The following is a 71,386-nucleotide window of genomic DNA, read 5'->3' as shown; positions in this document are numbered from 1 at the left end:
AAGCGTGATCTCCCGCGGAAGTACGGGAAGCCTGCGCGCTGCATCCGACCTCGAAATAGGGATCGACAGACAATCGCTGTCGTGGTGAGCAGTTCGCGTGACCTCGTCTGCGCGGTGATTTCCTGCTATCCTGGTAGCCATTGGTAGATAATGTCGCACCCTTTAAAAATAGCAGAGTGGTGTAGTTGGATTTCCTCGACCACGGCGAAGAGCGGCTTGTAAACCTTGGAGGGGAGGGGAGAATAAAAAAGAAGGTAAGTCGTAAGGGAAAAGCAATTTAGGATAGCCGGGGAGCTGGTCTACTATGTCCGCGGTGAGCGGACAGGTGCCTAATAATGAAGAACGTCACCCACACCTGCACCGCATGGACAGGAACGGGACGTACGGAGAGCAAAGATCCACGGTATATGGGGAGCGCAAAAACGGCACAAGGGACATAGAAAGACGGAAAACACAGGGGCTAACTTCCGACTGAAAGAAACCTAGGCGACCAAAACGAACGTGGACCGTGAGGGGAACCAGGCGCATGCGCTCGGAAGGATAAAGAAAACCAGGTGAACGAGGTGAACTAAAATTGTTGACAATTAATGACCCATTTCTAGTACGTAGTTCCGACGAAGTGTTAAGTGCTGTGAAATCGCTTTCTGACAAGAGCCTCCTTGGTTTCTCAATTGACGTGCAAGGTCTGTATTACTCATTGCCCCATCACAACCTGCTTACAATAGTTGAGGATTCCATCCATCATTTTGGCGCGGTGTCATTTCAGAATGAATCCGGTGTGTCCGTCAGCGGTTGTTTAGAATTGCTAAACTTTTATCTCCGCTCCACTTTCATTAACTGGCAAGGCGATGCTCACATTCAGAAACAGGGAATATGCATTGGGTCTTGTCTGGCCCCTGTAATAATAATAATAATTGGTTTTTGGGGAAAGGAAATGGCGCAGTATCTGTCTCATATATCGTTGGACACCTGAACCGCGCCGTATGGGATGCGATAAAGGAGGGAATGAAAGAAGAAAGGAAGAAGGGGTGCCGTAGTGGAGGGCTCCGGAATAATTTCGACCACCTGGGGATCTTTAACGTGCACTGACATCGCACAGCACACGGGCGCTTTAGCGTTTTTCCTCCATAAAAACGCAGCCACCGCGGTCGGGTTCGAACCCGGGAACTCCGGATCAGTAGTCGAGCGCCCTAACCACTGAGCCACCGCGGCGGGTGCCCCTGTACTTAGTGACCTGTATTTGGCTCATCTTGACAGGAGTCTCCAAGAGAGGCTTGCCAGCCCTCATGTAGTCAGGATTTTTCGTTTTGTAGACGATTTCCTTTTTCTGGTTGAGTGTACGCCATCGTGCTTAGAGCAGGTTGCATCCGGTATTTTAGCTAATGTACAAGAGTGTTTTTCACTGCTGCTATTGACTAACGAAATGCCTACCAACAACGAAATTCGCTTCCTTGATATCCGGTTTAAATTCCTAGAAAACCACGTGTGTTGGAGCTATTCACCTCGAGCCAGCAAACTTTTACTTCCCTACACATCTGCCCATTCAAAACTCGTTAAAAGAGGCATTATTAATTTATGCTTGAACAACGCTCTAGAAAAGTCCTGCCCCCATCTCATAAGCGAGAGCTTTCACGAACAAATCGCAAAGTTCCATGAAGCAGGCTACCCAGCTGATATTTGTGTTTCCGTCGCCGAACGAATACTGAAGAAGAAGCGCCAGGAAAGTCTTCTACCGTCCGGGCCCTCAGAAAGAAAGGAGAAAATTGCTGTTATTCCTTACATCCATTGCCTGTCCCATAACCTCAAGAACATTGGAACAAAAACTAATGTTCGTGTCGTTTTTTCTGCCCCTGACAAACTAAAAGCGCTATCCAAAAAAACTTTGCCCGCCGATAAACATCCCCAAAAGATGCAGTGCACCATTAAGCACAGACAGAAATTCGTGAAATGCAATGAAGGCATTGTTTACGATATCCCTCTCTCTTCTGGCAAGCGGTATGTTGGTCAGTCTGGTCGGTGCTTAAATGAGAGACTTCGCGAACACAATAATAATTTGAGAACATTTACTGGCAGCAATCTGGCTTTACACTGTAAGGAATGTGGTTGTGTGCCATATCTGGACAAGTGCTCGATCGTCGGCAGACACCGGGATCAGTTAACTCGCGAGATTATAGAAGCAGCTCGCATCGCTGCCTTGCAAGACATATGTGAAAGCAAGCCGTCTATCTCCCTGTCGAAAAGAGAGCTGGCCTTCTTAAAGATTAACTGAGTTGTGCATGTCCGTTGTTCCTCGTTCACCTGGTTTTCTTTATCCTTCCGAGCGCATGCGCCTTGTTCTCCTCACGGTCCACGTTCGTTTTGGTCGCCTAGGTTTCTTTCAGTCGGAAGTTAGCGCCTGTGTTGTCCGTCTTTCTATGTCCCTTGTGCCGTTTTTGCGCGCCCCATATAGGAGCCTGCGGCTCAAGTTTGCTGGCCATGTGGCGGCGGAACGTGAACTACTGGGAAGAGAAGCAGCCGGTGCGCGCCGTTGCGCGGCGGCAAACAAGTGCGTGCGCACGCGTTCCGAGGCAGTCCTGGGCGCAGCAGGGCGCCGCGGCGCCGCCAGATTTGTGCAGTTGTTCGGCAAGCGTGTTGTGGAATTTGCACAGTGACAGAAGCGGCCCTACCTAAGCGGAGCCGGGGCCCGAAGTATTGCTGTGTTGTCGGCTGCCACAACAGTGCGGAAAACACCAAGGGACTTGATCTACCTGTAAAACTGTACCGATTTCCGGGGAAATGGTATGAAAAAGAAAGACTTCAAGCGTGGATAAACGCAGTGAGGAGGGTTAGGTAAGTCCCTACAGCCATGCCGTGCTTTCGGCTGTGGCGGTTTGTATTTTGTGTTCGTTCGTTTTGGTTACAAGCCGGTACTCAATGCTGAGCATGCACGCGACGACTGCACTGATGATTACGGGTACTTGTGTTCTCGCAAGCACAAATGTAAAAGTTGGATTGCGATTGCGTAGTGGCTTTTGATTTCCTGTATTGTTTTTTTTAGGTGTGGCCGGCGTTGTTACAAGTTCGCACATGAATATGCTAGCGCGTTTAAATAAACATTGCGCTGTTAGGTGATTACAGTTAGGCGCTGTCAGAGCAGCTTTATCACATCGGAACGAACTGCTGAGATAAAGGATTGGTTTGTGAATTCTACGCCCGAAACCACCTCAGGCAATATGATACACGCCGTAGTTTGCTTTGTTTTGTTGTGAATTTATACGCTGTTTTAACCTGTGAATCACACTTGCACATATTATGCTATATTCGAGGAGCTCGTGAATTATTTGAGTTGCTCCCTTCGGAACTTGTGCGATTTCGTTTGTGTCTGTGCGTGTGTCTATGTTTGCCTTGGCAATTGATAATAGAAAATACTATTCTTTCCTATGCATAGCCCTGATGGAACTGTTTGGTTGCCTAAGGAGCACACAAGAATTTCCAGCAGACATTTTGTAGGCAACTGCAAGAGTGACATTAGCCAACATCCAGCCTACATCCCTACCATTTTCCCTCCGATCTACGGAAAAAAAGCACCTGACAGGGAAAGAGCGCAAAGGTATGAAAGCAAAAATGTGAAACTGCCAGTGTAAAATGCAGCCTTGTGTTTTTTAGTGAGTTCTGCTTTTTTATTTCATACTTTAAATCCTGTCACTGATTGTAACAGGGAGGGCATTCAAAAGGGCAATGAGATAAAAATATAGCAGTTAATTGCACGATGAGCTTGGCTGCACCCTTTTTAAGGTTGGCAGTAATATGTTACCTTTACTGGTTCAATGCAGGTGGCAAAGGCGTCTCAACCAGGCAATATCTTCTAGACAGCTCGGTGCAGGAAGTGAAAATCCATCATGAAGTACAGACGATGAAGCGACAATGCATAAACCAGGAACCTCCATTACAGACTGTCGACATCAGGACATTCACATGATGGACCTCAGTGATGCACCTCTGGAGATGAGCGCAGCTGTGGCTTCGACAATCAGCACAAGTGATTCGCATCCTTCAATGAGTGTGTGCGTCACAGGAGAAAGTCATTTCATTGCAAAGGGAGATGCTGTAAGAACACCTTTTAATTATGGGATCATATTTCTTTCTATAGAAAAAGCTTGACACAAATCCAACATTAATCCAACACTGTTCTCCTGTAGCACTGAGAACATATCTGTGGAATACAACATAGTCATTTATACATATTTTTTTTCAGGCATCCCAAACCAAAGAGAGTGTTGCTCAAGGGAAGCTAACTATACTTCTTTCTGCAACAAATGGAACTCATGCATCTACTCAAGTTGTGCACACAGAAATGAGTGACAAGGTTGGACTATGCTGCGGTTTCCCCTTATCAGTTGTGCTTAACTCTAGCTAACATTTTATTAAGGCTAGCAGAGGATTTATTTTTTTCGTGCAATTACCTTTGTTGTGAATTTTTCTTCCCGTGTAACATTTTGTTATTTTATAGTAGTGGTGCTTATTTTCTTTTGGGAATGAATGAGCATAGTTGCAGGGGGATGCAAATAGCATTTTTCATTGGTTAGTCCTGTTGCTAAAGTATATTTGCCTGTAAATTGCACCATGTTCTCTGTTTATTCTGCTGCAGGTTGCAAGTACGGATGGCAACTGGAAGAAAAATTGTGGATTTCAAGGCTTTCAGTCTCTAAAGGAAAAAGAAAAAGTGCTGCAAGATTTATGTGGAGTGGCACTGCAAGTTTTCTGCCTCCTTTTGATCCTGCTGCCTCCTACGAAGTACAGGCGCAATACTATGTCAAATGAAGGTAGGCTGTGCTTGTTTCTCGCCAAGCTACGTCTTGGGATAACATATAGTGCACTAGCAGTAATTTTCAGTGTCGCACCCTCAACAGCATCTACTGTCTTTAGGAAAACACTTGATATTTTAAGCATTGCTCTGAAGGATTGGGCCTTCATGCCTTCCCGGAGAGCAATCAAACTTTCTTTGCCTGCCCCATTTAAAGAAAACTACCCGAACTGCACCTTAATAATAGATTGTACCGAGATCCGCACTGAAGCACCCTCAAACCCTTACTGTCAACATATTTTATATTCACATTACAAGGGAGGATACACGCTGAAATTATTAATTTGTATAATTCCTAATGGTATGATAAGCTTCGTATCAAAAGTTTATGGAGGGCGACATACTGACTCATTCATTACCCAAGACTCTGACTTTCTGGAGCTCGTTAGACCAGGCGATTTAATTTTAAGTGATAAAGGATTTCCAATGCATCCGCACAACGGTAGAAGGGAAAGGTGCGGTGCTACTCATGCCTCCTTTTAATTCAACAGGTGGTCAAATGTCTGATGATGACATGGACATGACTTACAAGATTGCCTCTATACGTATCCATGTTGAGAGAGTAATCCAAAGATATAAAATTTTTCATATTCTAAGGAACAGAGTACCACTTAGCCTGATACCACACATGAAGAAAGTATTTTCAGTGTGTGCTGCCTTAGTAAATTTGCAACCTCCAATAATTAAGCAGTAGGCCTGCTTTGCTTGATGTAGTCCATACCTTAGTTTGCATGAATTAGATTCATAACAGTTCATGTTAGCACTCAAGTGAGTTCACAACTCTTAATTGTATGCATCTCAGCCAATAAATGGGTATGCTAATCACAGCACTGAGAACTTTTGTTTTACTTACTTTTGTTGTGAAAGGTTCTGTGTTGGTCACCATGTGTTTCGCACAGCAGATCTGTGCTTTTAACTTTTTATTCTCCCATAGATGGCAGCAAAATAGTGAAAGCAATGGATGCAAGCCAGTACATGGCACTGAAATGGTATCACAGAAATATGGCTTATTGAACATCACTTGATATCACCTCATCATAGGTGTAATGGTAAGAGATAGGAAGCGTGCACAGTGGGTCACAGGACAAACTTCAGTTAATGACATTCTTGCCGAAATCAAGAATAAGCATGGGCAGAACATGTAATGCGAAGAAAGGATAACCGGTGGTCACTGAGGGTAACAACATGAATTCCAAAGGAACTAAAATGTAGCGAGGGGCGGCAGATAATTAAATGAGATAAAGAAGCAAATCAGGGGTCAAGTGGGTGCAAGCTAGCACAGGACCAGGTTAATTGGAGGAATATGAGAGAGGCCTTTGCCCTGCTTTGGGTATAGCCAGGCTAATGACGATGACTTCATATCACAGAACTCTGATTTATTGCACATGAGCTACACCCGACTACACTTAAATGAGATCACTTAGATATCTGACTAGCATAAACAGAGCTACACATCTGGGTTGTCAGCCCAGATGTGTTTACAATAAAAATGCAGTACAATGCACCGAAATTTAATGTAGTAAAAGCTTGAGACTGTTGTCCTTTGGACATAAAGCTCTTGCAAACCAATGCTTGATGCTTCCTCTAATTAGTCATGTGGTCTTTGCATGCTACTTTTAGCGCTATATTATTGATAACATACATTTTTCAGTTTTACTTGTGCTTTACTAAAAAAATTTATTGCATTTCACTGTTTTTTACTGAAATGCAATTTTATTATGGATGAAATATGTTAATGCTTTATCTGGCAAATTTTCCTATGTCATGACTAGGGGCCACTTGGACTAAAAAATGAAAAAGCTACCATTAGAACAAAAATTCATGCTCAAACACATAAAATCTCCAGGTGTATTAAATTAACATGGCACGTCCTTTCAAAAGGCACCTGTTATAGCCAGAGTTGCTTCATGGCAATAAATATCACATAACATAACACATTTTCATTACACAACTTCTGAATACAAAATTATTAAGTATGTTTAATAATTGGATATTCCTGGAATTAAAAAAAATGGATAGGGGTTCAAAATTAATAAGGAATTCAGTGCGTACATGATAAAAAAGGTGGTTATGCAATAAAAAGTGACTTGAGGGAAGCATCTTGAATCAGCTGAGGAAATAAAGTATTGAGATCTAGAACAACAACTGAATTAAAAACTTAAAATAAAAATACTTCATCTTTGGAACCAGATTACACAGAAAGGCCTCATCCCGGTTTACTTTTACTATCACTGAGTGTTTAGGACTGTAAATATAGAGAATGGCCCTGTAAAGGTTCATTATATACATTTGCACTTGGATTTGAGTGTAGTAGCGATATGTTGTTTTCAATACAATTTCATCCCCACTGAAAACTAAGTAAGGAAACAGGCTGCGCCTTTCTTCATACAAGATGAAAGGTTCATCTCTGAACTTATATGTGCACTTAATCTCATTGAGCACCGTTTCATTGTCAATTTTGGCGATACCGTCTGGGCTGCAGCAAAGCCATGGCTGCTCTGGAAGCACGACGAGTCCTGTCTGAAAATAACGAATGGGATTAATTAGTACTGTATTTGAAAGATCTAAGGGATAAAAGACTTGACGTGCAAGGAGGGACTCATGCAAGGTAAAACAACAAGCAAACTTACTTGTACAATGCAAATACCAAGCTTATGTTGCAGCTCATCTCGTGCAATTGCTTCTGTTTTGATATCTGAAAAGACAATTTGACGTCCTAGACTTTATTATTATGAAAATTGGACAGAATTCAATCCTGCTGTAGCACAGGGAGCACAGTGATGCGATTTGATGACAAAGCACAGCATGTTTTCCTTTTAAATGAAGTTATGTGCTGCTGGAAAGCATACCGTATTGCATTGCAGCACTTGTGTAGGTTGATCTCTTGCATAATTGTTCAGCTACTCTCTGCAATCTGTTATCATTCTTTTTTGTCCTGATGGCATGTGCTTTTGTACTGCTTATTTGTACGTGACGCTCTTCGTGCCATCTGCAAATTATAAGCATTATAAACATGATTTCATTCTTTATGTGTATTGTGCTTGCTATCATTTGCCGAATTTCCATTACATACCGTGAGCAGTTTGCCTGGCCCATTATGTGAAGGCATAGGTCACATGGGTTCTCCTTAAGCACTACTTTTTCATCGTAGCTCGCAGCACTTTTCTCATCCAATTCGCTGGCAAAATTTCTGATTTGGGTTTTTTCATTTTCAAGAACCTCAAGGTATCTGTAGACTGGTCAGTGCTTCATTGGCTGTAGTAATTCCTCTAGAGTTTCTTTCTCCAATTTTGCCGTCACTTGTTCAACAATTTCATTGACTACTTCCTCACAAATCATATCCACAGCACTTGTCTTTTCTATTTCCATTATTTGTCGTAGGGAACATGCTATGCCCGGATAGCTAAATATGATGTTTGGGTCATGAGGCATTCCTTCGGGAGTGCTAGTGTCCTGGCCTGTTAAGAAGGATGAAAAAATACTAAACAAGTTAACGGCATACTTAACAAATGGAAGCAGCAGCTATGAAGGGCGGCATGCTGAATGCACAGAAATAAAAAAGATCCGCTAAACTAGTTGGCCAGAAAGCATATTTTCAGGCTGCAGTGTTGAAGCATCTAATAAAACAGCGAATTCTACTCACAAGAGAAGAGGTCCGAAACATCTTGTTCTAAGCGCCTCTTTGGTTTGTTACTCGGCTTTCCCCATTTCTGGGGCTGGCTGGTGCATGATTCCTCCTCGTAGTGGTTTACATAGAGGCACATAGCAGCTGCATTCTTGCAATGAGCTGTGATGCCAGCTTTGCATGTGCATCTCCCTCCTTGAACGAGGAAGTTCCGCCTCTCCTGGCTTGACCACGCCAACTATGAGAGAAAGAAACTGTCTGGGTATTTCTCAAACCAGCCAGACATGCTAGACCATCAAACTAATTGTAAATGTAAGGCAACGTCAGATTTTGGGCGGCCTGGCTTATAGTTGGATGCGCCAAGACTGCTTTTTGCTAGAGCCACGTCTCCATCTCGTCATGCATGTTTCGCTGCATTACTGTTCGCAATTGCTCAGTTACCGCATTCACTGTCTCATTATCTTACATCACTTTCTATCACCATCTGATCGGCCATCCTATCACACGCATTGGCTTTCCGTGAAAAATCTTTCGGTTATAATCGAGCCCGATTCTTCACACGCGCGCGCGCACTCACGCACACAGATTGAGTTTTCTTTTTGCTTAACGGCTTCCTCGTGGATAAAACTAACGGCACTGTACATTTCCGCGCTTCCGTCGCACGCACGACACCCGTGGCTGGGTATCACTCGCAGCTAACTACGCGTTCACGCCGCAGGTTTAACGCCTGTAATGCAGATTAGCCCACAAAACTCGTAGGCAGACGTGAGAACAGAATAAAAAAAAATTAGGCGGCAGTAAGCCGGGTTTCGCAGTGCTTTAATTCAGCCAACCTCGCAAGCGTCAGTGAATTTTCCAACCAGCAACTAAATCATCTGCCTCGTATTCGCCAGCAGAGATGGATCGAGTGCCCCTAATCATTGCGAGTCATTTATCGGTAGTTCGAGCATGTAACAAAATGACAGACTTACCTCGACGTACACGTCGTACACGATGTGGTCGCTCACTTGCGATGTGCATTTGCCACTTAGCCGGGCTCCATCGTGGTCAATACTCTGCTCCACAGAGTATACATGTGAAATTAGCTTTTGACCTTTATTCAAGTTTGTTTTTCGGAAGTAGCTGTCAAGCTGAGCGACCTTTTTGTAGCCGCACTTCAGACGATACATATTGGCGCGGCGTGAGCTCGGCGCGTGCACGGAAGCGAGCGGGAGCGACGCGGCTCAAAGGGCGTGCGCCACCACGGATGCCCCCAGTTTCTCTTTTTCTGTCGGAGATGGCGCTTTCTGTCAGGAGCAGTAGCGCCACTCTGCGACGCTGCGGTTCCCTATACCATGGATCATCGTTACCGACTGGCCCAAGTTTCCACCCTTGTGGAGAGCAAAGCGTTGGAAGTACGAGGGAAAATGGGTGCGGCCAATGAGGAGAGAGACCAGAGAACGGGTTGGAGGGAGAGGGGCAGACGGATAATAGAAGGGACTAAAGCAGACAAGAGGGCGTCAGAGAGATCCACGGTCCAGGTGGATGTCAGTAGCCTGAATACGTTTGTGCACATGCGGGTGTGCACAGACAAGGGCAACAGCCACGACGGCCGCAGGAGGCTGCGCGTCAACGCCAGCGAGGCGGGCCCGGTCTCCTAGCTCGCCCCAGACACCGCAATGGTGCGGGGACATGATACAGGAAGACGGAATGGTAAAGAGCCGCTCTTTCTAAATTAACAGGTGTTGTCTCTGACAATATTTATAATCATCCCTGAAAAACAAAGCCTGACCTTTACTACGCATTCTTTTTCTCATATGTGGGTTATTGTCATTTGGTATGGTGAAGCCCTATGTCGAATATGCATACGGTTTTTGTGCTCCAGAAAAAAAAATATAACGACCTGTCACAGATGCCTTCCATGACGCCCCAACTCTCCCCGTACGACTAAACTACAAAATTCCTCTTGTCAACGAGCCGTTCCAGTGCTTGTTTCTATAAAAACATCATGGCACGAAATGGTTCCTTCTTGTTTCAAATTCTGCAACTTGTATCTCATAAAGCACCTTACACAACCGATGACAATGCATTATTTGTATTACCCAGGTGTAGAACGAACTACGATTTCTTTGTTTTGAAACACACTCTGCCAAATTGTTTGATAGACCTCTCTACATGAACCTAAAGAAAATGTCTGTTTCTGCAACTCGGGAAATGTTTATTAATCATGTCAATGTACATATTCATTTTTATTCTTTGTTTTCCTTGTTTCACAATGTAGTATGTTCCTCTCTATAGTAATAAATGTTCTCATTTGCGTAACACATGAAGTGCCACTGCTAACTTGTCTAATTTTAGGAGTGAACGAGCTGATCAAGCGGTCATCGTGAACCTCTTTTTAAGAGCGTTAGCTCTTACTCATCACGTTTCGAGAATACGTGGGGTCTGCTACCATCCTCAGATCACAGCGTCATCTTTGGTAGCACCTAGACAACAGCATATCTCGCATGGAGACTTGTTGCGCCATCTAGAATAGCACTGTAGAAACAACCCCCTGCCGCGTGCCAATGATGACGTCTCGGTGCAATATGGTGGATAGAAGTGTGACATTCCTTGTGTGCTACGAGGTACATTCCTTGTGTGTGCATCGAGTTGGGGATAAAGGCCGCCCCTCTTTTCCAGCTGCATACCTTCGCAGAAAGCAGGACGCCGGCACACGCGGAAACCGAGAGCCCCCCGAGTACATACGGGGAACGAAAATTGTCGCTTGACGCACGGACCCCCTTCCCCCCCCTTACGACGTGGGCTATCGCCGGGAAGGCACCCACAGCTTCCCGCCGTGCCTCGTGAACAAAAGCGCATTCCCAGGAGGGCCGTGACGGACACCTGTCATGGCGGACAGGCAAGACTCGCCAAGAATGTGGGAAGACAGGGGCGACCCTTAATCTGGTTTCCCGGAGCGACAGACGAACCCCTTCATGCTTATTAGCTGTGTCCCGCCGTCGGTAGCCCGGCAGCATCGTGGGCCCTTTCGCCCCTTCCTCTGTTGCTGACGGGCGACGCGGACCGATGGTGGGTGGCGGTATGCATGCATGGGGCAAGGATTAGCTCCGAAGGGAGAGCCTGTGGATACTCTCACTTGAGAGAGAGTTGTGGCGTTTTTGTTTATTTAGTTTGTGTTGTTAACAAGACTCTGGGTTCGAGGCTAAGCCCAACCCAAGGGGTTGTCCCCATCTCGCATGTTATTTTTGATTGGAGAATTGATGCTTTGGGCGGGCCACTGAAAATGACCGCCCTTAGTCCTTTGTTAATCAAGTGCTTAAAAGCGCATGTAAACGGATGCAGTCGAGTCTGAGCTGGGGCTCCATGCTTAGCATGTAATGTGATGCTACTTAGGCACTAACCTGCCCGGTTGATGAGTAAAGTAGTGCAAAGTTTGTTCTTTTGTAAATTCAGTTCTGCTTTTTCCAGTTTAACTCTCTGTATATGTATGTTGTAAAATTATGCTCTGCTGTCATCATCTACAAGCTCGCCTCCTGTTCATCTTCCAAGCCGAACGACACTAGAGGAAGGGTTTGTGAACCATCCTCGAAGAAACGGACGACTATTGAAATTCTACTGCATACACGCTCAGGACGACATCGTTCGCGAAGAGGGCCTTCAGCGCCGAAGCCCGACGGCGTGCAGCTTCTGCCAGCAACCGCTCGAGCCCAACTCCGGAGCCACTCCATCGCCCCCATGAAGTCGTCGGCACGTAAGCTCGGACGCCCCAGCCTCTGATGTATAATCTTAATCATGTGTAATTATTGAATATACCTGTTTGTTTAAACTGAAAAAAAATATAGATAACGAAAGGAAGTAGGGCAGGTTCTGCATGCGCTCCGCATGCTCTCCTGTGAAGGTGTTACTTAATGACAGAAAGGTTTAACTACTAATCCCGATAACTTAACACATACGCATATAGCAATGTTATGAGCTGCGGCATTACACAATTCTGACCAGTTCACAACTCCGCTCTGTTTACACCATTAGTCCGACTTAGCTTTCCGATTTCGCAGCGGATATCGGCCTTCATGAGTCATACTAAGTAAGTCTGTGACCCTTTGTCTGCTTTGGGACTCGCGAGGGCTCGTGGCAGGAGCCTCTCCTGGCGTTATCTGCGCGGCAACCTCGCGCGCTTCTTCTTCTAGCAATGCATGAAGTAAATCCGGTGGCATTCTGGCCGTCACCTCTGGCGCCTGCCGAACAAATGCAGGAGAGGGCGTTTCTTGCGAACTATCTGCGCGCTCCGCTTCACTTCTGTCCCCATCAAAATCCGCGCTTTCCCTTTCCTCCTTTCGTGAATACTGAACCGGTGCCAACTTGAGGCGATTTGCGTGTATCCTTATCAAGCGCCGGTTCACGTCTCGGACTCTGAAGTTTACCGGAGAAAGCTTCTCGACAACCTCGCACGGTCCTCTCCACTTCGTCTGGAACTTACGAGCTAGCCCAATCTGCCTTTGGCAGTTTTCAATGTACACGCTGTCCCCCACATTAAACGGCGCGTCTCTAGCACTGCGATCGTGCACCTCCTTCCTGCGCTTCGCCGCTTTCTTTAAGGCCTCCTTTGCGATGTCCCTCGCCACTTGCAAGCGCGATTCTAGCTCCACCTTATAGTCGTCCAGTGAAGCGTATGGGACACGACGGGGGCCCTCTGGCACTTCACTAGGCTGGTCCGGGTCTCGGCCGTAGAGAAGAAAGAATGGCGATTCGCCCGTGCTCTCGTGTGCTGCGGAATTGTAGGCAAACATTGCATACGGGAGCCACAAATCCCAGTCCCGCTGGTCGCGCGAGACAAAATGCGACAGGAACCCGGCCACGGTTTGGTTCAGTCGCTCCACCGCGCCGTTGCAAGCCGGATGGTACGGTGTTGTCTGCTTCTTAGCGATCTTAAGCAGCTCGCAAACTCTCCTCATTAGCTGCGACACGAAGTTCGTTCCCCGATCTGTCAAGAGGTCCTCGGGGGTCCATGTCGGAGCACGATCTGTTCGACAAATGCTCTTGCAACCGTGTCTGCCTTCTGATCTGGGAGTGCTACCGCTTCCGCGTATTTTGAAAGGTGATCGAAAAATACTAAAATGTACTTGTTTCCGGAAGTGGTCGTGGGCAATGGGCCCATTATGTCCATACCTGTCCGCTCGAAGGGAGCCGAAACCTCAGAGAACGGCTGAATTGGAGCTGGTCTTCGTCCCTTCGGTGTTTTTCTTTCGAGACAGGAATGACACTTCGCACAGTAGTCTCTAACATCCTGTCGCATGCCATTCCAAAAGCACAAACGCTCCACACGCCTGCGTGTCTTCGCTACGCCAAAATGACCGGCGCATGGCGCATCGTGAAACGCGCGAAGAACCCTTTCTGTCCACGACCGAGGTATGACGACTCTCTCCCAAGCGGTTTTCTCTAATCTCCCTTTCCTGGTTGGCCTCGTGCGCCGACACAGGGTGCCGTCTTTGTCAATGAAATAACCTAGCTGTTCGGGGTGAGACGGTGCGCCCTCTAAGCTTTCGATTATTCGCTTCAGGTCAGGATCTTTGCACTGCTCTGTGCGTAATTCGGCGGGGTCGACTACGGGGACAAACTCATCTATAGCTGCCACGGCAGCTGTGCGGCTGAGTGCACCAGCATTCAGATGTGTCTTTCCTGACTTGTGTTCAACTTCAAAGCAGTATTCCTGCAGGTGTAGATTCCATCTAGCGAGTCGCGAGCTAGGGTCCCTGACACTCATCACCCATTTCAGAGGATGGCAGTCTGTGACTAGCTTGAATTTGCGGCCGTAAAGGTAGCATCTGAAGTGCTTTACTGCCCAGACAACGGCGAGGCACTCCCTTTCCGTAGCTCCGTACTTTTGCTCTGTGGGGCTCAGCTGTCGGCTAGCAAAAGCAACGGGATGTTCTTTGCCCTCGATAACCTGAGATAGCACGGCACCAACTGCGAACTTTGACGCATCTGTGGCCATAACGAAGGGCAAACTAAAATCCGGGTGGCGCAACAGCGATGCACTCATTAGCTTCCTTTTCAGGGCCCCAAAAGCATTCTCCGCGTTTTCGTCCCAGCGAAAGGCGACATTTTTGGCTGTTAAGGCGGTGAGCGGCTTAGCGAGCTTGGCGAACTCCTCTATGTGCCTTCGGTAGTAACCGATCAGGCCGAGAAACTGCCGGACCTGGCGGACGCTAGTCGGGGATGGAAAATCCGAGACACACCTTAGTTTTTCAGGGTCCGGTCGCACGCCGTCAGCTGAAACAACGTGCCCGAGGTATTTCACCTCGTTTCTGAGGAATTGGCACTTAGAGGGCTTCAGCTTGAGACCCGCTGCTCTTAGTCGCACCAAAACCTGCTCAATATCGCGCAAATGGTTATCAAAACTGTCACTGTATATGATAATGTCATCCATATACACGAAGCACAGCCTCCCCAGAAGACCTGCCAGGATAACATCAGCGGTTCTCTGCCAGACAGCAGGGCTGTTGGCCAGACCCATCGGCATTCTTTTCCATTCATAGTGCCCTGAGGGCGTGTTGAATGCCGTTTTCTCGGCATCTGCCGGATCCATTGCTATCTGCCAGAATCCCGCCGCCATGTCCACTACCGTGAAGTACCTGGCAGAGCCCAGCTGAGAAAGCGTCTCCTGTATATTGGGGATGGGGTATGGATCGATGCGAGTTACGGCATTTAGTTTGCGGTAGTCCACTACCAATCGATACGAGCCATCTGGCTTTTCCACCAATAGTGCTGGTGCTCCCCAGGGTGACTTTGAGTGTTCGACAATGCCGCGATCAATCAGGTCCTGCACCTGCCGCTCCATCTCCTCACGTTGGGAGTAAGGAATCCTGTACGCACGCTGGTAAACGGGCGATGAAGTCCCGGTTTCTATCCTGTGCTTTATAACGCCACAGCAGCCCAAATCCAGGTTGGACGCGGCGAATACCTCCGAGTAGTCGTTCAGCAAACCAGCCAGAGCCTCCCTCTCCCTGGATTTTACGTGAGAAAGATCGAACGACACCTTTGGAGCAGCCGAAGGACTAGCATGCTCTACAGTTGCGAGTACCGTATCGGTGGGCTCACGTTGCTCTATCGCAGAGGTGAAGAAAGCCAATGTTTTGTTCTTGGGAAGGCTCAGTGGCTGCTGGCTACAGTTAACCACCCGTAGGGGCACTCTGTGGGCGTTATTACTGTCACGAGGCACGCGGCTGCCTTCAGGCCATTGTTGAGAGAGTCGACCGGCTCAAGCACTCCCACGGCGCCGCTCTCTACATCTGAAGGCACAAACGCGTACAAAATGTGCTCCGACCAAGGAAGGACGACCGCCTCCTCGACCAGCCGGACGGCAACCCGCGAATATACCTTCTCCAATGATCCCACTGTTTGACGGGTGTCAATATCGGTAATGCGAATCTCAGCCCCTCTCCTGTTCAAAAACGGAACTTTTGAGCCGCCCGCATTAACCTCTTCCTCAGAGAATGAGACTACTACCTTCCCTTTTCTCAAAAAATCCTGCCCTAATATACCTGACACTCCGTTTGGCAGAGACACCGTGTCCGGGCATACGTAGCAGGGGTGCTCCAATGCAATTCCGCCGAGAGAGAAGTGTAACCGGTAGAGTCCACTTATGCCAAGAGGATCCCCCGTTATGCCTACAAATTTGGTTGCCATACCACCAGACGCTTCCAACACCTCGCGGTCCCCCTTCCTTCGAAGCGTGCTAAAACTGCTCTCCTTAAGCAATGTCACCTTTGACCCCGTATCTATCAACAATTCCATACAACAACCATTTAACTTGCAACGCACAACAGGGCATGCCTCGTCGGCCACACAAACTACCACCACCTCATCATCTACTGCTCCCTCCCCACGCTCCTCAGGCTGGGGAGGACTAACTAGTTTTTTGTCTCGGTATCTGGAGCCCCGCTGTAGGCTTGCTTAGGGCGTGTCTCGCCTGCTTCTCTTTGTGGCTCCCCACGGCGCACGTTTTGGCAGAACCTGGCGATGTGTCCGCGACCCTGGCAAGCGAAGCATACGATTTCTTCAAAATCTCGCATACCGCGCCTGTAGCTTTGTGGCGGTCTCCGGTTTCCAGCGAATGGGCGCTGTTGAGCGCGCGCTTCAACCTGACATTCTACCTGCTGAGATAGCAGCTGTTCTAAGCGATCTAACCGCTCTGTCAAGAGAGCAACCTCAGGGTTGAGCACCGCTCTCTCTATGACGCGTACTCTCGCTGCGGCTGTCGTTAACGCCTCATTTTGTTCCTCATCCAATGCGGCCTCCACGGCTTGGTCGAAATTGCTCGGCTTGCGCGAGAGCACGAACCGGCGCACGGGGTCTTGCAGACCAGCCACGAACAAAGCGGTCATTTCCTCTTTAAGTATATCCTCCGCGTATTTCTTCCTAAGCTGGTCTCCTTCCTCCTCCCTGCTTAACGTATCGCGCGCTAAGCGCTGAAGCCGCGACGCAAACGTTCGCACGTCCTCCCCTACCATCTGTCCGGCGTCACGGAACCTCTGTACTCGCACGTGACGTGGTTCAGTGTCAAAATGCTCTAACGCGAGCTTCTTAAATTCCGCAAATGATTTTGTGGATTTTACTTTTTCGTCTCGCCATGCAAAATCATGAGCAGCTCCTGCCATCTTACACCTCGCTATTCCCAGCATTTGAGCATCGGACCATCCCCCCATTTTCCCAATCTCTTCTAGCATGGAAAAGAAATCGCAGATTGGAACCCCTGTCTTATCTCCTGTAAACGTCGGAATGACGCTTCCTAATGCCAGCATGCTTGCTCCGAGCGACGGCTGTGGAGTGGGAGCTCCCTCAGATAAAGACATTTTTTTTTTCAAGCCCTCCGGTGCCTCAAGCCTCTCAAATGGGGGTAAAAGTCCCACAATCAGTCCCGTGATTCCCTTTTGATTACAATTTTGAAGTCATGAATGTCGCAGCATTCAGAGGACATTTGCTTTTGAGACCCCACTTCTGACACCAGTGTGATGACCCCCATAATGCGCAGGTCCACACGGGACGGAGAGGCAAAGAGACACCGTATGGCTCAGTTTAAACAAACAGGTATATTCAATAATTACACATGATTAAGATTATACATCAGAGGCTGGGGCGTCCGAGCTTACGTGCCGACGACTTCATGGGGGCGATGGAGTGGCTCCGGAGTTGGGCTCGAGCGGTTGCTGGCAGAAGCTGCACGCCGTCGGGCTTCGGCGCTGAAGGCCCTCTTCGCGAACGATGTCGTCCTGAGCGTGTATGCAGTAGAATTTCAATAGTCGTCCGTTTCTTCGAGGATGGTTCACAAACCCTTCCTCTAGTGTCGTTCGGCTTGGAAGATGAACAGGAGGCGAGCTTGTAGATGATGACAGCAGAGCATAATTTTACAACATACATATACAGAGAGTTAAACTGGAAAAAGCAGAACTGAATTTACAAAAGAACAAACTTTGCACTACTTTACTCATCGACCGGGCAGGTTATTGCCTAAGTAGCATCACATTACATGCTAAGCATGGAGCCCCAGCTCAGACTCGACTGCATCCGTTTACATGCGCTTTTAAGCACTTGATTAACAAAGGACTAAGGGCGGTCATTTTCAGTGGCCCGCCCAAAGCATCAAAAGTGTGATGACCCCCATAATGCGCAGGTCCACACGGGACGGAGAGGCAAAGAGACACCCTATGGCTCAGTTTAAACAAACAGGTATATTCAATAATTACACATGATTAAGATTATACATCAGAGGCTGGGGCGTCCGAGCTTACGTGCCGACGACTTCATGGGGGCGATGGAGTGGCTCCGGAGTTGGGCTCGAGCGGTTGCTGGCAGAAGCTGCACGCCGTCGGGCTTCGGCGCTGAAGGCCCTCTTCGCGAACGATGTCGTCCTGAGCGTGTATGCAGTAGAATTTCAATAGTCGTCCGTTTCTTCGAGGGTGGTTCACAAACCCTTCCTGTAGTGTCGTTCGGCTTGGAAGATGAACAGGAGGCGAGCTTGTAGATGATGACAGCAGAGCATAATTTTACAACATACATATACAGAGAGTTAAACTGGAAAAAGCAGAACTGAATTTACAAAAGAACAAACTTTGCACTACTTTACTCATCGACCGGGCAGGTTAGTGCCTAAGTAGCATCACATTACATGCTAAGCATGGAGCCCCAGCTCAGACTCGACTGCATCCGTTTACATGCGCTTTTAAGCACTTGATTAACAAAGGACTAAGGGCGGTCATTTTCAGTGGCCCGCCCAAAGCATCAATTCTCCAATCAAAAATAACATGCGAGATGGGGACAACCCCTTGGGTTGGGCTTAGCCTCGAACCCAGAGTCTTGTTAACAACACAAACTAAATAAACAAAAATGCCACAACTCTCTCTCAAGTGAGAGTATCCACAGGCTCTCCCTTCGGAGCTAATCCTTGCCCCATGCATGCATACCGCCACCCACCATCGGTCCGCGTCGCCCGTCAGCAACAGAGGAGGGGGCGAAAGGGCCCACGATGCTGCCGGGCTACCGACGGCGGGACACAGCTAATAAGCATGAAGGGGTTCGTCTGTCGCTCCGGGAAACCAGATTAAGGGTCGCCCCTGTCTTCCCACATTCTTGGCGAGTCTTGCCTGTCCGCCATGACAGGTGTCCGTCACGGCCCTCCTGGGAATGCGCTTTTGTTCACGAGGCACGGCGGGAAGCTGTGGGTGCCTTCCCGGCGACAGCCCACGTCGTAAGGGGGGGGGGGGGAAGGGGGTCCGTGCGTCAAGCGACAATTTTCGTTCCCCGTATGTACTCGGGGGCTCTCGGTTTCCGCGTGTGCCGGCGTCCTGCTTTCTGCGAAGGTATGCAGCTGGAAAAGAGGGGCGGCCTTAAGCCCCAACTCGATGCACACACAAGGAATGTACCTCGTAGCACACAAGGAATGTCACACTCGCTCACCCTCCAGAAGAATGTTCTCCGAACATTTGAGTCCCTGCAGCTCCCCTTGTCTTTCTGAATCGCCTCGCACAGTGCGTCCGACAAAACACTTTTCGCTGCACTCAACACCACTGCACAACACCATATGCCTCCGCTGTCATAACTGGGTGTGACATTCCTTGTGTGCTACGAGGTACATTCCTTGTGTGTGCATCGAGTTGGGGCTTAAGGCCGCCCCTCTTTTCCCACATTCTTGGCGAGTCTTGCCTGTCCGCCATGACAGGTGTCCGTCACGGCCCTCCTGGGAATGCGCTTTTGTTCACGAGGCACGGCGGGAAGCTGTGGGTGCCTTCCCGGCGATAGCCCACGTCGTAAGGGGGGGGGGGGGGGGGGGGGGGGAAGGGGGTCCGTGCGTCAAGAACAATTTTCGTTCCCCGTATGTACTCGGGGGCTCTCGGTTTCCGCGTGTGCCGGCGTCCTGCTTTCTGCGAAGGTATGCAGCTGGAAAAGAGGGGCGGCCTTAAGCCCCAACTCGATGCACACACAAGGAATGTACCTCGTAGCACACAAGGAATGTCACAGAAGTTTAGATATGTGACTATAACGTCAGGGGACGAAATGGCAGCATAGTTCCGGTTATTCGAATCCAAGATGGTGGCCATTAAACTTGGTTATGCACCCCTCCCCCCACGCGATGCAGTCGGGTGTACATGAGAGTGGCTCCCCATCTGGAGGTGCAGGATGGTCCTTGCCGCATCGGTGGCGAAGGTTCGCTTTCTGTCGATAGCATACGTCGGCTCTTATACAGTTGTAGCAGGATTATACTTCTTCACGGTAATGATGAACATGAAAGACAGATCCCCGGTAGTAAATCTGGCTCGGATTTTTCTTCCCTTGGAATTTTATCTGGATCGTTTTGGACCTATCCATTTGACGAGTGTCCATGATCCCGACACCCGGGTTGCGGTTCATGAAGCTTTTTCGGACCTCCTCCGTCGGGCTTCTGTCATATTCTTGGTAAACTACGTTTCAGACAGAGTAGTCTGGCGCCGCCACATACGTCACCACTTCATAATTCTGGTCTTGCATCTGTAAAGTCCTGACTCCCGTATAAGGTGCAGCTCGTGGACTTGCCGGGGTGCTCACAGTGATCGCGTTATGTATGGAGTTAACACAAATTGTGTCTTCAGTTAGCGTGGCCTGATGCGGAACCCTGACCGCCTCGCACATGGCGAGTTCGAGTGTGGCGTGGTGCAGTATGATGCAAACTTGTTTAAATTTCAGATGCGGGGACGGCATGCTATGTTATAGTCGCTCAAGGGGAGTTGCGGTAGAGGTACTCACCTTTCAGGCTTCCGTGTCTTTTTGGCGGACGCGCCGGAGTTAGGCTTGCCGTTGGCTTGCACCAGATTAGTCCTCGTGGCGGCGGCTTGGTTGGCGGTGTCTTGCATCAGGCGCCTGGTGCGGTCTTTTAGGTGAATAATGGTTTCCCATTGCCCGGATCCCAGCTCCGCAGGTGAAATGTGGTCCCCCTCGACGGTGTAGTCCACCGCTGGGAGTTTGGGGCTGGCTCGAACAAGCGAGCGCAAGGACCCAACGTCCGTGAAGTTCACAAAAAAAAGGGCGTCGAGTTGACAAAATTGGTCTCCACGGGTGCGAGGCAGCATTCTGAAGACTTTCCTAACAAGTGCAGGCCCGAGGATGCAATAAATCTGCCAAAAATTCGCTGTGAAGCGAGAGACCTTGTGGGACACTTTCGCATAGCTCGGCGTCTTCGTCTTCCGATATAAGTGTTTAGCCAGGGACTAAACGAATGTTGATTGTGGGCGGGACCGCGCAGTCCCGCCCACAATCAACGGAGATTTGCGCGTGCTGGAGGGAATGATTAGCTGTTATGCAATGTGCGTATGAATAAATACGAGGGAGCTTGGAAGATGATATCATGGCATGAATAGTGCGTATGGTGTTTAGCCTAATGACAAGAGAGAGTTGCTTAAGTACCCACTGGTGTTGCAGAAAAAACAAACAAGTAATTGAGAAAACAAAGTTCCACAAGGCTAATCCTTCTGAGCGTGCACAAGTTTGTCGACGCACGTAATTTAGGGAAGCAAGTATTCCTGCTCTTTCTTCGAGATAGCAACTGATGGTGTACTTATGCATTGCGCATCTACCCTCATAATCTCTGACACCTCAGTTATTTCTTTCGTGAGCTCGCCTTTGTCTTTGCTAGAATTCGGCTCTTTTCGAACATCGGTCGGCGTGAACAACCATGACTATCAATCTTGAAATAGCGGATGGAATTTTTCACATTATTGTTGTGTTTCTTCAGTTTCTCATTTAAGCAACGAACAGTTTGGCCGACCTACGATCCACCAAAGGACAAAACAATTGAATAAAGCAAGTTATCTCGGCACTTCACATATTTCTTCTCATCCTTTCTGGTACACACAGGAACGTCGCGACATATTTTTTTTTTGGTACGTTGACACGCGCACATAAACTCCTTAATTTCTCAGGTGCCAAAAAAAGAAAATCCACTCCAGCTTGTTTTCCTGTCCTTTTTAAATTGTGAGATAGAACATGTATGTATAAAATTACAAACACATTCTTTCCTAGGCTGCTTTGGTTGACAGTGGGGCCAACTTTCAACTTTTCAGCATACCCTCCGCCATGGAGCTAATAAGTGAAGAGGGTATCCTGAAGCAACAAACCTCTCCACCTGGCATGAAAAACTGTGCGCGGTCTTATGCCCGCATGATTTTTTCATAGAAATGCTGAAACAGGATGCGGCAATGCATCGTCTTACTAGCTTAGAGTGTGACAAGCTGTGTCAATGCACTTTTAGGTTCACAAGACCAGCATACATGAATATCAATTAAAAACGGGGTCAGGTTTAGGAACTTGATGGTGTCATTAACAGGCCCTTCATGCACTATTTACAGTGCCCCAAGAACGTCTGAGAAAACAGAACAGAGTTTAGTCACTTCTGCAGAAAAAATGCCTGTTCACATTAAGCCACCATGAGATAATCATCTACAAAGCGGAACACTCTTGCAACATTTGATCCCTTGAGGCGAACATCGGGTTCTGTGTCATTCATAGCTATATAAAAATCGCAGAGTGATGGAGCATTACAGGCTGCTATGTATATTCCTTCCTTCTGAATGAAAGCACGCCCATCCCACTCTGCATAAGTAAACTCCAGGTAAGTTGGTGTCAATAGCATTATATAAGGCCGGAAAAACGTCTTTTGAACGTTGCTTATCATGTCGCATTCACTGCGTAAAAGTGCTCTTTTCGCTGGCACAGGATCTCCCTCTCTCTCTATGTGTGGGCGTGTGTGCGTATGTGTGCGTGCGTGTGCGTGTGTGCGTGAGTGAGTGTTTTGTCTCCTTTAAGCGCCTACAACGAACAACTTCCAACTCGCCCAACAAGGAGTGTAAAGAGTGAGTTTTGAAAAAAAAAACACTCGACGGAACCGGCGTGAAAAGAAGGATTATCGAAAAAATACGTATGTTGTTTTCTCTCTTTAACATAACCCTCATTTATTCGCTAGTGTTCTGCAGATTTCGGCCCGTGTGATTTATCCGCTGCTATTCGAACCGCAAAGTTTAGAGAAAATAGTATTACTATTGCTGAATTCCAAATCCAACATGGCGCCGAAACCTGGGATAAGAAGACAGCTATGACGTCCGAACAGATCACGAGAGAATTTGAACGCTGGACTTAAGAGACGACAACATGGCAAAGACGACAACATGGCAAAGCTCAAGGCCAAGAGGAGAAGTCTGCGAGGGCAGAACACCATCATAACCAATGAGGCCACAGCAGTACTGCCGACAGCCGACGTTCATCAACTGAGAGCTCTGCTACACAGACTACAAATAAGCAAAGATGAACTCAGGAGGTTAAACGAAGACTTTCAGGATAATCTGCCAGATGAAGTTTTGTAGACCGAAGTTCATTTTACAGTAATAAATATTGTGGAAAAGTTCAATCCGATATTTATTTTTCGGTCCCTTAGCTCTTGTAATTTGAGTTTGCTTTCTGTCATGCAAGATTTTCTAGTCCTATTTTCCTAGAACGAACCTGACTGCCTTAATCAGAATATTTTCTGAATTGCTTATAAGCTGAACGTATTTGGATTCGAACAAACACATCCATTTGGGAGTATTCATTCAACACGCCTGAAATTCTGCTGCGGTTTAAATGCTTGACTTCATTGGTGCGGTACTTATGGGTACGAATAACACCGGTCGCAAAAAGCACGCACACAGACAGGGCGCATACTATCAACTGATTTGACTGCACGGGAGATTACTTTTATATAAACTTTTAAAAGATTAAATGAAAGAACACAAAAAATGGTGGTATCAGTATTCATGTGTTAGGTTCCTTTCATTTTTCGCTTAGGGGCATGCCCGGAGGGTCCAAGTTTCTGCCCTCTCCGTCTGATAGTTTCATCAAATTATTGATAGTTCGACCCCTGTCTGTGTGTGTGGTTTTAGCGCATGTGTTGTTGTAGCCTTGCGTAGCGCACTAATGAAGCCAGACATCAAAAAACCAACTTGGCCAATTTGCAGTTTTTCTTGCGCTATCCAGTTACGTGGTAAATGACGGAAATTCTTCCGCACAAATCGCAAAAGGGATGATGCGTTATTCTCAGCGAAGTTAACTGGTTTATTCTATGCTAAGTGTAAGAAGACTCCTACATATTTAACTCCCTTTGCCTGGTTAACTTAATGTCAATAACTGTATACCTAGACGGATGGCTAGCGAGTACTCTTGTAAGGTGGACGTGAGCATAATATTTAAATGCAGTGACATGTCCCAATTTGCACAAAAGTCTGCCATAGGCAAGCATCCTCAATGAAGACTGTATGACGAATGAAATATCGCTAATACATAACAAAATCAAACATGATTCAAACGCTGAGCCTTTGGGAACTCGTGAGGAAACTAGTTAATATGGTGAATAAAACGGTTCACAGTAGCTGCCTGCATTCATAATGACAAATATTCGGCAATCCATCAATTCTTTTTCACATTCCAAGTTATGAGCTTTTAATTTGGTAAGGGGAGACTAGTGCGCGGCTGCATCAAATGATCTGCGCAAATTCAGCCATGAAGAAACTGCGCACGCGCAAGCAATTTTACCGAGACGGAAAGCAGAAAGAGAATGTGTTGTGACGAAGCGCTAGAGGACAAGCCTAACGGCGCAGATGAAGTCGCATCGAACGCGCAGAAAAAACATGGCTTTGGCTCAGCCCACCTGAGCTAGGACAGAGACAGCAAGAGCTCTGCTAAGCAAGGTTAGGCATGATTGAGCATTGTTTCGTCTTTATTTTTCGAAGACTTCAGCGAGAGCAAATTGCTTCAGCGAGAGAAAATCATGGGATGCGTCACGTGCCTCAAGTGCAAGCATTGGCGTCCAAGGCCGCGGTTGGTGCTGTGGCGGACATGAATACCAAGCTCAAGAGAAAATCAAGTGACACACAGCACATGCTACAACTGGCGAGGAGCAGCGGCCGAGCAGCAGCCAACGCAGAGGCGGACGTGACTGCCAAGTGCGCACCTATGGCGTCGATGAAGAAGATCGAGGCATGCGCGGTTTTGCGCATGTGGCGCACCTCCCATTATAGAACAAATCCAAGAGCCAGATGACCTTCAGGCTCGACATGGGAGGAGGGGAGCTTTTCGCTCTCAAATTGTCACCCGCTCTGAGTGGACAGCGGAGTCAGGTGGCGAAATCAGGTACGCTCGCAGTCACCGCCGCAGCATAGGAGGTCGATCGACAGTACGACCAGGAGGCTATACAGAAGCCTGGAAGTGCGCGCGAAGACTTCAAGACAGCAGAAGAGGACATCGCTCTACTGGCAGACAGAAATTCCCGCAAGTTTTGGGAGGCGCGTTGATTTGAAGAGGCGTATCCTGGCAAGACGCGAAAAGAAGCTGTGCTTACTTAAGAAAGCCAGCAAAGCACTGCCGTGTGGCTCTACCAAGCCCATCAAATCATTTGCGGAATGCTTCAATAAAAAAAAACATATAATGAAGACGAGTGCAGTTTTTATTCGAGAAGTGTGCCATGAGGAATGAGTTTAGAAAAGGGGAAGAAATGCAGGAGATACATGCTAAAAGAAGGAGTGAAGACCAGTATCGCAGAGGTAGTCGCAGAGGTTGCCGGTGAAGTGATCGTTAAATATCACCTTTAACTGTCAGAAATATGTTAAACAGTTTGAAATGAGGATGAGGACAAGGACATGGATCTCTAGCAAGAAATGGTATCTGTCGCTCTCATTTCAAGAATGAAGTTGAGCGTGTGACGGAATCCCGTCTGGCCGGGAGTGAATTTGAAAAATAAGAGACGCCAACCAGTGAAAAAAGGTTCGTTCTTGATGTTTCGGCTTCCACACGGAAGCCTTGTTCACCTGTCTAGCAATATCAAGAATGCAATATTTTTCTGCGCCCCATTCCACGACTTTTGCCCTTTACCAAGGAAGAAAAATCACAGAAAAGAAAAAGAAAAGAAAGAATAAAGAAGTTGAGGAGAAGTAAAAGAAGAAGAGGAAATCGAGCATCGGAACGGTGAGTGTCTGGCGGTGATCCTTGCTTTTCTCAAACTAGACTCATGTTTCTCTCTAGTGGCTGTCATTACAAACTTTTGTCTTTGTGCTCGTTCCTCGTTTCGACTACGGATTCTGATATCCTAAACACCTTCCTATCATTACTCCCTTCACATTTGAGCCTTGTGCATATGATATGGGTACCAGGTCATAACAAAGTGACAGTCAATGAAGTTGCTGATAGCCTGGCAAAGGTGTCCCTCAATGGCCTCTATCCTCCAGAAGTACTTTGATTTGGGCTAGTTGGTTCATATCTTGAAAGAAGTTAGGACGGCACTAAAACGACTAAGACAAAGAGGCACGAACACAACAGGACGGACGCCAACTTGCAACTGAAGTTTATTGCACCAAACCCCTACATTTTATGCATCAACTGAGCCGTATCACAACAAGCTTATCACACAACAAAACGCAATTTCTTCAATAGTCAGAACATCGGAAGTAGGCGCTACTTTTACAGACCAGAGACGACGCCTTCTGCACTATCCACTTGATAACAGCATTATTCTTACTTTATAAGTCCCCAGATTAAATGAGTGCGCAACCCACATGAAAGCAATTGATCATTTAAATGATACACACACGCTTGGGCAAGGCAACCAGAGCGCAAACTCAACAATCGTGATTTAACACAAAGAGTGATAATGAAAGAATGACCAACAACAAACGCGGAAAATTTGGTGGACATGAAAACCTAAACCTTCGGGGGAACCTCCCAGCGTCAATGTACTATAATTATCGTCAAAAATTTAAAACCTTTGAGAAAACCTCCCAGCGTCAAAGTGCTGCAATATTGGTTTCTACACAATCGTCTTTTCGGCCGATAAAACACATCGATGAAAAACAATGTATGCAGAAAACTTGCAAACGTTGAAACCTAAAGACAGCCTTCGAGAAACGCCACCTCAGCGTCACTAATTGAAATGGACGGCCTACTAACGCATGCGCTTCCCGCTTTCTTAATAAAAAATGCCTCCACTACTTCTCGCTCAAATCTGTCTTTACCGCTCTTCAAAAAAATTGTTTTGCTCAGATCCGGACTACACCCCTTGCACGTCTTGCAGTGATCTGCAAGGAAACTTCCATGATGTTGGCGCACATTCCGCAAGTGTTCACTGGCACGTTCATTAAAACATCGACCGGTTTGCCCTATGTAAACTAAACCGCAGCTTAGAGGAATCTGATATACAACTTGTGATCTGCATTTCGTGAACAGTTTTTGATGTTTAATAGGGCAAACCGGTCGTTTCTTTTCCGGTTTTGACATTGTGCAAATCTTTGACAACTTTGATGGGGCCGAGAACACAACCTGCACCTGATGTTTGCTTGCGGCTTTTTTTATACCATGGGACACCTTATGCATGTACGGAATCACAGGGACCAATGTTTTTGCTTCCGGAAGTTTTTGCTTCCGGTGTCGCCTGCCTGATGAGGTGCGTCGGGGCTGACCCCCCGAAAAACCCGCCTCTTGAAAAGGTGTCCAATGCCCTCAAAGAAAAAAGGCCTCCTGGCGCTCCAAGCAGATAAGGATGGTGGTTTTGCTGTCCTACCCGTGGGTTTGTTTCGAGAAAAGGCGATTGCAGCCATCAACAAAAACTTCAAATCGGTCAAGTTCAACGCACGAACCAGAAAACGACAAGCACTAAAAATCTTGGATGACTTGCACCTGGATGCCATCATGAAGCAAGCAAAAGGTGAAGAGAGGGGCTTCCTTGAAATATTCTTCACGGTCAAAACCCACAAGCCTGGAATGCCACTAAGATCCATCGTGTCGGAAAAAGGGACATGGCAGTGCGTTGTCAGTAGTTACCTTCAGAAGCACCTCGGTTCTTTGGTGGAAGATGATCCTTTCGTGGTTCGTAGTTCCTCGTATGTCGTGCAGCAACTGGACGTTTTGCCCTCCCTCGAGTACATGGGTTTCTCCATCGATATTGAAGATTTATATTACTCTGTTCCTCATCATGGACTTCTAAGCGCGGTCAGAGAAAAGACCACCACAACAGGTGAAGTTCAGTTTCAAAATGCAGCTGGCATTAGCAGTGATAGTTTTGTAGCCTTGTTAGAATTCTACTTAGGCTCGACAGCCATTTCATTTGAAGGTAGCTTCTTTGTCCAGAAAAAAGGTGTATGCATAGGGTCTTCAGTGGCACCGGTACTCAGTGATATTTTCTTGTCAGCTGTTGGGAATCAAATCAAAATTCAACTTAGAGATCCACGTGTAGTATCCATTTTTAGATACGTGGACGATTTTTTGGTTATCATGAAGAATGTTCATGAGTCCGATGTAGCTTCGGCGGCAGGAAGTGTGTTATCAGTCTTCACCAGTAACAGCCAGGGCCTCAAGTTCACGTGGGAGTTACCAGTGAATCGCGAACTGCAGTTTTTAGACGTTAGATTGGTTTTTATGGAGGATCACCTATGCTGGGCGTACAATCCCAGATCTAAGAAAGGGCTGTTACCGTTTGATAGTGCTCATTCTAAACTCGTAAAAAGAGCAATAATCGCTAATACCCTTCAGAGTGCCTTAAGAAAGTCGTGCCATCACACGATGTCTATGAGCTTCGGCGCCCAAATTCAGAGGTTGCACGAAGCGGGTTACCCGCCCCATTTGATTTTGGCTGTTTCTGAAATGTTAATCCAGAAATTCAAGCGGCCTTGTGATGAGAAACTTCCGGAAGCAAAAAATTGGTCCCTGTGATTCCGTACATGCATAAGGTGTCCCAAGGTATAAAAAAAGTCGCAAGCAAACATCAAGTGCAGGTTGTGTTCTCGGCCCCATCAAAGTTGTCAAAGATTTGCACAATGTCAAAACCGGAAAAGAAACGACCGGTTTGCCCTATTAAACATCATAAACTGTTCACGAAATGCAGATCACAAGTTGTATATCAGATTCCTCTAAGCTGCGGTTTAGTTTACATAGGGCAAACCGGTCGATGTTTTAATGAACGTGCCAGTGAACACTTGCGGAATGTGCGCCAACATCATGGAAGTTTCCTTGCAGATCACTGCAAGACGTGCAAGGGGTGTAGTCCGGATCTGAGCAAAACAATTTTTTTGAAGAGCGGTAAAGACAGATTTGAGCGAGAAGTAGTGGAGGCATTTTTTATTAAGAAAGCGGGAAGCGCATGCGTTAGTAGGCCGTCCATTTCAATTAGTGACGCTGAGGTGGCGTTTCTCGAAGGCTGTCTTTAGGTTTCAACGTTTGCAAGTTTTCTGCATACATTGTTTTTCATCGATGTGTTTTATCGGCCGAAAAGACGATTGTGTAGAAACCAATATTGTAGCACTTTGACGCTGGGAGGTTTTCTCAAAGGTTTTAAATTTTTGACGATAATTATAGTACATTGACGCTGGGAGGTTCCCCCGAAGGTTTAGGTTTTCATGTCCACCAAATTTTCCGCGTTTGTTGTTGGTCATTCTTTCATTATCACTCTTTGTGTTAAATCACGATTGTTGAGTTTGCGCGCTGGTTGCCTTGCCCAAGCGTGTGTGTATCATTTAAATGATCAATTGCTTTCATGTGGGTTGCGCACTCATTTAATCTGGGGACTTATAAAGTAAGAACAATGCTGTTATCAAGTGGATAGTGCAGAAGGCGTCTCTGGTCTGTAAAAGTAGCGCCTACTTCCGATGTTCTGACTATTCAAGAAATTGCGTTTTGTTGTGTGATAACCTTGTTATGATACGGCTCAGTTGATGCATAAAATGTAGGGGTTTGGTGCAATAAACTTCAGTTGCAAGTTGGCGCCCGTCCTGTTGTGTTCGTGCCTCTTTGTCTTTGTCGTTTTAGCGCCGTCCTAACTTCTCTATCCTCCCTCTGCTACCCCCTATGCTACCTATAATCCCGGCTACGGCGTGCATCACAGCAGCGATGTTTCGGAGACGTATTTTGTTACTCGTAACACCTGGATCTCTCTTAAGACCTGATGGTTGCCTGCATCTCACGTATTTATTGAAGAGGACACATTTCAATCACGGCAGCTTGAGGTCTCTCTAACAAGACTGTGCAGCGAGATCATACCCTTAATTTTTTTATTTTCATAGGTCTGGTTTGTCGCTTTCTCCCGTCTGCTTATTCTGTAGTGGACATGAATCAATGAAAAATTCTCGTTGTTTTGTCGCCCCTTCATCATGATGAGAAGACAGTTTTTAGAGAAGCCATTACAACGGCTTAACCTTAGTTTGAGCAGCCCGATGATATTGTCGTTTGACGCCACCATACTTGGGTACAGCCACAGGTCTGATTTTACCGCCATTCAAAATTTCTTAATGGGATTAAATCGGCTGCCTTAACATTTTTTAATCACTCGGTTACAAATCTGACAGTGTCCATCTCCTACGTGCATTTATGCCTTTGCTTTTTTATTTCGGCGTTTCTTTTTGTTTACTTCTCTCTTCCTTAGCATTCGTTTCATTTTTGTCCATGAACAACTTCATCTGAAAAACTCTGTGCACCCAAATTCTTGGCCGAGCTCTCTGTGTGGGCATGTGCCATTGTATGAGGATAACAACATCAACGGTGGCAGGAAAAGGCCATTATGCTGCTCAAGGTCATCTTTGCGGTCGTGTGCTCACTGCTGATGGCACCGGTCGTCGAGAAGGCGAAGGAGACCGCCAAGTTTTTTGGAGCCTGGGGCGCCGGGTTGATCGGATGGAAGGACCCGACACAGCCCACAAGCCTTGTTCCGGTTTTGAAGGTAGGAACCTTCGAGTGAGCGCCCATCAGCAGATGCACAAGAAAATGGGCAGAACACTCTACTAGCTCAGGAAGTCCGGCAGATGGGTATTATTAGGCGCGGGCTCGCAGGGCCCGTGTACTCTCCTTTTTTTACAAGTTAGCAGACGGTTTATCACGACTAAGCCCGAAGATCACGCAGTAGCATTAGTTACGGTGTACACTTAGGGTCTTTATGTGCTGAAGGAGTTTGACCTCAACGCCTATACTATAAATTCCTTCGGCCTAAAGGCCTTCTGCCTGAAACTCTTTATTCTGAAGGCATTTACCACGAAGTTCTTCACCCTGCAGGCCTTTACCATAACGCCAAAAAGGCATTAACCCTAACGGTCATTGACCTAAGCACATTACACCTAAAAGCCTTTACCACAAGTGTTTGACCTTAGCCCATTTGTACCCTTCACTAAGGTTTTCATGTAGGTGAAGGCCTGTCATTTGTCACACCTGTCAGGTTCCCCACAAACCTGTGGCAGGTTTCCTGCCATTAAACATGCTTCAGACACAGTCGTCACACACCTGTCAAGTGCGCTCGAACAGCACTCTCTGTTGTGCATTAACGATAGTTGATTGCGCCTGGCACGATTGATATAGCTTTTGAAGATATGGGGAGCTGAAAACAAATAATTGCATGCGCAGTAAGGTTTTACTTAGAGTCCTAAGCCGGTCCTAAATGACTCAAGTGTACTCCGCAGTGCGCCGTTTGAGCGCTCCAGACAGGTGTGTGAACGACTGTATCTACGCAGTAGAGCTGCCGAACTAGAAAAGGTTTAACGCGTAATGGCTGGCTAGTTGGTTGTGCGTATTGAGGACCACAGCGCAGCAGTTGTATGGACGAGAGAGGGAAATCACACAGACACAGGGGCTAACTAACAACTGCGTTTGTTGCTTCTACCTGGCTAACATATGCGCCAGGCTCTTGACGAATCAGGCTGAGAAAACAACTCGTGCATCCATGCGCGATTATCATACTCTTCTCCTGCATCCCTCCAATCATTCACGTTGTCATTTTCGTTCAGAAACAGGAGCTTTTTTTTTCTTTGACGTACGGAAGCTTTGCTGACACATCTATCGCAGATTTTCAAAATGGCTTGAGCTTCTGTTATCAACATGGTGGTCGTTTTCCGGCACTTGCGCAGAACAGTAGTTCTTTTGAAGGCAGGTTTGCTGTCTTTGCACTGGCTAGCTGCAGTGTTTACTCAATTCCCGGGAGTTCACAGCTTTCAGATTCCTTTTGTGTTTTTGCAATCGTGTATTCAGAGAAGTCCTGCTTTGGCCGATATAAATATTTCCACATGACGAGGGAACGGAATACACATTTTTCACTGTGGACCACTCACATACAGTGTCTTGTGTTGGAGTCAGTGGTTTTTGTGGTATCAGTGTTTACTCTTCAACAAAATTAGTGCAGCTTCTTTGGGGCCCAAAAAGATGACACCAATTCATGCTCGATATCTTTTCTACTTCAGGTTGTGTGATGCAGCATGCTGGAAATGTGTCACCGATGCCTTCCTTCCGCTTGCACTGGGTTGCTTCCTTGACTTTTTTAGAGCGTAGCTCTTGCGCGCACGTTCCTTATTCCGCGTCGTAGCCGTCGGCGTTAGCGCAGTCGGCCTAACACGCCACCTGACAGCCATGGCGAGTTGTAGCAGAGCGGAATCCCGCATGCTATGGCGAGGGCCGCGGGGAGGGTGGACACCTGGAAGGTGGCTGCCACGGAATGATCTCGGAGGTCGGCTAGCAGCGTGACATGCCACCTGCCAGGAAGAGGGGCGCTAAAATTTCGCATCACCGACTATCATAATCGTCTTTCGATTCTTGAGCATGCTTTCCGCTACAGCAATTTGAAGATGTCATGGGTAAACGGCTTTCTCAAGGCGATGCATATGTCTCTGAAAAGCATCTTTCTCTTTGTTTACATGATTTTTCAAAAGCGTTCATGAAGCAAGGCTTTACGATGGCTTTCCTTACCAACTTTGAGTGTGCCGAAGCACATGGAAACTCTGGCGTGTTACGCCTTCGGCTCCCAGGCCCAGAGAACGTTTTCAGAGCATATGCACAGATCGAAGTCCAAGAATCTAATGAGGACGTTAGCCGGGAGCTTATTCGTTACTGTCAACTGCCGAGCAGACAAGAGAATGAACAAGAGGGGCTCGTATGATATATAGGACGGAAGCCAAAAGCCACCGAAACGAAGGAGCATAGGGGATTTTTTTTTAATTTATGGCGTTCGTCAATGGGACATTAATAGGGTAAATATTGGAAGATAAGTAACTGGAAAGTAGAAAAAACAACTACATGCCGCCGGTACGATCCGATCCCACGACCTCCTAATTTCGCGTCTGGCCTTCTACCAACTGAGTTACGCCGACGGTTGTCCAATCTTCTGCTTTCAGGGATATTTGTGTGTAGTGTGACCTAACACTGAGAATGTCCACCAACGCCGCACTCGTCCTTAGTGGCGGACATAGAACGTTCTGTATTACGGTGAGTGCCGTTGAAACATGATCGAACGGTTAGGGCGAAACCTGTGCGATAGCCCTCTTGTGCTATCCATGGCATCAAGGCTGCCAGAATCGAGGCCCTCATTAGCTATTGAGCAGACAAGGGAAGGGACAAGAGAGGCTCGCATGACATATACGACGGAAGCCAACAGCCGCCGAAGCCAAGGAACTTAGGGAATGTAGAATGTCTTGCTGGGCGAGTTGGTGCATAGCTTCTTGGGAGAAGAAAAAACAGCTTGCCTGTCGAAGGAAGTCAGTGAACGTTGGAACGACTTTTGACATTCCTTTCTGAAAAGACCCTTTTCCTTTGTTCAGGATTAACAGATGATTGCCCACATACAGGATTATCGGCTGTTCCAAATTCGGCCCATTAGACCTGTAGCTGATGGTCTCGAGCAGCAATTGTTCGCTCAAGATCGGCGCGACAGAGAAACGAATGCATATTTCAGTTCTTTGAGATATGATATGGCCGTCGAAGTTAGCAAAGGTGGATTTCAAATACGTTGAAAACAACTCCAATTAACTGCTTATTGACACACCGGACGCATTCTGATGCAGAAATTTTCACAGGCGCCGACAATACCACCGACACAGTTCAACAGGTCGTCAAGCGAGATACTGTCCCTGTCCCGGCGTTTTTTTTTTTGTTTTGCTCCGTGTGTCGCGCCGCCTTTAAGCGATGTATACCTTGCTGCCAGAGATCGTATGCTACTGAATCGATGCGCCGAATTCGGAATCGCCAGTGTGTTTCGGCTTGCAGACAATTATTTGCAATCCTAAACAACGAAAAAGGGTGTTTTCAGACACGAGTGTCCGACGTTGTTACAACGTTAACTGACTGCCTACGAACGTTGACAGCAACTCATGAGTGCCCAGTTAACGGCCACATTATATTCTTGGATTTGGAACAGTACTTCGGCTTTGAACAAGTGTGCTGTGCCTGTGAGCCAAATGGTAACACGCTGGTTCTTTCATATGCTTTGGCACACTCAAAGTTAGTAAAGAGAAAAGTCGTATAAAGTCTTGCTTCATGAACGCTCTCGATAAACGCCAATTGAAATACCCTTTTCAGAGGCAAGAGCATCGCCTTGAGGAAGCCGGTCACCCAGCCTATCTTCTAAACGCCGTTGCCGAAAGCATGCTAAAAAAGTCAAGGAAGACATCCAGTGCAATCCACTCTCGAAGGAAGGTCTCGATGATACCTTACGCGCATGTTGTATCGCACAACCTGAAGAGGACGGGACTTGCTACAGTGCTACCAAGCACTGTAGCAAATCCTAAGACTGCAAACCTGCCTTCAGAACAACAACTGTTCTGCGCAAGTGCCACGACACAACCACAAGGTTGATAATAAAATCTCATGCCAGTTGGAAATTCGCTGATAGATGCGTCAACAAGGCTTCCCAAAGGTGTGGGCGAAAAATAGCTGCTGTTTCTGAACGGCAATGACTTCGTGAATGAAGGAATGGGTGGGGTAGAGGGGTGAGGTGATTGAGCCATGAAGGTGTAGGGTTTCTTTTCTTGTGTCGTCACGAAACTAGTGCATACATAAGCCAGATCAAGGCAGCAAACGCCGTAGTTTGAGAGCGCATGTGTTCGTCCTTTCCTTGTCTTGCACATGTTGCTACTACGCTGCAGTCGTAAGAAAAAAGGTTATCAGAAAAAACCTTGTTGACATGTTTAAAGAGAGAGTCTGATATGTATACCTCTGTCGGAAGACAGTGATTCATTGCTTATAGAAGACCTTTTCTTCTGCACTAGTTCAGAAACTTCCTCTCAGAATCCGGACTGCTCTTGGGGTCGTTTGCTGGAAGTAAGCGGGTGTAACTGGTGGCTGTCATGCCCGCGCAAAAATTCAGTGCGATCACAGCACAGAGGTGCGCATGGACAAATGAGTATAACTTTTCTGTCAGCTGCTAGGTGCGCTGTTGAGACATTTCCCTTTATGACTCGTAAGAGAACCAGAGGTTGTGGGGTCAAGTTTGACGGAAATTCATTCCAGAACTTAGATAGTTTTCGCGAAAGGTCTGAAGGCAGTGTTTTCCTCGACTGGGGCAATGGGCCGCAGCCCCATTGGGGTTACATCTCCTTGGGATTGCATCGTTGGACCTGGGGGTTTTATTTCTGTTGGGGCTAGCAGAAAGGTCACTTCAGCGCTGTGCTGCGGTTTGCCACTGAGGAAAAGCCTAAAAAATAATCGAGAAGCTGTGAGCAAGAATACAAAGTGGACAACTGGAATTCGTTTAACAACGGTAAGGCGACCGGATAATGTAAAAATATGACGATGCATGCACAGGTGACACCTGGTGCTGCAGAATCGGAGCTACCAGCGCAGCGCTTTGCTGTGATAGGCATAGCCAGATGGACCGCGCAACTGAGAAATCTCTGACACTATCGCGTCGCAATATATTCAACTCGAAGGCATTCCTTTTTGTTTTCTATTTTCAGGACATTCGTGAGACGACCACGCCTGTGCATGCATTCCTCGGCATCACCACTGCCATCTACCTGACAATTTTCGTACTGCAGTGGCTGACCCGTCGCATCGCCTGCAGCAGAGGAGCCAGCAAGAGCGAAACGTCGCTATGTGCCCAATATGAAGAGACGACAAAGTGAGAGGCGATAATTTCTCGAACCCACCTTGTTAATTATAGCAAACGGATTAAAGCTTGAGTTGAGATGGGAGCGAAAAAACGGTATGAGCGTAGTGCTTTGTTGCGGGTTTAGTCGATCACATACGTAGTTTTATACGCAGTGCCACAAACAATTGTGCAATCCACACACTTTAGGAGGGCACATGCCACATCGTCTTTTGGCTTTTTTCCTTCAAAGTTTTCTTTCATGCTGTTTTCAGATATCGCCACGGTAAAACACGACATTGGCGACTTGTTTCAGTTTGCGCGTTCGTTCTGTCTCAATTTTCGCTTATCACGCTGCGGTATAATTGCAGTTTTGAGAAGCCCTACCGTACCGAACGGGTTGCAAACTGGCGGCAAAAGTCAAGTGGCATTTTTGTTTCAGGGTGCATCTCTCGTAACCTTCATCACCTGCTTCCTACCGGAAGGCTGTGCTAGCTTTCAATATCTGTAGCCCCGAATTTGCACGCCTTGCCTTACTCAAAGGTGCCGCGTCTTTGCCGATCTCTGAGTAGACCGGAAAATCAATTTGGTGATTTATAAACACGCTGTTGTTTGTGATAGTTAGTTTGGTCATTAATGCTTACGAAGGGATTGACTACAGTTGATATAATCAATCTATTCTGCTAAGGTAAAATGCTTTCAGAAGGTTGTTTCACTGTTTAAGTTTTTTTTTTAAAAACAGCGTTTGGTGGACACAAACACAGTTGGCTTTAGACTGGACAAAATCGCGTTTTGAAGCTGACGTGGTTTGTAAGCGAAAAACAAAATCTGTTCACATTTCGGGAATTGCTCCACAACACGAACACTCTTATTTATTTTATTTATTTATATAAAATACCCACCGCACCCTTACTGGGGCATTGTTGTAGGGGAGAAACATCATAAAATCAACATATTAAATACAGTAATTGAGGCAAACGATGCAATATACTGAGAAAATTCATAGACTATGGAAGGAAAGGCAAGAATGAAAAGAACGTTGCAGACAGACACGCCCGCGACAGACGCGGAGAAAATGACATTCAAAATACAGCACTGTTTTAGCAATACTAAACTAGAACACAATGCACTAGGATAAGAAATATTGCTTCACTGAAATTAACAGGGATGCTAAAGTCAATTTAAGTTAATAAAATCACATTAACAGGTTGTCAGGGCTAAACGACTTCAGGGCTAAACGGAGAGGAAGTGCAGATTCTGGCCGAGGAAAACAAACTAAACGGTGACCACCTCCACTACCACCGCTATACTGTAGCGTTAGTGGTCAGTGGAGCATTATTCTGTTTCCCAACGGCACAACCCCTCAACTTCCGTCTGTGAAGCGCCATCTATAATGGCAAGAAATTTTACCCGACTGGATAAAACACAATTAATATCGTGTTTACCATCGCCTGTGTGGCGGAATTGATTATGAGTGCTGTCTTTTTGAAAACTGAAGTCGACAGTTCGTGTTTCGTGGCTCGTAATAATATTTCTCGCCTTTTTTTAAACCAATAACTAACAGCAGGCAAACTATTTAGTATTTAGATGCTTGTTGCACTGGGCGTTGTTATATAAGGTGCTTGTTACATTTTCGGATAGACTCTGAGATGTTCCGGAGCAAAAAACGTGGTTCAGGGGGCTGGGAGGTGAACAAGGCGGTGAAATCGGAAGTTGGGATACTGATAGCGTAGAGAGAACAGAATTATGCACCAGTAGACGGAGATGGCGGTAATAAACTGCGCATTGCCGGAGCACTGCAACTTTTTCGTTCTCCGAGTTTTTACAGTCTTTGAGCAGCCGAGTGTCGTTTGAGTGCCGAGTGACTGCTGCTAGTGGCTTGACAATTGGATCTTTTTGGATTTTTGCGCAAACAGGGGAGCCTGATTTTAAAGCACACTTTCGCAGGCAGCATGAACAGAGAGGGCGGCTTACTCTGAACTTTTCCTGACATGAACACATACGCAGGGTGCAAGACGAAGCGATGGTCGGGGATAATGACGACGCAACGTCCACAGTTACCGGGGGCTACTCCGCGTCCTCGGAGTTCGTACCCTCTAGCTCGGGCTCAAACCAGTCGCTCGCCTCCACGGTGCTCGACGTGGACAGTGCTTCCGGAACAGGTGAGGCATAGACCGCTTTGCTTTGTCATATCAGTGCACCCGGTCGTACATTTGGCCACAGCCGCATTTCGCTGAAATTTCTGCACTCAGTGGTGCACTGTGTTTCTTGCTGGTTTCCTCAAGTGTACGCTCTCGCCCCAGGCCGCGTGCTTGCCGCCAAGTGTTCTATGCTTAATCTAATTGCACACGCTACAATGTTTTAGATTTTAATCTTAATATATTTGCTCATTTTACCAACGCGGTGTACGACTGACTTCTTTAGCTGGTCTGTTTATTCGATCATTAATTTTTGCGGCCTATGAGAAAGGTAGTATTACGCTTTCCTTCACTTAAGGGGGGACGATTTGCCGCCACCAAGGCTGGGTATCGCCATTGTTTAGCGTTTTCCTTCTCGAGAGGCGAGCATTAAGACTAAAACATAGCTTTACGGATCCAGAAAAATAAATAAAAAAAAGCACTGCTTTCCAGGCGGTACTTGTTGTAGCGGCGGGTGCCGCCCAAGTACACGAACTGCTAGCAACCAAAACCATCCCGGTTTATTGCCACATACAGTCATATATATACACATAGTGACACTGGTGCCTCTGGCGGCAGGTGATCCCCAAACCGAAACCGAAACCACATATACAACATATTCCCTTCCTTATAAAAAAAAGACAGCTAAATGAGTTAGTGATTTAGTAGTGGTAGTACGTTAGTGCTCTTTTACAGAATTATATTTACAGTAACAACAATGTGTTTGTCTTATGCAATTAATACAAAAATATAAAACAAAAAGAGGAAAACAAGATACAACTCTATTTATGTCCATATTTCACAACGTCAGCAAACTCAACACTCGTGCAGGTTGTGACACGTTCATGTTCACTGCAAAACGTGTCTTTCTGTACTTAGTGTCCATAGCGGTCTGGAGGTCGTCTATTCCTTGATGGCTGTACCCTACGCTTAGGTCCCGATGCTTCTGAGAAACCACTGGCGGCAGGCGAAGTCTCTTCCGGCTCACAGCCGGTCACTGGTGACATAGGCGGCTGCTTCGCCGAAACCACAGCTGAAGTTCCGGTTGGCGCTTCTGAAACGGGTCTCTCCAAGGTAGGCGGTGAGCTGCTTTCCCTAGCGGTGTCATTTGTCTCTTCCGGCTCACAGCCGGTCACTGGTGACATAGGTGGCTGCTTCGCAGCAGCCACAGCTGAAGTTCCGGTTGGCGCTTCTGAAACGGGTCTCTCCAAGGTAGGCGGTGAGCTGCTTTCCCTAGCGGTGTCATTTGTATCACTCCTTTCCCCCCACCCACAGATAGATGCAGAAGCTCGTGGCATCCTTGACAACTTTGAAGCGTTCCACGTTTTTCCATCATCAAGTTGGAAGGACGATTGCCCCTGCTTTCTTATCACTTTTCTTGGGCGGCTAAAAGCCAGGTCACCTTTAAAAGCAGTTTGTCTGCGTTCTCGTACAAGGTCACCAACATTCACTTTGGTTTCCCTTGCGGCCCTGCGAGCGTCTGTGTATAGTTTACTGGATTGCTGCTTTTGCTTCACCCGCTCGTGTAGGCGGTGGAGCTCTGAAGTAGGGTCGGTTGCAAATATTGCTGACGGATACCCAACGACATCGAGCCGAGTCCTTGGTAGACGTCCATGCAGGAGAAGTCCTGGAGCAACTGCAGTTGTGGCATGCGGCGTACAACGGTAAATGCCCAAGTATTCTGTTACCGTTTGGCGTAAGGGACGCTGCTCGAGTGTAGCCACTTGAACATAGCTTTTAAAAACTCTGTTGAACCGTTCTACCTGTCCGTTTGCTTGCGGGTAGTATACGGACGAATGCCGCAAGCGGATGCCGCGATCCTGCAGAAAAGCTTGGAACTCTCGAGATCAAAACTGTGGCCCGTTATCGCAAACAATTTCCTCTGGGTAACCTTCACGTGCGAACATTGACACCAAGAAGCCTGTTACTGTGCGTGTTAGTGTTCGAACGTAAAGGTACTTCAGGCCTTGTGTCGCCTGTGCCTGGTCGACCTGCTGTTGCGTGGCCGCAATGGTTCCGCATCTTCGAGAACTACATGCTTGCTTCGGGGGTCTGACTGCACGCCGGATCGTCGCAAAGCACTACTTCTTCACAGCCTCGGCATAGAAGGTCAGCGCATATTTTACACATTACCACTTCCATCGTTGGACAACGTCAAGCTCGGTGAGCAAACTGCTGCTGAGAAAACATCGAAAGATAGCAAGGGCACAGGCGACAAAAGGCCTGCAGTATCGTCGTACGATATCGCAGTCGCCGCTCTGCATGCTCATTTTTCGGCAACAAGCAATGTTGTTGCCGAACGGCATCGTTTCAGTAGGCGAGTTCAGCAAGCTGGTGAATCAGTGAATGAGTATATCACTGCATTGCGGGATCTTTCTGCTACATGCTCTTTTCCTGTCGAGGAAGATTCGCTGCGTGACCAATTCGTTGCTGGTATTTCGTCTCGGAGCTTGCGCGAGCGTCTTCTGCTTGAAGGATCGTCTCTCTCGTTCGCTAGAGCAGTACTACTGGCAAGGCAGTTTGAGCAGGCGTACAATGATCTGCAAGAATTTCCTTCTGTAGATGTTGGACGCATAAATACTCGTGGAAATACGCCTACGCGTACACCAGAATCCGACGAGAGCTCGAAGTGGTCGCACAACCGCCAGTCTCATTGTTACCGCTGCGGTTCATTCCATCCTCGTCGCCAATGTTGTAGCGGCGGGTGCCGCCCAAGTACACGAACTGCTAGCAGCCAAAACCATCCCGGTTTATTGACGCATACAGTCATATATATATACACATAGCGACACTGGTGCCTCTGGCGGCAGGTGATCCCCAAACCGAAACCGAAACCACATATACAACAGTACTGTTGCTCAAGTGTATTACTGCCTTTATCCTAGTCTATCTGGGGCTATCAATTCTAAATAACAATGATACTACGAATGTTTTCGTACTTTTGTTGAAGTTAATGCAGTTGTAAAAAGCATTGTCTAGTATCCTACCAGTTACGTAGACGCCATTGAACCGTCAGCCGCCAGGAGCGGAGTTAGTGAGGAAGAAATATCTCAACACAGCGCTAGCGGTGTGGTACAGGTATCTTGTGTCCTTTGCTCAACTTACCCGTTGGATGAAAATAAAGAAGTGCGACTCGGAGCACTACGTTGGGATCTCAATAATGACTTCAAGCAGCTGGTTGACTATCTTTACAGTTTGTGTGGCTTCAGGCCTGCAGGATTTGAAAATACGCCATCGGTACTATCGCCAACCGGTAAACGCGTGGCTGTTGGAGACGTATCCAGAAGCGGAACCTGGTGGCACGAAATGAAGTCCTCACGATGACCTTTTGCTTTGATAAGACGCTAGAAATACGAACAACATGGGGCCATTAGCTATAAGAACGTTCTGAGAATTCGTAACGGAGCTTCCACGTAGTTCTTTTCATAGAGAACAGGAAAAAGGGAAGGCAAGCAGGCATGTCAAACTACGTCGGACCGCAGGACTTCCTTCTTCATGTGTACTTGTACCCCTGTGCATGTAGAATCACTTTTGTCTATCCTGTCTTCTGTCGTGCGTTACAGACCTTGGTCGCCGATGTTCTTCGGTCGCCACCAGAAGCAGAAGCGCCCAGTCTGCCAAAAGCCTGCCGTATGCTGCTTCGGAAGTGTCACTTCCCTGCTCAGCCGAAGGCGACGCAGGTATCAACGAGAAGGAGTTACACTGGAATCCGGTGTACACCACCGCGCTCGGGGAACCGTGCTCTAGCACCTCTCCGCTCGAACCTCCGTGCGGCCAAGTGGATGAATAGGCAGCGAATAGGACAGAGGAATATAAATCAGTGTAATTGAAGTGCGTTGGCTTGAAATTAAACAGTCCGCCAATTATTACCAAAACTCCGCTATCTTCTTTTCGGTCACTGATACAGCTCACAGACGCGCGGCCTCCGAAACAAATAAATCGCGCTACAGATTAGGCATCGTCGAAGCTTGTGCTTGTTGACACTGCACTTTATAACCTGTGAGAAAAGCTTGTCTGTTATGAAAAATAAAAACTATTAGGGCCAAAAACAAGTATACTGGCCTGAGCCTGCTATAGTCACCTGCGGCTATATTGAACTTTCCCTACCTGAGGAGACTGTTATCTTCTGTTCAAAAAAGGCACTCTTGCCACTATCCTCTTTTTTACACCAATTTGCAGGTTGATGTCAGTGGGACGCGTCTGAGAGACGTGGCGTGTTGATGTAGTATGGTTCCTTGAATACAGGAGGGTACTTTTATTGATACAACGGTCATCAATAGCCCAGAAGTCGTTAGATGCGAAAATGCACGATAGTCTTAGAGTCTAATACGCTACTTCAGAAAGGAAATGTTGCAGAAGAGTTGGAAGCATTCTGTTTGCAGTCTAACGCGAGATTCCGGGATCTAAAAAGGCTATAACATAAATGATGCAGTACTTCTATATTTACACTATCATATATAGTCCTCAGAACTGGCGTGCCGATAACTTGGTTCTTCTAAACAGGTTTGCCTGGTGTAAATGTTCGCTATTTTAGTGCGCCTAATGCCATCACGCCGTACCTTTCGCTTACTATAAGACCGACTGGCTAAATATTCTTGCTTCAAATCGGATTTCATCCACATGCTCAATTTTTCGAATGCCTTGTCTGACGTCATCATGCATTCTGACTTGGGAAGTTACTGATAACTTCCAAGAGTGGTTATATAATTCGATTATTAACAGTATTTCGGTTCATACAAAAGGCACTTCCGTTATAGCTCCGTAGGGTGGCTGTAGCGCTTGTGCATCATATAGACATGAAGAGTGCTCAAACTATAAGCTAAAAAAATGAACTGCGACACACATGTTTTGATAGCTCAGCGGGAGCCTAACAATACGCCTCAACTAATGGTGCTCCACGCTCGATGGCCACTTCGTGGGAGCCAGTGAGGAGCGCCTACGCACAGGGGCCCTCGCTGGATATGGCCTGCGGGGCGCAAATACATGTACAGGGTTGTTCAAAAGTTTCCAGGCCACAGGGACTACCTTTCAGCGGCGTATCTCAGATGTAGTAATCAGATGTAGTAATGGAGTTTCTCATAACCTCTATAGAGGTTTTTGGCTACAGAGACGTCTTAACTGCCCGACGATACCACTCAAAAGCGGAACATGTGACCGGGGAACGTCTGACCCACTCTCTACACATGCCAGGTATAGACGCCCGCGCGTCGGAAGTGGGGTGCGGTGTACAACAATCGGGCGACTGGGGGCTCCTCTGATTGTTGCAATTGTTCAGTGTCTTGGTTGAAGTAACTTCATTTTCCCCCTCTTTTCTTGACTGCTTAAGTTCTTTCAGTGCTCTTCGGCTCTTCTCTTCACGACTTGGAATTCGATCAGTCGGCTCGAGACGGGGAGCCACCCAATACCAGGAACAGAGAGATGTGTGCCCCTTCTCGATACCCTTCGCGGCGCGGCGGTGGGGGCGCAAGCACTCCGCGCTCCGCTCTGAGGCTCACCTTTGGCCGAAGTGCCGAGCGAGCGATCTATTGTCGTCCCGATTATTTGAGCATCATCATCATCATCAGCCTATCTACGCCCCGTGCAGGAGAATGTCTCCTCATCAAATTTATTTATTTATATACACGTAGTGCCCGGAAGACATTACAAAAGAGAGCCAAATTAATTAGTGTAACAAACACAAAAATGTGGCAATACACGAAAACAAAAAAGTTTGAGACCACAGCACAGCAAAAGACAGAAGAGTGATCACTGTAAATAAACATGTTCTTCAAAGGCTCATTTACACCGGACCGTGTCGGTGATTTTTGCGATTGAGGTGGGCAGGTGGGTGCTTGGTTAATTGTCTTGGGAATACATAAATAAAAATGCATTAGACAAAATTGGACGTCCAGATTGCGAAGGTTGTTACTACGAGACGAAATGCACGATGTTTCAGATAGAAGGTCTTGTTTAAGATGGTATTTGTAATTATAGATTTTGTGAAAAAGTGAAAGGCGAGACAGTTCTCTTCTTCTTAATGAAGTAACGAGAAGGTTCAAAGCAGTTGCACTTAATGAAACACTGGATAAACAAGAGTAATAGTGAAGTATGGATCTCGCGCTGTGATTTTCTAGACTGCAAATATTGAACGAGATATTCAAGACCGGGATTTCACACCGAGAATGAATATTTCAATTTTGGGTGCGTGAGGTATCTATATAGTAATAGATTTAAAGAGGAAGGTGCCGCACACTCACACCGTCGATGACCGAGCATGGGCTGGCCTTGCTGGCAATGTAGTCAATATGCATTTGCGAGGATGGATTACTGGTTATGTAAACAATCAGGCATTGTAGGATTTCGCGTGTTCTATTGAAAAAGGTTCAATATTGTAGTCAAAAATATTTGTGAAAATTGAAGCGGTCGTACGGGAGATTTTATTTTCTTTTCACTTACTACGGTTAAGACACATTTTCCAGATGTTACACCAGTCGAATGTTCTATGTCGGACTTAGATTGAGTGGGCCAAAATTAGAAAAAATTGCTCTGTAAATTATGGAACACTCGTCGAAAAACCTAAATAATTAATTTGGTCAGACAAATTGCTGATATATGTAAAGAAGTGTGAAGGCCTTAACGCAGAACTGTGGGCTGCACCTGAGTAAGCTTGAGATGGAGAGGAAGCAGAATTATTAGCCTTTACAATTTGGGTTCTGCTATGTTTAAAATTTTCCATCCATGCTAAAGTTTGATGTCAGTGTTTAATTTGATATGCGTCCAAAAAATTAGGCGGTGCTTAACAAGGTGAAATGCCTTAGAAAAATTCAGGAATATGCAGTTGACGTAGAATCTCGAGTCTATTGCTGCAAGGAAGTCGTCAGTTTAAAATGTGGACAGTGCCTCACATAAAAATGATTTCTGACAACCATGCTGATGTGTTGTAAAAATGAGCTGCGTTCGAAAAAATTAACCAGATTGGAAAAGATATTATGTAAAAACATATGCTTGGAACGCTAGTAAAAGGAATAGGCCTCATTTACCAGGAGAAAGTGTGGTCTATGGTTTATGGAGTTTAACGTCCCAAAGCGACTGAGGCTATGAGGGACGCCGTAGTGAAGGGCTCCGGAAATTTCGACCACCTATCGCTCTTTAACGTGCACTGACTTTGCATGGTACACGGACCTCTAGAATTTCGCCTCCCGAAATTAGGGATCAAACCCGCGTATTTCGGGTCAGCATACGAGCGCCATAACCACTGAGCCACCGTCACCACTGTCACCGGACTTAAATGCCGGCGCCGCCTTGCCAACCTTCCGATCGCTTGGTAACACGGAAGAGTGCAAAGGCTTTATAAACAGTTCAGATACGATTGTGGACGAATACAATATGGTACCTTTTTGAAAGTACAGCTGAAGAAGGATACATTTGGAATTTTCAATTAAGTTCTGCACACCGACCGATTCAATAGAGCGTCCAATCGGGGAAGTTTCATATCGACCATATCCGGCAAGGTTAGGGACGGCAGTCGCAAAAAATTAATGTGGATTAGCCCAGCTAATTCAGGATATACAAAGCGAAAGCGAGATTGAGGTCTCCACGGACCCACGGAGCCGGTTGTGCGCCAGTTCTTTCGTGAAAATGAATGGTCTTTGCAAAGTTGTCAACGCCAATGAACTCTATCAACGCCGTCGGCTTACTTGTTTTGTTTGGTTTCTGAGGAAAGGAAATGACACAGTAACCGTCTCACATATCTCGGTGGAATCCCGAACCGCGCCGTAAAAGAAGGGATAAAGGAGGGAGGGAAAGAGGAAAGAGAAAACTGAAAATTTAAATTTGGATTTTGAGGAAAGGCGCGGTGCTGCGCAACGGCGGAACACCTGTGGCTCGGTGCTACTAGTGGCGCATGCGCACTAGTGACAAGGGAGCGAGAGAGAGAGAAACAGGCGACGGAGTCGGCGGCGGCCACCTGGGCCGTGCGTGACGTCACTCGTGCTCCGTCATACGCCGGCTCGCGAGAAGCGCCGTGTTGAGCGTATTGAAGCGTTTCGCTTCAAGAGATACTTAAAAATACCTATTTGAAAACGTCGCAACACTTTTTTGAGGAATAACATGACATTCACATCATACAAAGTGATAACGTTGGATTCTGAGCCACTGACAAATTTCCCGAACATTTCTGTGTTCAACAAGGCAGAAAGTTGAGCTAGTTGGCACACGTTCATTATGAAAAAACCTGGCGCTATCAAAGGACGACACAGAGGGGACACAGCGCTACTCGCAACTACAAGAAATTTTATTCAGAGGCTGCTATATATACAACAAAAACCAAAACAACCAAAAGTAATCGCACGCCACTTGCCGACCGATGTACAGGAAGAGATTAACACACGGATTTCAATCGCTCTTTCAAATAACTTATCTCTCCTTCAGACAATCCAACTGAAGGGTCACTGACACATGTATGCCCCGTTTCCGCGATATGATAGGCTTCAACAATCTCCCGCGTTACACGATCTCGGTGACGAAAAAGAACACACGTTTTGGAAAAAATGGGAGAACATTTCTTCTTGCGCTTGCTGCAGTCACGACAATGGATAACCATACTATTTGAAGTGTCACCTCTTTCCAAAGCTCCAGCATGCTCCATCAGCCGCATATTCAAACATCGACCACTCTGGCCTATATACACCTTTCCGCACGACAAAGGGAATTTGTACACTGTGCCCACTTTGCAAGCGACTTATGGTGATAAATGTTTGACAGCACATCCTCCTTTTCTTTTCTTTGCACTCTGCTCCACCCTAGCTGCAATCGCAGGGCACAACGTTGAAAGTTTTTTGGGAGCCGAAAACATGACAGGGATTCCATAGCTGCTGGCAACTTTCTTAATCCCGTGTGAAAGGCGATGAACGTACGGTACTACAACGGGTTTGCTGTGCTCTTCTTTTGTGTCGTTCTTTCCCTGGCCTTTCACCCAGCGAATAACTTTCTCGCTGGCTCTGCCGATCACGTGACCTGGATAACCACTATCACTCAGTCTTTCCACCTGATACTCGATGCTTTCCTTGATGCGATGGTGACAAGACTTTGATGCAGCCGACTTTAAACACGAGACCGTGATCCCATCCTTGATGAGCTTCGAGTGTGCTGACGCATAATTTAACAGGCCTTTCGCGGAACGCGGACGGTAACTCCAGCAAACATGGTCCGGGTGAAGGCAGCCTCGGCAACCCATCTGGAAGTCTTCTTCAGCGTAAAGACGCATAAGGAATGTATGCCCTTCCGTTGCATTGTTTCGAAGAAGAAATCGTGGCAGGATACCATCGCAAAGTATTTACAGAGAAATTTGGGATCTCTGAAGGTAGATGACCATACAGTATCAAGAACTCAGAAGCCGTGGTCAAGTACCTGATGGATGACAACCCGGGACAGTGCCATTTCTTCAGCATCGATGTAGAGGACCTCTATTATTCGATGCCGCACAATAAGTTGATGAGGGCCGTCCATTCATGCATTACTGGTGACAATGATGAAAAGGTGTTTATTGAAAGGTGTGGTGTGTCCATTGAGACCTTCCTAGAAATTCTGTCATTTTATTTGAAGTCTACGGTAATTGGGTTTGGTGACCGTTTTTTCGTGCAGCGCGCAGGGGTGTGCATTGGGTCTAGGGTAGCTCCCGCTCTTAGTAGTATGTTCTTAGGCAGTGTTAACAAGAAGGTATTTCTGAATTCAGCTGGCCTGTTTCGGAAGGCTTTTCGTTACGTTGACGACTACTTAATCATTCTGGACAACTGTGACAGCTCCGTACGCAGGATAATTGACATAGTAAAATTGTTTAAGGATAGTGGTATGGGCCTCAAGTTCACGCACGAGGTTCCAAATGAAGGAGAGTTGCAGTTCCTAGACCTTCGATTGATTAAAAACCCGGACCATGTTTGCTGGAGTTACCGTCCGCGTTCCGCGAAAGGCCTGTTAAATTATGCGTCAGCACACTCGAAGCTCATCAAGGATGGGATCACGGTCTCGTGTTTAAAGTCGGCTGCATCAAAGTCTTGTCACCATCGCATCAAGGAAAGCATCGAGTATCAGGTGGAAAGACTGAGTGATAGTGGTTATCCAGGTCACGTGATCGGCAGAGCCAGCGAGAAATTTATTCGCTGGGTGAAAGGCCAGGGAAAGAACGACACAAAAGAAGAGCACAGCAAACCCGTTGTAGTACCGTACGTTCATCGCCTTTCACACGGGATTAAGAAAGTTGCCAGCAGGTATGGAATCCCTGTCATGTTTTCGGCTCCCAAAAAACTTTCAACGTTATGCCCTGCGATTGCAGCTAGGGTGGAGCAGAGTGCAAAGAAAAGAAAAGGAGGATGTGCTGTCAAACATTTATCACCATACGTCGCTTGCAAAGTGGGCACAGTGTACAAATTCCCTTTGTCGTGCGGAAAGGTGTATATAGGCCAGAGCGGTCGATGTTTGAATGTGCGGCTGATGGAGCATGCTGGAGCTTTGGAAAGAGGTGACACTTCAAATAGTATGGTTATCCATTGTCGTGACTGCAGCAAGCGCAAGAAGAAATGTTCTCCCATTTGTTTCCAAAACGTGTGTTCTTTTTCGTCACCGAGATCGTGTAACGCGGGAGATTGTTGAAGCCTATCATATCGCGGAAACGGGGCATACATGTGTCAGTGACCCTTCAGTTGGATTGTCTGAAGGAGAGATAAGTTATTTGAAAGAGCGATTGAAATCCGTGTGTTAATCTCTTCCTGTACATCGGTCGGCAAGTGGCGTGCGATTACTTTGGGTTGTTTTGGTTTTTGTTGTATATATAGAAGCCTCTGAATAAAATTTCTTGTAGTTGCGAGTAGCGCTGTGTCCCCTCTGTGTCGTCGTTTGATAGCGCCAGGTTTTTTCATAATTCTGTGTTCGTATTTAGTAAAGAAGGAAGGGTTCCGTAAAAAGAAATATTTAGCACTCTGGAATGCGCTCTTACACCGAATTTTAATACCTGATAAGAAACCGACTGATTGTTTCTACCGCTAAGCTTTATTTTTTTTTAAGGATGTTTTAAAGAGACCCTAAACCGCAGGGACCGTTGTCTGCCCGATATCTTACGTAGCCGCATGTATTTGTCTGGTGGTGTGGTGACTTTTTATTTAAAAAGACACTAGTTCATTTCAAGAGTGCGCAAGAGAAAAATTGGTAAGCATTCATTCAAATAGATTACTAACCCACTCTTTTTTCGAAGAAAGCCCTTGTGTAATCTCTGATTATTTGGGTGGTGTGGATCTATTTACAGTTACTGTGTTCTTTCAGTTCCGCATTAAAGTAATTGAACTACATCCGTTGATGTGTACAAATTGAGGTCAAGAATCAATTCTTTGGAATTTAATTGAAAAGTTTATTCGGCCAAATTTACAATATGACCCAGGGATGATGCAAAACGAGGCAGACTGAGCATGCCTCCTCATGAGGTCTACACCACAGCTTACACATAAGGACACTGGTGACTAAACAGCAAATGACATTTAAAAATAAAAATCACTTTTCAAGGCAAGAACGGCATACTTAAAGGTAGCAAACCTGATCACAAAAACCAAAAAGAAAGACATTCCTAAAATCTATGCAAGGAACAGAAACATGCCACAGTTAGGCCCGAACTCTCTAACCATAAAAATTCAACGCAGCTTATAACCAGAAAAAGTAAAATCATTTGCAAAATAATAACAGACACAGGAGTATAAATATACCAGCGAGAGAAAAATTCACAATTGATAAAGAAACAGTACCGCTACAGTACTAGTTGCCGTAATTCCAGTCGATTGAGTTACAATTCTCGAGAAGTGAAAATCAGGACAGGGACTTGAAATTGCTGCGTCTTGAGATGACTAATCTGAGCTAATTGAGATGGTAGCGCGCCAGTTTATTTTAACATAGTAAACTTAGTACAGAGAAGAACAGAAAAAAATTAGGAATCTGACGAGAATGTCATACATTCTGGAGGTCAGTGCGAATTTAGGAAGGAGCGGCAGGAGGGCGTTTGCACGTGTAAAAGTTGACTCCAGGAAATCCTGAACTGTACCAGCTGCGGCTATATTATCCATGCAAACGTCTTAAATTCCTCCGCCCACCTGGCCTTTTTACGTCGCATGGTAGGCAGGCCCTCTCCTGGCATTCAAGGGCTATATCGGTATTCTTGCCTTCGCAGTGCATGTCCTGACCAAGCCGGTTTCTTCTCCTTCAGTTGCACTAAGATGCCAATAAAGCGCGTGCGTTCCCTGAGGAATGCTCCTGTCTCCCTGTCTCTTAACATCACACCTATAATTTTCCTTTTTATGCTGGTTTTCCTGTCATCAACTTGCGTTGAACTGTTTCCGCCAGCCTCCACATTTCTTCTCAATATTGACCCAGTTGGGTCAACATGACAGAAAAGAACAGCGCGTACACAAGACAATGAAGGTGAACGACCGAGGCGCTGACTGAGAACTGGGCCCGAATTACGGAACTCGCTCTAAAGTTGTAGAGCGTTACGTCAAAATGACGACAGCATGACGACAAGGCTAGACGTCAACGCGTGACGGAACGCGGAATCAACCAATGGCTAGTAGGGTGCCACCCCGGAAGAGTTTATTTTCACGACAAGAGGCCAATTTGCACGGCAAGGGGCCGTATGCTAACTTTTTTATAAGAATACGCAGTGAATAAAATAAACATTGTTTTATTCTTTCATAAAAGTGTATTTCACTCTCACTGCTATGAAGTAAAACAAGAAGGACATTCACTTTTGCAAATAACTGCTTTCGTGGGTAAGTTTTGTTGCCATGAGGGCGCGCTGGCAGATGTAAACACTGAACATGGCGGCCTTCTAAAAAACAGCTGATCCCACGGCTAGTTCCTGCTTTTTTAGGCGTCGTCTGAAATCAATGTTCTATTTGGTTGTCCAAAGTGAGCGGATAACAATTATCGAAGCCAGTGAAGGTCACGGGCCTCCAGAAAGGAACCTGCACGAAACGTCGGGCCCGAAAATCGACGAAGACAACTTGAGGTAAGCCTGTGTTATTGGTTTAAAGATGCCACATGCCAAGCATATGATTTGGGTTCTGTTTCTTTCACTTTAGCAAATACAAGGCGTCCACGAAGCACGGCTTGTTGGATAAAATCAACTTTTTTGGCTTCATAAACGTCTGGCACAAATGATTCAGTTGGGAAGGAGCAAGAACCAAGCAAGGCGGTTGGGCGCACGCTAACAACCTTGCTCGTTTTCGGTCGTTCTTGGCTGTGCTATAAGTTGCTGCAGCGCAGCACACGCATATGTTCCTGTAAAAACATATTAGCCCGAACTCAGAGCAAAGGTTTTTTCCCTGTTATTCCCTGCTTTCGAAAAGCGGAACAGAAACTATTCCCTGTTTGCTTTCCCCGCTGTGTTCGCTGCTGCAATTCTCTAAGCGGGAATTATAGTCTCGAAATGGCGCCAACTCGAAGAATGCCTAGCGAGCAAGAGCTAATCGTAATAGAGTCTATGAAGAGCCATCCGCTCTTGGCCCGGGCTTCTGCCGACCTAACAAACTCATACACAGCTGTTGAAAAGCGCGAGCTGTGGATCCAGCTTGCGTCGATTCTCAACAACAAGGGGTCGGCCGTTTAAAAACATGATGTCTTTGCCTTGCGCCTTGCTAGCACTGTTTATTCCATCTGTGGTGTATTTTAGTCTCGGAGGAGGTGCAGGAATGCATAGACAAGTGGTTGAGCATTATTGATTGCTTCTCTTTTGCTAGTGCTCTTTTAGTTTCATGGTTTGCCAGTACCAATCAGCCGCACCTTTTACCCTGTTACAGCAGAGGAGATGAACGGGGAGCCTCAGCAAGTTGTCGACAAGACACACGGAGCCCCACAGACCGTGAGTTGGCTTTCCATTATTCAAGCTCCATACTACCCTTTCTGGCAGCTGATTGAAAGTAATAGCACTATACTCTCTGGCAGCATTTGCAGCAGTAGCCAAAATACTGCAGAGATTCTACAGTACACACAAAACTATCTCTCTCTGGCTTTGCCACGCAGTGCAGAATGTTTATTTCTCTTGCAGTGAGGCTGTGACATCTCCTAGCAGTCTAGCAAATGTGCACATGAAATATGCTACTACAATGCTGCCCAAGATTGCTGTCCTGTATATTTATGTCAAGTCCTCTAACACATTTTACCAAATGTTTTGCGTATTCCACCACGTGATGAGCACATTTTCTTTCCCGACAGCTACACCGGTGCCCTCGCCGCAGCCCTCACAGCAGCACACACCAGAGCCCCCACTGCAGCCCTCAACGCGTGCCACGCCTAGCCTTCTTGGGAAGCGACGGCGAGACGATGGGGCCAATAATGTGCTGCGCCAGATGCTGTATGAATCGCATCGCTTGGATTCCCTTCCTGACGCCCGGAACCGCCAGGACGCTGCTTTTCAGCAAAGCATGCTGGAGGTGTGTACTCGCTGCGCACACTGCACTTTGAAGAGTCGAAGCCGTCACCTGAAGCATAAATATCAGTGCTCTCTTTTGAGCACCTCTACTTCTGTTTTGACGCCTCTTGTGGGAGGTGGTTGGGACAGCTGAGTTTATGAAACTGACACGAGTCTTCTACAGCCATACTTTGTCCAAAATATCTCAGCACCTGAAATTTTACATAAAGCTTAAGCGAGATCTCAAAATTGGTTGTCAGTAATAATTTGTAATTGGAAGTATTTTTACATGCAGGCCATATGGGAGGTGACAGATGCTGTGCAGGCGTCAAATGGTCAGCAAGAGCTGCTCATCCAGAATGTGAACCTACTGACGCTAATCTTACAAAAGCAGCTTGAGCCACCTGCACCACATTGAATTGTTCATATTTATGTCATTATTTGCTTGTTTTTATTTTTATGAAAGAACCTCTTCATATGTTTATATTTATTCAAGAACATTATTTACTTCTCTGCCAGGTGCAGACTCATTGAACTATTTTTAGTTTGCTTGTTAAAATTTGTTTTATGTGTTTGTTTATTTACATTGTCTGCTTCTCTGTCAGGTTTCTGTTTTTGTATTTATTCAAGGTCATCTCTGTCATGTGCCATAGCATCATTTTTTTTATTTCTTGTAAGCTCTGCAGGCCCGGATGCTTCACACTGTTTATTTTCTTCCAGTTATGTAATTTAAGCTCTGCCAGGTGTGAAAGCCTCCTATACTCTTTTATTTTCCATTCCTTTCAAATGTTTACCTGCAGCTGTGGCAGGTGCACAAGGTGCAATTTCTAGTGCTTGTTTTTTTTCATTGCAATATGTGGGCAAGTGCAATATGTGGGGCAAAGTTGTTCTGAAGTAACTGTAGTTATGAAGGGCATCATAATATGGGGATTCTGGATAAATTTTGAACACTTCGATTTTGTGTCTGTTAAGGTTGTTTGCATGTTCCTGAGTCGTTTTTTTTCGCATTACTTTTCCTGCTTTTCCGTAAAGTGTCCATTGTGTGCATTGTAACATGTTCTATCCTCAGTAGACCCGAGGAAAAATGAGGCTTGCCAGCATTCGTCCAAAGTCGCTTCTGAACTAGTGTTGAATGCAGGCAAAAAAAAATTTGGCGGATGCTTGAGCTCCGCCTTTAAAGGTATGATGCAACAATGTTAATATCTCTCGTTTGTGGATCCCTTTACAACTTCAAACGCAGCCATGTTGGCATCATCGTCTGTGATACTCGTGTGTCTTTTACACGTAACATGATTTTTTTAGTCCAGTAAAATCTACGAAGAGCAATGTCTTGTGTAGCACTTGCTGTGCATTCCACCAGTTATGCAATGTGTTTCAGAAAACTTCAAACCAGGGCTGCATCGGGCCTACAAGTCTGCACAACATGCCAAACCTGTGATTACTAGCATTCAAGCTGGCAGTCAAGATGAAGCTTTTTTTTAAGGGGCAAACAGCGTGTAAGACTTAGACGGAAAGCAAAGAAAACATAGGACGAGTGCTCATCCTGTGTTTCCTGTGCTTTCCGGCTATGTCTTTCGCACTGTTCGCCTTAAAAATGTACAGCCAACTCGCCCGTTTGGCCAGAGTGTAAGATACAACTGTTATTGTGCAATCTCTGCGCAGCACTCGACAAGGCATATGCAAATCACTGTTGATGCTGCATGCTTTTGTTTCCCTGCTGTGTGTTACAGTTGGCAAACTAGTATGAACAGCTGTGGCGAAAAAAATTGTTGTGACCAATGAATAAACGTGGTGCAAAAACAAACGCTTTACTGGTTCCTAGCAGTCTCCACACCACACTTTTCCCTCGTGCACATTCATCAAACACATAGTTACAGCAAGCAACTGTTTGCCTAAGTGGGCAGGTCGACGTAAGCAACGGCGAAAGACGGTGTACAAGGATGCATTTCACTTGTTGGACGAGCTGTTTCGGCGTGTATTTCGACTTGAGAAGGAGAAAGTGCAGTAGCTGTGCGGCAAGCTTGCTGATGCACTGAAAGGCGTACTGGTGACCACTGCCGGTGGAGCAGCAGTTGGTGTGTGCACTTCATATCTTGACACTGGAGGCTTTCAAGCACACGTAAGAAAAAGTAATTTACAAATGCTGGAATGTGGCTACCAGTGGCCAAGGGCATCATATCACACAGGGGCTCACGCACTAACAGAGGGCAATGGCACTGCCCGTAGCAAGAGTGGCTACGACAACTCGCCACGCCAGCACGGCGAGTCATTGCAGCCACAGCTGCCAGATGGTCTAGGGCTTAGTGCCGGTGGTGCTGCTGTTGCCGCTGCTGCTGCCGCTGCTGCTGTCACCGCACCATCTGCAGGTGTGCTTGCCTCTGCGGACAGGTTGTGCCAAAGAGGCCAATTATATGGTCTCGCATGGCTCTACCACGCAGGTAGGTCATGCGGGATCCTGTCCCCGCCAAGTACCCGGCAAGCAGAGGTGGTCCATTGTTGTCAGGGTCATCAGTAGTGTCGTCTTCGTCTGCAGCCAGGGCTTCTTCAAGACAGATGTTGTGCAACGCAGCACACGCTGCAATGATGACCACCGCCCGCTCCGGCTCGTAGTGGAGTGTCCGGTACCTTTGAAGGCACCGGAAGCGGCTTTTGAGAACACCAATGCAGCGTTCCACAACACATCGCATTGAGGCGTGTGCTGCGTTGTACTGCCCTTCTGCAGTGTTTGCACCAGGATGCCCTGACATTGGTGTGAGCAGCCACGGCTCCAGTGGATATCCACTGTCTCCTGCACGACCAAAATTTGCAGTGAAGTGTGTTGTTGCCTATGTAATAAATGATTCATATCAAGCAGCTCAAAGCCAGTATGCTGAACCAGAATTCATAGGCATGCAGAATATTCATGACTAAGGGGTACCTCTGTAAGCACAGCCTTCTAGGTTAATGATGTACTGTGATATCTTACACGACAATAACGATGTGCACACCTCTTCTCCCTTGATGTTTTACGCTTGAAATACGATTCACTTTATAACAATGTTTCTTGTGCCTCTGCACCAGCAGTAACAGTAAATACACAAAAATAAATACGATACATCATATTGTTGCATGTCATCCATGTTATAACCCGCCTCTTTTAGGTATGAGCCACTGCTGTAGCTTAATACGTGCTGTCGAAGTGCTGCTTACCCAGAAGAAACTCTCCATCCTCCAGCAGCCCGTGCTGCACCTTCCGACGCAGCCGTGAGTAGCGCCAAGAAAAGGCATCGTGACAAGACCCCGGGCAGCGAGGGTCGACCGCAAGGATCTTCATGTCTGCGTCGCAGATCTGCGAGAAACACAGGCAGACAATCTTGGACGTGAACTTCCACTGTCGAGGTCGCGGCTTTCGAACCCATGCGGCCAGAAAGCCAGTCTACTCACGATCATGGTGTTCATCGCATAGTATCCTTTGCGGCTCCAGAATGCTGCCCGGTTTGCTGGGTCTCCCCGCGGCGCTTTTATGGCAATCAGCGTGCCGTCGACGCAGCCGACGACGCCTGGGATGGTGCCGCGGGGAAGGAAGGTCGCCTTCGCTGCCGCTTTTTCCTCGGGGTGCGCCGGGAAACGCACCCATCCCTTCTGTGCGCCGACTTTGCAGATGGCCTCAGCCACACGCCGCACGCACTTGCTCACCGTCGGTTGTGCGAGGCCGACGGTCTGCTCGTTGCCGACGCACACTTGAAAGCCCCCGGAGGCAAAAAAACGGAGAGCGCACAGCACCTGCCGCCGCACCGACAAAACGCTCGTCCGTACGCCTCGCAGTTCGTCTGCAAGTTCACCGCACAACCACTCCACTTTCTCCTTATCGAGTCGAAATAACCGACGGAACAGCTCGTCCTCGTACACCGTCCTTCGTCGTAGCTGGCGCCGACGTTGCCGCCTCCGCCACCAATAAACAGCAGACGACGCCGCCGCCATTTTCCCTCTAAAACTCTGTAGACCGACTCTTCGCGGTCGCAAAAAACAGTCTAAAACCGCGGGCATAATTAGGTGTTCAACGTCATGCGTTTTTTCTTGTCCGTGACGCCATTGCAGCTTCCCGTGACGCAACTTTTCAAAATGGCGCCGGCGACCAATAGGAGCGGGCATTTTAGAGCGCTCTCAATTGTAGAGCGGTCGGAGCGAGTTCCGTAATCCGGGCCCTGAAGTTTATTCGAAGGCGCTCAGACAATCTTGGGGAGCTCACCGAATGAAAGCAATAAAACTCATAAAAGGGATGTAATTTAAAATCATTCTATGCTTTTAAAATTTGGGGTGAATTACAGGTGTACAAAATATCAACGTGGCACGAGCCGAATGATAAGCGCGGAATGTAATGGCTTTGAGATCCTGCTTAAAGGTTAAAGAAAAGTTGCTACAAGATTAGGTGGTACTGGAACAAAGAGTGCTACTTCTCCAGATAAGCTGCCTCTTTGTAAGAAAGTCAGTGGACGGGCTGCTGACTCATGTGGTGCCATGGTTTTGAATGGGGTAGGGGTCTTTCACCTTCATCGCCTTGTGTCCGTCCTGTTCCTTTAGATCAGTGATATGCAGCGTCGGCATGACCTTGTATAGAGGCGGGGCTTCGTTGTGTTCTTTGCTAATGCCACTGAACAGACATATACGCACCAGAGGTGGGCCTCCTGAAGAGGGCGAGCCCTCATGAGGGCGTCCTCACCCTCACCTTTTAACCAGTGAGGTGAGGGTGACGGATGATCGGCGCACGAAAATTCATGAGGACGAGGATGAGGGAGAGAAGATCTGATCAGGTAAGGGCAAAGAAGCACGGTCTGAGGGCGTGGATGGAGACCTGAACGGTACTCCGGACTAACTTTTCTTGTCTGCGCGGTCCGTTACGGGTGCCCGTTTTAGCGCACTAGTTCTTAGGGCGAATGTTCAAATGGAAGACGTAGTTTCTGGAGTCAGGAGGTGCATGAGGCGAACAGGAAAGGCAGGGAGCCGCACGCCTTCTCCGTCGCCGTGCCCACGTTGTGGATAAAACAGACAAAAGAAGCGAGCACAACAGCCACAGCTAGGCTTCGGAGGGAAAGGAAAACGCAAGAAACGGCGAAGAAGCGGGAACGAAAGCCATAAAAGAGTCGGCGGACTTACTAAACGAAGTCTTACGGAGTCAGGAATAACCCAAGCGCGACAGCGCGACATTCAGTGAAGAAGTGCGCATTGATGAGGAAACGTGTGCCGATGCACGGCAGTCATTGGAACGTCGTGATATAAATTTGGCCATGTCTTCTCACTTCAGCACGCAGAAGATGAAAGTGGATGATTGGATGGCTGCCTCGAGGTCGACCCAACGGTGCGCGGATGAAGCGTCTCGCGTTGTGATTTTGCTTGCGCCACGGCGGCGCCACCGCTGGTTATGCAATACTTATCGCCATTCGGTCCCTTGAATGGGAGCTGTGTGTGCTGCGACTACAAAGCTTGTATCAGTATTATTGAAAGCAGCTCCTGTTCGAAGAAATTCGCCGTAACAAGTAGTGACGTCAGATCATGGTGCAGCGATGTTGTTCTTCATTGATCATGTTCCCGCTTGTTTGCCGAACCGGCGACACGTTGCGACGGGAGGAGAGGACAACACTTCCTTCAATTGTACCCGTTTATCTAAAGTTATGTCACGAAGTGGTCGGCAGGTTCGCACAGGAAAAGCTGCAAACTCTCAAGGAGGCCGGAATCCACACCGGGCGGGATGTCCGTCAGCCACCGACAATTCAAGTCTAACACACAAACTGTAAATTTAACACAGCCCAGAACCAGGATAGGCGCCAGGACCAGGACAGACGCCCGGATAAGCGCCAGTATGTGTCGATTTCAAGGTTTTATAGCGATTTCACAATTACCTCCGGAGTCACGCAGGGTTCTATATTCAGAGCTTTGTTATTCAGTCTATGCGTTAATTATCTTGCTAACAATGTGCCTGTCCTATTGTTCCAGTAAGCTGACGACACTGTTATTGTTTCACGCGCAAAAAATCATCATCATCAGCCTTACTACACCCACTGCAGGGCAAAGGGCTCTCCCATGTCTCTCCAGTTAACCCTGTCCTTTGCTAGCTGCATCCACCTTTTCCCTGCAAACTTCTTAATCTCATCCGAGAACCTAACATTCTGCCGCCCCCTGCTACGCTTACTTTCTCTTGGAATCCACTCCGTTACCCTTAAGGACCAGCGGTTATCTTGCCTTCGTATTACATGCACTGCCCAAGCCCATTTCTTTCTCCTGATTTCAACTAGGATGTCATAAACCCGTGTTTGTTCCCTCACCCACTCTGCCCGCTTCCGGTCTCTTAACGTTACACCTATCATTTTTATTTCCATGGCTCACTGCGTGGTCCTTAACTTAAGATGAACTCTTTTCGTTAGCTTCCACGTTTCTGCCCCGTAGGTGAGTACCGGTAAGATAAAGCTGTTGTACACTTTCCTCTTGAGGGAAATTGGTAAACTGCCACTCATGATCTGCGAGAATTTGTCATATGCGCTCCACCCCATTCTTATCATTCTAGTTATCTCCCTCTCATGATCCAGATCAGCTGTCACTACCTGCCCTAAGTAGACGTATTCCGTCACAACTTCTAGGCTCTCGCTGCCAATTGTGAACTGTTGTTCCCTTGCTAAGCTGTTGAACATTACCTTGGTTTTCTGCATGTTAATTTTTAGACCCATCGATCTACTCTGACTGTCTAACTCATTAATCATGATTTGCAGTTCACCTCCTGAGTGACTCAGCAAGGCAATGTCATCAGCGAATCGCAGATTATTTAGGTATTCTCCATTTATTCTTATTCCAAACTGTTCCCAATTCAGGCCTCCGAATACCTCCTGTAAACACGCGGTGAACAGCATTGGCGAGATCGTGTCTCCTTGCCTGACGCCCTTCCTTATTGGAATTTGATTGCTGACTTTAAGGAGGACTATAGTAGCTGTGCAGTTGCTATATATATCCTCCAGTATTTTGGCATAAGGCTCTTCTACCCCCTGATTACGCAATGCCTGTATGACTGCTGAGGTTTCCACAGAGTCGAATGCTTTCTCGTAATCAATGAAAGCTATATATAGAGGTTGGTTTTATTCTGCGCATTTCTCTATCACCTGATTGATAGTGTGAATATGATCTATTGTGGAATATTCTTTACGAAAGCCTGCCTGATTGATTAAAGTCTAACGTTGCCCTGATTCTATTAGCGATTACCTTAGTAAATACTTTGTAGGCAACGGATAGTAAGCTGATCGGCCTGTAATTTTTCAAGTCTTTGGCGTCTCCCTTCTTATGAATTAAGATAATGTTTGCATTCTTCCAAGCTTCTGGTACAGTCGAGGTCATAAGGCATTGCGTATACAGGGTGGCTAGTTTTTCTCGCACGATGTCCCCTCCATCCTTCAACAGATCTGCTGTTACCTGATCCTCCCCAGCTGCTTTTCCCCTTTTCATTGCTTCTAAGGCTTTCTTTACTTCATCTTTCGTTACTGGCGGGATGACGCATTGCTGTGCACTGCTGTCTTTCTCATTAACGCTCTTATTACATTGGCTACTGCACAGGTCTGTGTAGAACTCTTCGGCTACGTTAACTATGTTATCCATATTGCTAATGACATTACCCTGCTTGTCTCCTAGTGCATACATCTGGTTTTTACCTATGCCTAGTTTCCTCTTTACTGCTTTTAGGCTACCTCCGTTCTTTAGAGCATGCTCGATTCTATTTATATTAAACTTTCTTATGTCGGCTACCGTGCGCTTATTTATTAACTCCTCAAAAAAAAATACACTGATGCTGTAATAACATTACAGATGGCAGCTGTTAAAGCCATGGACTGGTTTAAGTCTAATCATGTTAATACTTCTAAAACGCCACTTATATGTTTTCATAACCCATTAAAATAATTTGAGTTGAGTCATCCTGTTTATTTGCATAATTCCTCTTGTTTTCAATGTATCTGTGTACCAGTAAAATATGCGTATTCGGCCAAAAATCTTGACCTGATCTTCGACAGTTATCTTTCTTGAACTCGCACCTTTCTTTTGTTTGCCAAAGACTTCGTGCTGTATCGTGTGTCCTGTATAATATTAGATGTTTTATTCCATTTTCCGTCCGTAAATGTGTTACACATGTTCTAGCCTATAGTGTACTTAGACACGGAATCACTGTTTATGGTCACTGCACGGTTCGCTGGCAGCACAGGGTGAATTCGCTTTTGCGTTCACTTCTAAAGAATAACGCCTACGACCGGTCCATTGGTAATAACATTGACATTTTTGGGAGACTATAAAGGTTCCAAGTTTTAACGCTTTGTTAACAGAAACTATTGTGCTTAAACATTTCTGGTACAGTCAGTTCATCATTCCATATGTTCCTGCACGTGCTTTAAGACTGAAATACAGTTACTGAATTCCTCGCTCCGGGACTCGGTACGGAAAGCGCCGCCGTCTTACTATATTCCTGGCTGTTTCAATAGTTTGCCACCTAGTGTGTTCCGCATGAAAACAAAATACACCCTGAAAAAATTTTGCGGTATGTCTCCGCGTTCCGTCCTGCTCTATAATTATTTCATCTACTGTTACTGCCTTAAATTTCGCATTACTGTTATCTCTCTTGATGTTGTAATAGTTATGTCTCTACACTTGACTCTGTGTTGTTAACTTTTTTTTTTGCCGAGTCCGCTGCAAGAACTCTGTTTTCCTTTGTTTTGCCAATGCTCGCTGTCTGCCAGGCGCGGCCACTCAGGCGCTTTGAGGCTTTGGCAGGCCCGCCTTTTGGTGTACGAGAATTGACATGAATGAATGTACTGCCTGCCTGCCTGCCCTGGCCTGGCCTGGCCTGGCCTGGCCTGCCCTGGCCTGACCTCTGGCCTCTGGCCTCTGGCCTCTGGCCTCTGGCCTCTGGCCTCTGGCCTCTGGCCTGGCCTCTGGCCTGGCTTCTGGCCTGGCCTCTGGCCTGCCTGCATGCCTGCCTGCCTGCCTGCCCGCCCGCCTGCCTGCCTGCCTGCCTGCCTGCCTGCCTGCCGGCGGACGCTTGCTGCTGTTCGGCGGAGGCCGGCGGACGCCTGCTGCTGTTCGGCGGAGGCCGGCGGACGCTTGCTACTGTTCGGCGGAGGCCGGCGGACGCTGGCTGCTGTTCGGCGGAGGCCGGCGGACGCTGGCTGCTGTTCGGCGGAGGCCGGCGGACGCTTGCTACTGTTCGGCGGAGGCCGGCGGACGCTGGCTGCTGTTCGGCGGAGGCCGGCGGACGCTGGCTGCTGTTCGACGGAAGCCGGCGGACGCTGGCTGCTGTTCGGCGGAGGCCGGCGGACGCTTGCTGCTGTTCGGCGGAGGCCGGCGGACGCTGGTTGCTGTTCGGCGGAGGCCGGCGGACGCTGGCTGCTGTTCGGCGGAGGCCGGCGGACGCTGGCTTCTGTTTGGCGGAGGCCGGCGGACGCTGGCTGCTGTTCGGCGGAGGCCGGCGGACGCTGGCTGCTGTCCGGCGGAGGCCGGCGGACGCTGGCTGCTGTACGGCGGAGGCCGACGGACGCTGGCTGCTGTTTGGCGGAGGCCGGCGGACGCTGGCTGCTGTTCGGCGGAGGCCGGCGGACGCTTGCTGCTGTTCGGCGGAGGCCGGCGGACGCTTGCTGCTGTTCGGCGGAGGCCGGCGGACGCTTGCTGCCGTCGGCGGAGGCCGGCGGACTCTTGGTGCCGTCGGCGGAGGCCGGCGGACTCTTTGTGCCGTCGGCGGAGGCCGGCGGACGCTTGCTGCCGTCGGCGGTGGCCGGCGGACGCTTGCTGCTGTTCGGCGGAGGCCGGCGGACGCTTGCTGCTGTTCGGCGGAGGCCGGCGGACGCTTGCTGCCGTCGGCGGAGGCCGGCGGACTCTTGGTGCCGTCGGCGGAGGCCGGCGGACTCTTTGTGCCGTCGGCGGAGGCCGGCGGACGCTTGCTGCCGTCGGCGGTGGCCGGCGGACGCTTGCTGCTGTCGGCGGAGGCCGGCACACTTCGTGTCGACAAGACTTACGTATACTAATGCCAAGGGTACAAAAGGGCGAGTGAGAGCGAGGCACGCGGGGGAACAGCGGAGAAGCGGAGGCTCCGGCGGGTCAGGGACGCATCGGCTGGAAAAGAGGGACGCCGGCCACCGCTCCGGTGAGCTCGCGTTCTATGGCATCGCATCGTGGACTACCTGCCGTGCCTGAGCCCGTTCCGGGGAGTCAACGGAGGACGCTGCCACCTGCTACGGCCAGGGGTGTCTCCACCGCTGTCGCCACCCATCCGAGTGGTGCCCCCAACGCCAACAACACCGGCATCACCTCCACGGGAGCTTGGACCGGGAGCGTGTACGACGCAGCCAGCGACGCCAGCCCAAGGACGTCGAACGCCGCCTCGACGCCGCCTACTGGATCCATGCAATGCCGCAGCCACACCGAACCAAACGTGAGCACGAACGCCGACCGCTAATGGTAGAGCGCTATTAGTAGACGCTGGTAGCAATGTACCCAGGTCGTGTGTATTTATAGTCTTTGTGTTTTGTGTTAGTTTTGTGTTGTAGTGTGCGTGTCACGTAGGGTGTATTAAATGTGCGTTTGTGTGGGTACACCTGTCGCCTAGTCCATTATTTTGTTCCGAGTGTTCTCCGGGGAGATCCGTGACACTGAGCCTCCTTCAGTAAAGCTCCTTGCTCTGATAGTCTGTTAGAGAGCGGCGCAAGTGGTCGCCCTGGTTTTCGGAGCAGTCTTTTCAGTTTAGACATGTGGTATTCAAATGGGAACGCACTCCATGAATCCAATGGCCCCAGGTGCTCAACATCGGATGCTATATTGCTTAATCCATGCACATTGTGTGAAGCATGCTCCTTGCCGTATATCTTTGTAAAGCATTTAACAAAATGGTTCAGAAGCTCCCCTGCATACTGCGCTTCGCTTTTTGTGTCATTAGGCATTGAAAAAATGGTAATAGCAACATGCAAAGCTAGAAAACTTTCGTACATCTGTGACGGAAGAAGCGATGACACGGGTCCCCCATACAGCAGGAAGAAACGAAACTTTGTGGACTTCCAGCGATCCAGATCTGTGAGGCTACGCGGCTTTCGGTCAATTTCACAAGGAACAAACTGTGCGGCCTTGACATTTCTCTCTGAGAGTTCAATGCGGATTTTGCTGCCAAGCCTTATAGCTTTCGGGCGACGGAACCACAATACAAGCAATTTGTGCACCACGCCTAGGCAAACAAGGTGCATATTATCTAGTGGGACATCGCTCACAATGTTTATTGGCAGCTTCTCTACAGTGCTTCTTCCAGTATGATACTGCTCCTGCGACCTCTGCCTAAAACTGCAGTCGGTTCTCAGCTGACTGCTAATGTTTGGAAAACTCTTCCTTCAATGTATGCCCCCTTAACAGTGCACTTCGTGCAGCGGTAATAGCCCGGGTGGTTTTTGACACACAAAAAAATGCCTTTGCAGGCGCATCACACACTATGGCTTTTAGCTTTACAGGTATTGTGAAAGCTTCAACAGCAAGTCATGTAGCTAAAAGAACATTCAGCTCTTCAACAAAGCTGTATAGAAACTCATTTGCATCTCTCGGCTTGCTGTCACCGAAGAAAACACTCGCCACAAATGATGCCGCATTGCTGAGGTTGCTTATGCGGCCGAGAATTGTCCAAAACTGGCCTCTAGAACTTTTCGATAATGGGAGGCCATCAATGTGAAAAGTCAAATTCAGCCCCGGCGGCAGCTCTCGACACTCTCCCAGGATTTGCCGAATTCCTGCTTCTACACCGAAGTGGCGGTACTGACCTCCCGAAATTTCGGAAAGGTCATTCGATTTTTTCGGCGTCTGTAGCAGCGTTCTCGCGGATGACGGGAGAGAAGGAAACACTTGTGGCTGCGGAGCACTTTCAAAAGTGACGTGACAGCAGCATGCGACAACCCGGACTCCACTGCCGATGTTTGAAGGTGGTGCCGGAAGTCGCTACGTCCTCTTCAGCGCATTCATGATCGGCTTCGCAATCAAACCTGCAGTCAACCTGAGTACAAAGATCCTGATCAGCGCTTAAATCTACAAAAACCGATGAGGTCCCAGGTTGAGCATCTTGACTGTTGGGGTCTGTGGTCGGCACATCCTCAGTATCGGGCACAAAACGTTCGGTCACACACACATCACGCTGATGCTGGTTGCACTGTTAGCAATAGATCAGCACCAGCATCGGCACACGCGGCGAGCTGCAGGCTAACATCAACCCGTCTTTTCCTTGTGCGGCGAAATTTTTGCGCACAACTTTCCGTTGACATCGTGCAAATCAGTAGGTCGCAGTGCAAATCTACAAAGGAGTCACTCCTTTTTCTGAGAGGCATCCATCGTGGAATAACGCGCACGTGCGAGTAGCGTGCATGCGTCGCCGTCGCGGTGATCGATCACTATATCGACGTTGCGGATTCAGACTTGGTTTGCCTTAAATGAGAATTTACCACACACGGTAATGATGATGATATAGATGATGATGGTGGTGCGATGCGATGTTAAGAGGCAAGAAATATTGTGGAACGATTGACTTTGTGAAAAAAGAGTTTTTTTTATCGAAATAAACACTTACCGTAATTTGCCTACCCAGCAACACAGACGGGGCCCCGGATTCAAGCCCGCTTTCCGTGATCGGGCTAAAGTTGTGCTCCTTCTCCAACGGAAAAGCTAGCGACATTCCGTTGTGACGTTCCTTGTGTGTGCTACGAGGTTCCGCGTTCGAATGACGCGGCGTAGACGGAGCCCCCAGTGGCGGCGAAAGCACAACCGGACCCCCTTTCATGTTTCTACTGTATATGGCTGCAAGCAACTTGAGTGAGATTGCTTTTGGGCCTGCCGCCGTGGACCGCACGGAGACGACCCGGATGACAGCGGCATCATCAATTACCGAGCCATACTCGTTGAGAGTGACGACCAGAACGAAGGGGTTTAAGCCCAACCGGACCCCCTTTCCATAGTGTCTGCACGAGTCGAACGCCGCCGCCGCCGCCGCCGCTGGGAGACGGGCGTTATCTTCCCCAATTGCCGTGGCCGTTCCAGGGCGGCCTCGTTTCGGCGGGTCTGGCCCCGTGGCAAGACGGCGGGCCTCATCAATCAACCCTCCCGAGCACATCCCAGGACAAGGGACCACTTTCCCGGCCTTTTAGTGACCTCGCGTTCCGGCCTTGAGGGGCGAGTGTCATTTGATGGAGAACGGAGGCCGGTGACCCGCGGGAACCGACAGCGGGCCAGAGCGCGCCTTACCACAGCGGACGCTATGCGCTACCTCGAAGACAACCTTCTTTCCCTCGGACTCAACACGTGAGGGGGGCAAGACCATAAGTGCGGTGGGGTGTTTGTGCGCCCAAGTGAAAGCCCTAGGCCCCCCCCCCACTCCGGCGTGCGCGTCCTCACCCTAGGGAGTGTGGGAATAAGAGGATATAAAAATCGATAAGGAGTACCGAAGAGGGCACGCTCAGGACGACATCGTTCGCCAAGAGGGCCTTCAGCGCCGAAGCCCGACGGCGTGCAGCTTCTGCCAGCAACCGTTCGAGCTCAACTCCGGAGCGCCTCCATCGTCCCCATGAAGTCATCGGCACGTAAGCTCGGACGCCCCAGCCTCTGATGTATAATCTTAATCATGTGTAATTATTGAATATATCTGTTTGTTTAAACTGAGCCATACGGTGTCTCTTTGCCTCTCCGTCCCGTGTGGACCTGCGCATTATGAGGGGTCATCACACTGGTGTCAGAAGTGGGGTCTCAAAAGCAAATGTCCTCTGAATGCTGCGACATTCATGACTTCAAAATTGTAATCAAAAGGGAATCACGGGACTGACTGTGGTACTTTTACCCCCATTTGAGAGGCTTGAGGCACCGGAGGGCTTGAGTGAAAAACAAATGTCTGTATCTGAGGGAGCTCCCACTCCACAGCCGTCGCTCGGAGCAAGCATGCTGGCATTAGGAAGCGTCATTCCGACGTTTACAGGAGATAAGACAGGGGTTCCAATCTGCGATTTGTTTTCCATGCTAGAAGAGATTGGGAAAATGGGGGGATGGTCCGATGCTCAAATGCTGGGAATGGCGAGGTGTAAGATGGCAGGAGCTGCTCATGATTTTGCATGGCGAGACGAAAAAGTAAAATCCACAAAATCATTTGCGGAATTTAAGAAGCTCGCGTTTGAGCATTTCGACACTGAACCACGTCACGTGCGGGTACAGAGGTTCCGTGACGCCGGACAGATGGTAGGGGAGGACGTGCGAACGTTTGCGTCGCGGCTTCAGCGCTTAGCGCGGGATACGTTAAGCAGGGAGGAGGAAGGAGACCAGCTAAAGAAGAAATACGCGGAGGATATACTTAAAGAGGAAATGACCGCTTTGTTCGTGGCTGGTCTGCAAGACCCCGTGCGGCGATTCGTGCTCTCGCGCAAGCCGAGCAATTTCGACCAAGCCGTGGAGGCCGCATTGGATGAGGAACAAAATGAGGCGTTAACGACCGCCGCAGCGAGAGTACGCGTCATAGAGAGAGCGGTGCTCAACCCTGAGGTTGCTCTCTTGACAGAGCGGTTAGATCGCTTAGAACAGCTGCTATCTCAGCAGGTGGAACGCCAGGTGGAAGCGCGCGCTCAACAGCGCCCATTCGCTGGAAACTGGAGACCGCCACAAAGCTACAGGCGCGGTATGCGAGATTTTGAAGAAATCGTATGCTTCGCTTGCCAGGGTCACGGACACATCGCCAGGTTTTGCCAAAACGTGCGCCGTGGGGAGCCACAAAGAGAAGCAGGCGAGACACGCCCTAAGCAAGCCTACAGCGGGGCTCCAGATACCGAGACAAAAAACTAGATAGTCCTCCCCATCCTGAGGAGCATGGGGAGGGAGCAGTGGATGATGAGGTGGTGGTGGTTTGCGTGGCCGACGAGGCATGCCCTGTTGTGCGTTGCAAGTTAAATGGTTGTTGCATGGAATTGTTGATAGATACGGGGTCAAAGGTGACATTGCTTAAAGAGAGCAGTTTAAACACGCTTCGAAGGAAGGGGGACCGCGAGGTGTTGGAAGCGTCTGGTGGTATGGCAACCAAATTTGTAGGCATAACGGGGGATCCTCTTAGCATAAGTGGACTCTACCGGTTACACTTCTCTCTCGGCGGAATTGCATTGGAGCACCCCTGCTACATATGCCCGGACACGGTGTCTCTGCCAAACGGAGTGTCAGGTATATAAGGGCAGGATTGTTTGAGAAAAGGGAAGGTAGTAGTCTCATTCTCTGAGGAAGAGGTTAATGCGGGTGGCTCAAAAGTTCCTTTTTTGAACAGGAGAGGGGCTGAGATTCGTATTACCGATATTGACACCCGTCAAACAGTGGGATCATTGGAGAAGGTATATTCGCGGGTTGCCGTCAGGCTGGTCGATGAGGCGGTCGTCCTTCCTTGGTCGGAGCACATTTTGTACGCGTTTGTGCCTTCAGATGTAGAGAGCAGCGCCGTGGGAGTGCTTGAGCCGGTCGACTCTCTCAGCAATGGCCTGAAGGCAGCCGCGTGCCTCGTGACAGTTAATGACGCCCACAGAGTGCCCCTACGGGTGGTTAACTGTAGCCAGCAGCCACGGAGCCTTCCCAAGAACAAAACATTGGCTTTCTTCACCTCTGCGATAGAGAAACGTGAGCCCACCGATACGGTACTCGCAACTGTAGAGCATGCTAGTCCTTCGGCTGCTCCAAAGGTGTCGTTCGATCTTTCTCACGTAAAATCCAGGGAGAGGGAGGCTCTGGCTGGCTTGCTGAACGACTACTCGGAGGTATTCGCCGCGTCCAACCTGGATTTGGGCTGCTGTGGCGTTATAAAGCACAGGGTAGAAACCGGCACTTCATCGCCCGTTTACCAGCGTGCGTACAGGATTCCTTACTCCCAACGTGAGGAGATGGAGCGGCAGGTGCAGGACCTGTTTGATCGCGGCATTGTCGAACACTCAAAGTCACCCTGGGGAGCACCAGCACTATTGGTGGAAAAGCCAGATGGCTCGTATCAATTGGTAGTGGACTACCGCAAACTAAATGCCGTAACTCGCATCGATCCATACCCCATCCCCAATATACAGGAGACGCTTTCTCAGCTGGGCTCTGCCAGGTACTTCACGGTAGTGGACATGGCGGCGGGATTCTGGCAGATAGCAATGGATCCGGCAGATGCCGAGAAAACGGCATTCAACACGCCCTTAGGGCACTATGAATGGAAAAGAATGCCGATGGGTCTGGCCAACAGCCCTGCTGTCTGGCAGAGAACCGCTGATGTTATCCTGGCAGGTGTTCTGGGGAGGCTGTGCTTCGTGTATATGGATGACATATTCATATACAGTGACAGTTTTGAGAACCATTTGCGCGATATTGAGCAGGTTTTGGTGCGACAAGAGGAGCGGGTCTCAAGCTGAAGCCCTCTAAGTGCCAATTCCTCAAAAACGAGGTGAAATATGTCGGGCACGTTGTTTCAGCTGACGGCGTGCGACCGGACCCTGAGAAACTAAGGTGTGTCTTGGATTTTCCATCCCCGACTAGCGTCCGCCAGGTCCGGCAGTTTCTCGGCCTGATCGGTTACTACCGAAGGCACATAAAGGAGTTCGGCAAGCTCGCTAAGCCACTCACCGCCTTAACAGCCAGAAATGTCGCCTTTCGCTGGAACGAAAACGCGGAGGATGCTTTTGGGGCCCTGAAAAGGAAGCTAATGAGTGCACCGCTGTTGCGCCACACGGATTTTAATTTGCCCTTCGTTATGGCCACAGATGCGTCAAAGTTCGCAGTTGGTGCCGTGCTATCTTAGGTTATCGAGGGCAAAGAACATCCCGTTGCTTTTGCTAGCCGACAGCTGAGCCCCACAGAGCAAAAGTACGGAGCTACGGAAAGGGAGTGCCTCGCCGTTGTCTGGGCAGTAAAGCACTTCAGATGCTACCTTTACGGCCACAAATTCAAGCTAGTCACAGACTGCCATCCTCTGAAATGGGTGATGAGTGTCAGGGACCCTAGCTCGCGACTCGCTGGATGGAATCTACACCTGCAGGAATACTGCTTTGAAGTTGAGCACAAGTCAGCAAAGACACATCTGAATGCTGATGCACTCAGCCGCACAGCTGCCGTGGCAGCTATAGATGAGTTTGTCCCCGTAGTCGACCCCGCCGAATTACGCACAGAGCAGTGCAAAGATCCTGACCTGAAGCAAATAATCGAAAGATTAGAGGGCGCACCGTCTCACCCCGAACAGCTGGGTTATTTCATTGGCAAAGACGGCACCCTGTATCGGCGCACGAGGCCAACCAGGAAAGGGAGACCAGAGAAAACCGCTTGGGAGAGAGTCGTCATACCTCGGTCGTGGACAGAAAGGGTTCTTCGCGCGTTTCACGATGCGCCATTCGCCGGTCATTTTGGCGTAGCGAAGACACGCAGGCGTGTGGAGCGTTTGTACTTTTGGAGTGGCATGCGACAGGATGTTAGAGACTACTGTGCGAAGTGTCATTCCTGTCTCAAAAGAAAAACACCCAAGGGACGAAGACCAGCTCCAATTCAGCCGTTCCCTGAGGTTTCGGCTCCCTTCGAGCGGACAGGTATGGACATAATGGGCCTATTGCCCACGACCACTTCCGGAAACAAGTACATTTTAGTATTTGTCGATCACCTTTCAAAATACGCGGAAGCGGTAACACTCCCAGATCAGAAGGCAGACACGGTTGCAAGAGCATTTGTCGAACAGATCGTGCTCCGACATGGACCCCCGCGGCAACTCTTGACAGATCGGGGAACGAACTTCGTGTCGCAGCTAATGAGGAGAGTTTGCGAGCTGCTTAAGATCGCTAAGAAGCAGACAACACCGTACCATCCGGCTTGCAACGGCGCGGTGGAGCGACTGAACCAAACCGTGGCCGGGTTCCTGTCGCATTTTGTTTCGCGCGACCAGCGGGACTGGGACTTGTGGCTCCCGTATGCAATGTTTGCCTACAATTCCGCAGCACACGAGAGCACGGGCGAATCGCCATTCTTTCTTCTCTACGGCGGAGACCCGGACCAGCCTGGTGAAGTGCCAGAGGGCCCCCGTCGTGTCCCATACGCTTCACTGGACGACTATAAGGTTGAGCTAGAATCGCGCTTGCAAGTGGCGAGGGACATCGCAAAGGAGGCCTTAAAGAAAGCGGCGAAGCGCAGGAAGGAGGTGCACGATCGCAGTGCTAGAGACGCGCCGTTTAATGTGGGGGACAGCGTGTACATTGAGAACTGCCAAAGGCAGATTGGGCTAGCTCGTAAGTTCCAGACGAAGTGGAGAGGACCGTGCGAGGTTGTCGAGAAGCTTTCTCCGGTAAACTTCAGAGTCCGAGACGTGAACCGGCGCTTGATAAGGATACACGCAAATCGCCTCAAGTCGGCACCGGTTCAGTATTCACGAAATGAGGAAAGGGAAAGCGCGGATTTTGATCGGGACAGAAGTGAAGCGGAGCGCGCAGATAGTTCGCAAGAAACGCCCTCTCCTGCATTTGTTCGGCAGGCGCCAGAGGTGACGGCCGGAATGCCACCGGATTTACTTCATGCATTGCTAGAAGAAGAAGCGCACGAAGTTGCCGCGCAGATAACGCCAGGAGAGGCTCCTGCCACGAGCCCTCGCGAGTCCCAAAGCAGACAAAGGGTGACAGACTCACTTAGTATGACTCATGAAGGCCGTTATCCGCTGCGAAATCGGAAAGCTAAGTCGGACTAATGGCGTAAACAGAGCGGAGTTGTGAACTGGTTAGAATTGTGTAATGCCGCAGCTCATAACATTGCTATGTGCTTATGTGTTAAGTTATCGGAGTTGGTAGTTAAACCTTTCTGTCATTAAGTAACACCTTCACAGGAGAGCATGCGGAGCGCATGCAGAACCTGCCCTACTTCCTTTCGTTATCTATAATTTTGTCTGTGCCGTGATCGTGCTAGAAGTGGGAGCGTCTTTGTAACTGTGGTA

The 71,386-nt window shown here is 48.0% G+C and overlaps 2 protein-coding genes and 1 pseudogene across 3 annotated transcripts; all 3 read left to right on the top strand.

Annotated features, from left to right (window-relative positions):
- Window positions 1–2,475: 2,475 nt before the first annotated feature.
- LOC144102771 (uncharacterized) lies at window positions 2,476–5,575 on the top strand (annotated as a pseudogene).
- Window positions 5,576–25,941: 20,366 nt separating this feature from the next.
- Window positions 25,942–41,849, top strand: LOC144100703 (uncharacterized). Its single transcript, XM_077633550.1, has 5 exons — window positions 25,942–25,967; window positions 30,532–30,702; window positions 35,690–35,853; window positions 37,828–37,982; window positions 41,561–41,849. The coding sequence occupies exons 2-5, from the start codon at window positions 30,544–30,546 to the stop codon at window positions 41,785–41,787; spliced, it is 705 nt and encodes a 234-aa protein (XP_077489676.1). The 5' UTR covers window positions 25,942–25,967; window positions 30,532–30,543; the 3' UTR covers window positions 41,788–41,849.
- Window positions 41,850–50,741: 8,892 nt separating this feature from the next.
- Window positions 50,742–54,067, top strand: LOC144102079 (uncharacterized). 2 transcript variants are annotated; one of them, XM_077635364.1, is made up of 4 exons: window positions 50,742–51,018; window positions 51,809–51,870; window positions 52,224–52,441; window positions 52,715–54,067. In XM_077635364.1, exons 1-4 carry the CDS (start codon window positions 50,897–50,899, stop codon window positions 52,835–52,837), a joined length of 525 nt encoding a protein of 174 aa, XP_077491490.1. In that variant the 5' UTR covers window positions 50,742–50,896; the 3' UTR covers window positions 52,838–54,067. The 2 variants fall into 2 exon arrangements, with proteins under 2 accessions (XP_077491490.1, XP_077491489.1); XM_077635363.1 differs by having other exon boundaries at window positions 52,224–54,067.
- The last annotated feature ends 17,319 nt before the right edge of the window (window positions 54,068–71,386 follow it).

Source organism: Amblyomma americanum, chromosome 8, assembly GCF_052857255.1.
Source record: "Amblyomma americanum isolate KBUSLIRL-KWMA chromosome 8, ASM5285725v1, whole genome shotgun sequence".
Taxonomy (NCBI): Eukaryota; Metazoa; Arthropoda; class Arachnida; order Ixodida; family Ixodidae; genus Amblyomma; species Amblyomma americanum.
Note: the sequence above shows the minus strand (reverse complement) of the source record. Positions and strands in the feature narration are given on the sequence as shown.

Bases quoted from the DNA above. Each gene is read 5' to 3' on its own strand.
- LOC144100703 (XM_077633550.1), top strand. From the start codon at position 30,544: ATGCTGCTCAAGGTCATCTTTGCGGTCGTGTGCTCACTGCTGATGGCA. The intron at 30,703-35,689 runs GTAGGAACCTTC...TTCTATTTTCAG, and splicing joins GCCTTGTTCCGGTTTTGAAG to GACATTCGTGAGACGACCAC. The intron at 35,854-37,827 runs GTGAGAGGCGAT...ACACATACGCAG, and splicing joins CAATATGAAGAGACGACAAA to GGTGCAAGACGAAGCGATGG.
- LOC144102079 (XM_077635363.1), top strand. From the start codon at position 50,897: ATGTTCTATTTGGTTGTCCAAAGTGAGCGGATAACAATTATCGAAGCC. The intron at 51,019-51,808 runs GTAAGCCTGTGT...ACCCTGTTACAG, and splicing joins ATCGACGAAGACAACTTGAG to CAGAGGAGATGAACGGGGAG. The intron at 51,871-52,223 runs GTGAGTTGGCTT...CTTTCCCGACAG, and splicing joins CACACGGAGCCCCACAGACC to CTACACCGGTGCCCTCGCCG.